Genomic DNA, 72,089 nt, shown 5'->3' on the forward strand with positions numbered 1-72,089 from the left:
GTGTCCGGGGATTGAGCCTGCAACTGAGGTATGTGCCCTTGACCAGGAATCAAACCTGAGACCCTTTGATCTGAGGGCTGATGCTCTAACCACTGAGCTAAGCCAGTCAGGGCACTCTTATCTGCCTTTAAACAAAAATGATTTCCAATGGTATTAAGTGCTTCCTGGGTAGTATTTCTCAGCCACACAGCAACTTGAGGGAAGAATCCCCATTTTCCAGAAGAGGAAGCAGGCTCAGAGGACATAACTGATTGTCCCTGGGGCACCAGCAGAGTTTAGATGTAAACTCAGATCTGACTGCAGGGCCAGTAGGGCTTCTGCTGCTGCGTGGCTTTTCCAATGTTTGATGATGTCTCCTGCAGAATGGGGAAGAGCCCTGGAGAATGTGTTCAAGTAGGCAGAGCAGGGGCCTGTGGGCAACAGCACCGAGGGGCCAGTGGGCTGGGCAGCATAAGAGTGGCTCACGGAGTGGGGAACTTCCTGTCTGGCAGGTTTGAGCAAAAGCCCGGAGATCAGATGTGAGGAGGCTGCAGAGAGGGTTGCCTCTGGTTGGAGGTTGGAGCAGAGGATTTCTAAGTTGCTGCTGACTCCAAGACTGCAGCTGGAATGAGGGCTCTTCAGAGGGCGCAGGGGAGAGCATGCTGCTCGTGAAGAATGTGGGCGGGAGATCAGGCTTAAAACATCAGAAGAAGGTTGCACAACAATGCGAATATACTTAATGCCACTGAACTATACAAATGGTTAAAATGCTAAATTTTACATTGAGTATATTTTTTAAAAAATTTAAGTCAGCAGAAGAAAAAAAGTAACAGATCCATGTCTAGATCAAACAAAATGCTCAAACAGGAGACTTCCAACTTTATTGAGAACATCTGATTTCACCCTTTAGACTTCTGGCAAAAGACGCATCTCTGCTATTAGACAGGACACGTCTTGGAATTTGAATAAAGAAGGATGACATAAAATTAATCAGTATCATTCTGTGCCCAACCATGAAGCCAGCTGTGTGATGTCAAACCACTGAGTCCCACTTCCCTTGTAGGTCAAAGACTGACCCAACAGAGCTGTGGGAAAGACCAAGGCTATAATGATTGAAAACAACAGTTGGTTTTACTGAGCACTTTCTACCTACGGTGCATATGCTTACATTATTATGAGGTGCTCAGGGCAGCATTAGAAAGGAGAGCACTGGGCCCAGGAGGAAGGGATCGTAGGAAAAGCCATGACAGAGAGGACTGGGGAAGCTCAGGCAGATGGTCGGTGAGCAGAGCTCACTGCCTTTCTGGATGTCTCTTGGAGAGCAGTCCACCCAGGGCTCTGTGGGTGGCCAAAGATTAATACCAGAGAAATCCCTTCAGATCGTGTGTTTTTCTGTTGGAAGTCAAGTCATTTTTTTGGCTAGAACTCCTTCAAACAATTCAATGAACTGGGACTTTGCTTTCAGAAACCTAGTATTCTTATCTACCAAAATGTTTGCATTTTTGAAGAGTAACAGTGTCCTAGGAAAGCAAATTGAACAGACTTATAGGAATGAACCGCATTTGCCTTGGCCACGAAAGGGTTTTGGTTTGTGATGTTTTCCCCTTTCATCTCACCCCCACCATAACCCCTGCTCTCCCACCCCGTGGGTGTAGTCAAAGGCTGTTTCCTGGGATCCCTACACCACCTTCCTGAAACCCTGTTCCATCCTTTCATGTCCTTGCCTACGAACTCAGCGAGCATCTTTCTTCCTGAATCTGAGTCCAGGCTGGCACCATCATGTCCTCAGAGCCACTTCACCCGCCTTCTCATTCCTGTCTCCCTGATACCATCCCCATTACCTCCCGCCAAGTCTGTCTCCTTAAGGACTGGCCCCTCTTGCCTCTGTGATTTGTCATGAGTCATCCTCCCCTCATAAACCTTCTCCCTCCTCATCCATTCAGGGCCATTACTGCGGTCTTTAGGCAGCATTCCAAAATGGCCATTTGAGTATTGGTTCATTGTGTCAGTTTAGACAACTTCAGAGGAAAAAGTCTGACTTTCTTCTCAGAATGTGGGCCAGGGAGTCACCTGGCTGTGCAGAGCAGGGGAGGAAGGGAGAGGGGTCCCACTTCTTTTCGAACAGCTTTCAGGGACACTGTCTCTTGGCCCTTCACTTCTGATGGCCCGTGGTGCTGCCATTCCTGAGCCTTTGGGGGTTTTGGGGTATGAATGGAACTGCTTTTCATCTTCCCTCACTCAGGGTTAGTAATGAACTTCCTGGATCTGCTAGACCAGTTATTATTTGTTCATGATCTTTACACTTTCCAAACGATGCTGCACCTGAGCCCTGCCTCACTTTCTATAGCCTTACAGTCTTCTGTTTTTCTTTCAGCCCCACTCTGTGATGTTGAGGGAGTTTCAGGAACATGTATCCACCTGCCTTCTTTAACCAGAAGTCCCATGTGGCCACTTGTCCTTGTTGCGAAGTTCTTTCTGCCCCGAATGCATCTGGCCTCCCAGTGACATTGCAGCCCGCGGCGTCTGTGGCTGCTGCTGGAATGCACTACTCTAGACAGACTCAAAAATGGTTTTAACTGGTGCCCTGAGTAACCTTTGTTGACTTGGGATGTGGATTCGTTCACTGCCCTGTGAATCCCTGAGTCTCCTCTGGCATCTGACTCCAGGGAATCGTGCCGGCCACAGCCCCATGGAGGCACAGTGCACCTCACCTTCAGCCAATTGGCAAGTTGTGGAGTTGGTCAGGTTGCATTTTCTGTTACGTCATGGTCTTCCCATTGGGTCTGAAGGCCCCATTGGAAGATGAAAACAGTATCTAAGGCAAATGCAGCCCTCACCTGCATGCCCTCATTTCTCCAGGGGAAAAGAGAAGAATCCTTGGGCTGTAGCAAACACACTGTAACAAGTTCATGCTCCTGGGCCTACTCTGACTGATAACACCCTGGTCCAGGAGCTATTTCTGATCAGAGGGCCTGCCAAGCTCCTCTTCTTTACATGCTCCAACCATCTTACACGCTCACACCCCACGCAATGTAATGGCCAGGCACCCAGGAGAGATAAGGAAGAGCCGACCCAGGCTGATGGGCTACCCTACCCTCCTGGCTGTATTGTTGGAGTCATTTATACTGGTGGAGAGTTTGGGCCTCAATTCAAATAACCAGAACCTCAGAGCGCAACCTTAATGAGGTCCATCAGAGGGAGGACAGCATCTCAGAAGTCAGACTTGTTAAAGCAGAACAAGGTGACTGGTCTCACACAGGAATTCATGACCTGCTCACAAAGTGATAAACGTGGACTAGCCCCTCTCTGTGGGAGCCCTGCGTTAGTCTGGGGTCCCAGGCCAGCAGGAGCCTAGGACCTGTGGGAGATGCAACCAGGCAGGCAGGTGCCCTCCACATGGGGAGTGTGTCAGGGGTGGTAGAGTAGTGTGTGACCTCAAACCAGGAGTCAAAGGTGACTCCCAGAGGCGGCCTTGGATGGGAATGAGGAGTGGGATTTAGGAAGCAGAGAAGCAGGAAGAGGCTCATGTGAGTGCAAGAGTCTGTGTGGCCCTGGAGGGTGTGGGGGAGCCGTGGGAGGTGAGAAGGGCCTGAGGCTGTACATGCTTGCAGGTAACATATGGAGTTTGGATTTAGCCCAAAGAACAACGGAGTGCCAATGGACAACTCCAAGTGGGGCAGTGACTCACATTTTGGAAAATGTCTGATTGCTGACTGCAAAACAAATTGCAGTTGGGAGTGTCTGCATGTGGCAGGAAGCCCAGACCCAGTGGTGGTCCAGGAGATGCTGGCGGCTTCCACAGGGTCGTGCAGAGGAGGTAGAATCTCTGGAATTTGGACTCATTTAGGGGGTGAGGTTCAGGGAAGAGTCTGGGTGGGGTCATGTCTCTGGCTTGGGCATCTGTATGGTGACATTTACTAAGACAGGGAACCCTGGAGACAGTTCAGCAGGATTTGCTATATCTTTCTTACTTAAAAAAAAAAAAAAAGGCAACAATAAGGACTGAAGATGTCCCTTCTCACAAACTCCACAAATGCTACAAATGAGAGGAAGGGGCCAGGTACATCCCGAGCTCATCAGCCCTTTCTCAGCACCTCCTACTGCCAGTTCACTGCAGAGCTTCACATCTTAACCCTGTCATTGGACTTCACATGTAACTACTAGTAAGAGCCAAAAAAAGCCACCCATTTCCTTGGGCTGACTTCCGTAGCATCCTCAGGCTAACCCAGCTGCACTTGGTGACCTCATCTGCCACATGGTGACCCCTCCCCCACCACCCCGCACTTACACACTGTGTGTCCCAGGCACCCTAGCAGCCTGCACACCCACCTTGCCCCCTTCGCTTCTGATGCATAAGTGCCTGCTGTCTCCTCTCCCTGGAGCTCAGCCTCCAGCCCACCCTTTCCTGAACCCTGGGACTCATTCACAGCCCTCTGATCCCAGGCCTTCTCAGAGCCCTTTCTAGCTGGAGGCAGAGCAGATGACTGTTCTGTTCCTCTGTCTCATTACACACACACACACACAAAAAAAAAAAAAAAAAAAAAAAAATTCAGAGAAGCAAAAAAACCATCACCCATCCTCCCATTGATCACAGATGACCACCTGGCTATCTTGGCCCTTATGGCCCAGATTTGCTCACCAGTGGGAGTGTCTCCTTTAAAGTGCTGAGCTGAATTTAGCACTGAGGAAAAGGGCTGAGTCAGACAAAGAGGAAATGGGCACTCATTGAACCCACCACAGTCTGAAGTTGGCTGTGATCAGTGCTGCCATGGGCTAAGCTGTGTCTCCCAAAATCCATGTGTTGAAGCCCCAACCCCAGCACTTCAGAATATGATTGTGTTTGGAGACAAGGTCTTTAAGGAGGTGATTAAGTTAAAGTGAGGTCATTGTTATGGGCTCTAATCCCATCTGACTGGTGTCCCTATAAAAAGCGGAGATTAGGACACATACATGCAGAGGGAAAGCCACATGATGACAGAAGTCAGCCATCTACAAGCCAAGGAGAGAGGCCTCATGAGAGACCAACCCTGCTGACACTGTGGCCTTGGGCTTTCAGCCTCCAGAATTGTGAGACAATACGTTTCTGTTTTTAAGACACCCTCACCCCCACCCCCAGTCTGTGGCACTCTTATGGCAACTGAGCATGCTCACACAAGTGCCATGATAGAGACAAGAAATTGCACTACAGGGATGCAGGGGAAAAGTGATCGATCCTGAGAGGAAGGAGGCAGCCTCAGGTTACTGGTGTGGGTTCCAAAGTGGACTGGCTGGGCTCAAACACCATGATCTGCCATCTCCCGGGTGACACTCCTGCCAGGCATGGATGAAGGAGGATGAAATAAGGAAAAGCAAGCACAGCACGGGTCACAGACAAACCCACAGTCAGGTAGCTTGTGCCACATCAGCTATTATGGAGGGAGAAGCATCCTATAAACTGATGTTGATGCACAAAGTAGTGTAAACATAACTAGAGGACAGGGGACTGGGGACAGGGGAGAGTGTGTATGTGTGTGGGGGGGTGGAGGGCAGCCTGGGCCGGGGATGGGCAAGAGGAAGGGGAACACTGGAATACCAGACTACACTTTGTCCCAAGAAAGAGAGAAGCATTTAAGGCTTGTAAGGCAAGGAAGTGACAAGCCAGAAAGGAAGTGCGGGCCAGCTGATGGAAGGACTCGCACAAAGGAAGGGGACACAGAGAGGCCCGTTGCAGGCTTCTGTGAAGCGAAAGAACGGCAGTGAGTAATTTCGGCTCTTGTCTTTGCTGGTCTTAAATATTTATTTCAATGTTTGCATGCATAAACAATGCAGGAGCCCAGAGGCAGTCCCCCCTCCAGCTCTTAAAAGATTTCTGTAAAGTATTCCTGGAAGAGACCATTAATGCCTCTGCTCCCTTGCCCTGAAATGGATTTCTGAGAAGGTCCTGCATTTGCACGCTGGCTGCAAGGAGCGCTTCTCAGGCTCAGAGTGCCTCCTGGGCAGGGCTGTGCTGTGCCTCAGGAGCTCAGGTTTCCAAAGAGAGAAGAGTCCTTAGGGGATTCAACTGGGAGATGGCTAATGAATAAATAAACTCTGCCCACAAGGCCCTGTCCATTTACCAATACTCTGCTGTTTAACTTTTCATCAGAGTGGTGTGGCTGTGATCCCCGTCTTTCTGGTTGTGCCAAACCGTCATGTCTTTCTCATTTATCCACAGTATTTGGACAGCAGAGAAGTTGTAAGTTGTAGGGGAACTCTCCTGTTCCCCAGATGAGGAAACTGGGAGCCAAAAAAAAAAAGATGTGCTCAAAGTGTTCTGGCTCATCGGTATGGTATACAGCACTGGACTGGGAGGCCACGATGCCCAGGGTCCCAAGATCCAGCCCACCAGAGAGGAAGTGCTGCTCAAAAGAAATACCATGCAAACTACAGATGCAACTTTCAGGTAGCCACTTAAAAACGTAAAATGAAACAGGTGAAATTAACCTTGCTAGTATATTTCATCCACTGTGTGAAATATACAGACTCCCTCTGGACACACATTTTATTCCAGGAGCTACACATGCTATGTGAGATCTTGGGCTTGGAAGGGAAGAGGACAAGGAGTGGGGGTCAGACTCTGAATAGCACCCTTTCCAAGAAAAGCAATCAGTGTGCAAGTCCAGTAAACCACACATTTTGCAGAAAATCTGCACTTCTCTCAGGAGCATAGAGAAAACTCTCCATAACGAAAGAGTAGGCCGTGATAGGCATTGTCCCAGCCCACAGCACACAGAGGACTTTGTACCCAGCCACCCATCTCCATGGTGCTTTCAGCTGACAAAGGACGGCCCTGTAGGTGCTGGTATTCCAGCTATCTCCTGAGGTGGCTGGAAGTGGGTGGCAGTGGGGACTCCTGGGAAAAATGCAGGATAGAAGTGCCTCAGAGACAGAGGGACTGCCTGATGCTGGAGCCCACGTGAAGTGGCCCGATGACTAACGCGGAATTCCCAAGCCCCTTGGGCCGAGGGCTCTCCACCAACTTCAGAGTTCATTCTGGACGGAACCGAGTCCCAGAGTTCCTCTCCTTTCCAACAGCCTGGAATTCCGCTGCAAGTCCTTAAAAGCTACTGCCAACCAGCCTTGCCTCCACCTTGTCCCAAGGTGGCAACGTGCATGTCAGTGCCAAGTCCTTCTTTATTGGTCCTCTAGGTAAGTTCTGATGTTGGGGCCACTAAACAGGTGGACCAACTAAGGCTGCCAATAAGTGACAGGTTCCCAACGTAACAAAATCCTAAGAGTATGTTCCCTGCTATCAGCTGGCCCGAGGCGTGGCTCACTGAATGCTGATCAAGGTGGATGCTCAGATAACAAGTAGTCACAGAGCTTGATTGCACTGAGTTTGTTTCTGAATGTACACTATATCCAACACAGCTAGCCACTGAGCCCCAGAAATGTGGCTAGTCCAAATTGAGATGCGCCACAGGTGCAAAATACGCACAAGATATCAAAGACTTGGTATGAGAAAAATAATGTAAAATACCTCATTGAAAATGTTTGCATTGATTTTATGTTAAAATGATAGTATTTTGCATATGTGGGGTTAAATGCAATGTATTATTACAATTCATTTCAAGCATTTCTTTTTGCTTTCAGTGTACCACTTTAAAGTTTAAAATTACACATGCGGCCCCCATAGTATCCCTGTTGGTCAGCACTGTTCCGGGAAGCTCTTAGTTCGAGAGGCCTTTCTCTGTGATTTGGTTCCAAGACTGTTGGCCAGGGTCTGACTGGCAGGGTGGTGACTGATGGTGGATGCATGGTGGTTGCTGACAGGACAGGGATGGGAAGTGAGAGCACTGGCGCCGAGCTGTTGGGCCCCAGGGGCCTCTCGTGGTTCCCTCATTCCCACCCTAGAGGCCATGGCCTCCAGGTGCTCCACTTACAGTGTCAGCAGGAAACCCAGAGCAACTGCAGATGAGGGAGGAGCTATGTGACTGCCTACTGCCCCTCAGAAATAGAGCATGAAATCCCACGCTGACTATGGGCCTGTCAGCACAGTGGCCCTCAGGATGATGGAACTCACCTGTAGCTTGACTTAGGCGGCAGAACGATGACCCTACACAAGCGATAAAATTAGATAGAACTAAATACATACAGATACATGCATCTAGATAGTTTCTTACAACTGCATGGGAATCTACAATTTTCCAAAGTAAAAATGTTTAATTAAAAAAATTAGAGCCATATTTGTACACTCCTGTTCATAGCAGCATTACTAGTACTTGCAATAGTCAAAAGATGGAAGAATCATGTGACCATGGACAGATGAATGCATAAACAAAATATGGGAAATACATAAGTGGAATAATTCAGACACAGAAAGGAATTAAATTCTTTTTTTTTTTTAATATATTTTATTGATTTTTTTTTTTTTTTACAGAGAGGAAGGGAGAGTGATAGAGAGTTAGAAACATCGATGAGAGAGAAACATCGATCAGCTGCCTCCTGCACACCTCCCACTAGGGATGTGCCCGCAACCAAGGTACATGCCCTTGACCGGAATCGAACCCGGGACCTTTCAGTCCGCAGGCCGACGCTCTATCCACTGAGCCAAACCGGTTTCGGCAGGAATTAAATTCTGACACACGCTACAACATAGATGAACCTAGAAGACATTATGCCAAGTGAAATAAACCAGCCATAAAAGGACAAATGTTGTATGATTTCACTTACATGAGGTACCTAGAGTCATCAAATTCATAGAAAGAAGGTGAAATGGCGGTTGCCAGGGGTGGAGCATGGGGAGGAGGGCGAGGTGTTTAATGGGTACATATTTGCAGTTATGCAAGATGAAGAGAGATCTGGAGAGGGGTGGTGGCAATGGTTGCAAAACAATGTGATTGTGTTTAATGCCACTGAACTGTACACTTTAAAATGGCTAAGATGATAATTTTTATATTGTGTGTTTCATCACAATTTTAGAAAATTTAAAAATCCAGGACTTTTGACCTAAAGATCAATGACTCTTACACAATTCACTCTGTTCAAGGAGGTAGAACCAGCAGGCTACTGAGTGTGTTAGTAGGAACCAGACTGCCAGCTTCTGGGTGATAAACCTGCAGGAGGAGAAGGTGAGCAAGTCCTTGGCAAACATGTTGGGTGTTGGCAAAGGTGTGGGCCAGGGGAGCCACACCAGGGGAGCCCACATCTCTTTTCAAGCACATTGCACACCCAGACAAATCTCTCATACCATCCAAAGGTGGACCTAAACCTACTAGTAAAGAGCTAGCCTCAATCAAAAATATTAATAACTGTGGAGGTTAGGGAGGTGAAAATCTAGCGGGAAATGCTGATGCCTAGATCTCAAAGGGCTTGGAAAGGCAAAGACTGATCCCAGTATCAGCAAATGAAATCTAGTCTGATGTGAGCTGTGGAACTGGCATCTGAGGATGTACTCCTCCATACCATCTCACTAAACTTATGATGTTTTTCCCGTACAAACTAAGAGGGGTTACTTTATGGGCCACCCCACTTGTACAGTTGAAGCAGCCCTGAGTTTCCTAATTGACAGGAAAAGTGTAAAAGAACCCACTGAGTGGGGTATGGCAGGGGGCCTCTCTGCACCCCAAGAAATCAGTCACCCAAGGGAGAGGACTTCAGTGTACCTCCACTGAGTCACTCAGAAATGTGGGTGGGTGGGGAGGAGTAGCTGTCAGAGTGGGAGTCATCAGAGAGCACAGATAACCAGGGTCCAATTTTGGTTACGGGGCACTCCAGAAGGTAATTATGTCTTTCCCCTAAAATTCACACCTGCTGCTCAGAAGCCCCTCAACTGCCCAGCCTGTTTAAGAATGCAGATATCTCCGCAACAGTGCTCAGGCTCAGGGGCATTCATTATGACGTGCAGTGCCTGCCACCCCTCATCACCTCACAGGCCATCACTCAGACCTGTACCAGACAGCAGCTTCAGGGGGGTGGGGTCTGCCTCTGCCCTTGACAGACGTGTGGACATCTGTACGATTCCGCTCTGTTTATAAGGTTTCCTCAGCCACTGTTCCCTAAGCCAGGAGATCTGACTGTGTGTAAAAAACAGTATTTTTTTCCCTCTTGGGCATCTAAGTCAAGGGAAATTTTTGTGTGATGATGCATAAATCCCAGAAATTTGGGTTGAAAAGGTCCCTAAAGTGTGGGTGTGTCCATAAAGCAAGCCTGGAGATTTCACTGGAACAGCTCCCAGGAAGCCCTAAGGACTGTCCAATGCCCTCATTAGCAAGTCCTAGCAGCTGACTGTTGGATGTAGAACTTTTAAACTCAAAATGACAGTCAGTCCACCAGCCGGAAGTATCAGAGTTGCTGGGAAATGGTGTGTTTCAACTCACTCAAGGACAACCCTCTCGTGAGCCCAAACCTCGCTGATAAAGCCATTGTAATGTGTCACAAATAAGTTAGCTGTTCTCTTTGAGAAGTTTTTCTTAGATGTTTTACTCAGTCCATCAAAAATTATTCATGAGCACCTGTGGCTCTGATTCCTCCTCATGAAGAAAATTAACTTGCCTATGACCCTCCCACAATAATCAGAGTAGTGACCACTGAAAGTGATGCTACAACTAGCACATTGTCTGGAAAGGTGGAAGGGCTCACAAAATAGTATGCACTTAATACCATTTTGTAAAATCAAATAATACATGTTAATTCCACTTTTATAAATGTGTATTTATAAATAGATAAACATATAGATAGATAGATTTCAATAACAACAAATCTGAAAGGATATATACAAAAATGTTCATAGTAATCTCTAAGTAATAGGATTCATTTTTTTTTCTTTTACCTTCTCTAACTTTTCGGGTAAATGTACTATATGTGAAATCAAAAAACAAAAATATGTCTTAAAAGAAACATTGGCACTAAGAGTAATGGCAGTAGATGTGTGTGTGTGTGTGTATGTGTGTGTTGTTCAGGAAAGTCAGGGTCCTGGCTGAGATTGGGGATCTCTGCACAAACAGTTTAGGCCTACACAAAGAAAAGTGTAAATTTTGTATTTTCCTAAGTGACGGGGATTAAAAGTACATACAGTTGACCCTTCAACAACATGGATCTGAACTGTGTGGCTCCACTTTATACATGGCTGTTTTTCAATAAATACTATAAATGTATTTTCTCTTCCTTATGATTTCTTAATAACATTTTCTTATCTCTAGCTTACTTTATTATAAGACAATATATAATACACTAGAGGCCCAGTGCACGAAATTCATGCATAGGGGGTGAGGGGGGTGTCCCTCAGCCCAGCCTGCACCCTCTCCAATCTGGGACATCCCTCTCACAATCCAGGACTCCTGGCTCCCAACTGCATGCCTGCTTCTGCCTGATTGCCCCTAACTGCTTCTGCCTGCCAGCCTGATCACCCCCTAACCACTCCCCTGCAAGCCTGATGGACACCTAACTGCTTCCCCACCAGCCCGATTGCTCCTAACTGCCTGCCCCTGCTGGCCTGGTCAACAATAACTGTCCTCCCCTGCCAGTCTGGTTGCTGCTAACTGTCCTCCCCTGCAGGCCTGGTCTCCCTCAACTGCCCTCCCCTGCTGGCCTGGTCCCCCCAACTGCCCTCCCCTGTAGGCCTGGGAGCCCCCCAACTGTCCTCCCCTGCAGGCCTGGTCCCCCCTCAACTGCCCACCCCTGCAGGCCTGGTCCCCCCCAACTGCCCTCCCCTGCAGGCCTGGTCTCCCCCAACTGCCCTCCTCTGTTGGCCCGGTCACCCCTAACTGCCCTCCCTGCTGGCCTGATTGCCCACAACTGACCCCCCCCTGCAGACCTGGTCTCCCCCAACTGCCCTCCCCTGCAGGCCTGGTCTCCCCCAACTGCCCTCCTCTGTTGGCCCGGTCACCCCTAACTGCCCTCCCTGCTGGCCTGATTGCCCACAACTGACCCCCCCCTGCAGACCTGGTCTCCCCCAACTGCCCTCCCCTGCTGGCCTGGTCACCCCCAAATGCCCTGCTGGCCTGATTGCCCACAACTGCTCCCTCCCTGCAGGCCTGGTCCCCTCCCCCAACTGCCCTCCCTTGCAGGCCTGGTCCCCCCAACTACTCTCCCCTGCAGGCCTGGTCCCCCCCAATTGCCCTTCTCTGCAGGCCTGGTCACCCCCAACTGACCTCCTCTGCTAGCCTGGTCACCTCTAACTGCCCACAACTGCCCTCCCCTGCAGGCCATCTTGTTGCAGCCATCTTATGTTCACATGGGGGCAGCCATCTTTGACCACATGGGGGCGGCCATCTTGTGTCTTGGAGTGATGGTCAATTTGCATATTACTATTTTATTAGATAGGATGTAACATACAAAATATGTTAATCAACAGTAAGCTATTAGTAGTTAAGTTTTGGAGGAGTGAAAAATTATATGTGGATTTTCAACTGCATGGGGGAGAGGGTCAGTGCCCCTGAACCCAATGTTGTTCCAGGGTCAGCCGTATATCTGTGTGTGTGTGTGTGTGTGTGTGTGTGTACTTATTAGACACTAGAGGCCTGCTGCACGAAGAGATTTGTGCAATAGGCCTTCCTTCCCTTGCCTTCCAGCACCGGTTTTCCTCCGGCACCTGGGACCCAGGCCTTCGCTCTGGCCAGAGTCTGCCACCTTCGTCTTCGCTGAAGACTCCGGCAGGAGTCTGCTGTCTTCACTGCAGCACTCTGCTCCTGTAGATCCCTTCACCCCCCACCCTCCCTCTCATAGCAGGCGTCCTGGCCCGCCTGGCCATTCCACACCTGGAGCAGCTGGGCGGCTGCCATATTTGGCCTTCTAATTTGCATACTCACTCTGATTGGCTGTGGGTGTAGTGGAGGTACGGTCAATTTACATGTTTGTCTATTATTAGGTAAGATGTGATTATTTATCAAGGAGCCTTTATGACCACTAGCATTATCAATGCTTACACTTATTAGTGCACCAATCTTAGCCCTTATGCTGGCCTTACAATAGGAATTCCATTGCCTATATCATATCCACTAATCAACATAAATTTAGATGTATTATTTATACTAGCCACATAAAACCTAGCTGTTTATTCCATTTTCTGATAAGGATGAGCTTCAAATTTAAAATATATCTTAGCCTGGCCTGTGTGGCTCAGTGATTGACTGTCAATCTATGACCAGGAGATCAGAATTTGATTCCTGGTCAGGGCACTCAATCCCCAGTGGGGGCTCTGCAGGAGGCAGCCAATCAATGATTTCTCTCATTATTGATATTTCTATCTCTCTCCCCCTTCTTTCTGAAATCAATAAAAATATATTTTAAAAAATAAAATGTACCTTAATTGGTGCACCCTGAGCAGTAGCACAAGTAATTTCATATGAAGTAGCTTTGGTAAATTCAGTAATTACTCTATTGTCAGCACTATCAATCAGATGTATTAAATGACATCTTTGCAACCTTCTCTTGGAAAGTGAAGATGGAATCTTGTCTGGCCTTTGTTCTGTTTGGGTCACAGACTGGAGAAGAGAATAGGAAAATAGATAAGAGAAGCTATTTTGATCTACATAAGGAAAAGCACGACTTCACCAAAACTGGAAGATGGGGGTGAGAATACACAAAACAGGGAAGGAAGTTGAAAGAGCATGAACAGAGCCCGACCGGTGTGGCTCAGTGGTTCAGCATTGACCTCTAAACCAGGAGGTCATGGTTTGATTCCAGGTCAGGGCACATGCCCAGGTAGTGGGCTCAATACCCAGTAGGGGGTGTGCAGGAGGCAGCTGATCAATTACTTTCTCTCATCATTGATGTTTCTATCTCTCTCTCTCCCCCTCCCTTCCTCTCTGAAATCAATAAAAAAATGTATTTTTTTAAAAAGTGCTTGAACAGAGAAGGGAGGGAGATGCAGGGAAGAACCAGGGAAGCTGGGATTGTTTCGAAGAAAAATGAGAGGAGAGAGAAAGAGGAAGAGTGGAGCAGCTGCTATGTCATGTGGGACTTTGGGAGAGGGAAGTGGAGAGAAGGGCAGGCGACATTAATTACAAGAAACTGAATCTGACACATTTTGCTTCCCCCTAAAGAAACTCTTCAGTAAAGAGTTACATTCCAGGTTTGGGCTCAAGTTTGTGTCTCTGGGATGTATTGGCTGTCAGATAGAAATCCTGTTGATCTGATAAGCTGAGCAAATAAAGGGAGGCCCTGAGAAGCAGGGGCCACAGCCCCTTCCCCCCCCCCCCCCGCCCCTTCCCTGCTGAGCAGCCTGGGCAGCTGCTGTCTGCTGCGACCCATGCCCCATTGTTCCACCGCCCCCACCAAGCCTGGCATCATGGACTGTTGGGACCAAGTGCCACATACTGGGTGGGGCGGGAGGGCTTTAAAAGAGAAATTTACCATCTCTGTTCTGGAGGCTGGAAGTCCAGGATCAAGGCATCAGCAGGGTTGGTCCCTCCTGAGGGCAGTGAGAGCAGCATCTGCTCCGGGGCCTCCCCTCCAGTGAAGACAGGCACTGTCCCCTGTGTGTGGGCGCTGTCCCCTGTGTGTGTGGGTGCTGTCCCCTGTGTGTGTGGGTGCTGTGCCCTGTGTGTGTGAGTGCTGTCCCCTGTGTGTGGGTGCTGTCCCCTGTGTGTGTGGGTGCTGTGCCCTGTGTGTGGGTGCTGTCCCCTGTGTGTGTGGGCGCTGTCCCCTGTGTGTGTGGGTGCTATCCCCTATGTGTGGGTGCTATCCCCTGTGTGTGTGGGTGCTGTGCCCTGTATGTGGGCGCTGTCCCCTGTGTGTGTGGGTGCTGTGCCCTGTGTGTGTGGGTGCTGTCCCCTATGTGTGGGTGCTATCCCCTGTGTGTGTGGGTGCTGTGCCCTGTATGTGGGCGCTGTCCCCTGTGTGTGTGGGTGCTGTGCCCTGTGTGTGTGGGTGCTGTCCCCTGTGGTGTGGGTGCTGTCCCCTGTGTGTGTGGATGCTGTCCCCTGTGTGTGTGGGTGCTCTGCCCTGTGTGTGTGGGTGTTGTGCCCTGTGTGTGTGGGTGCTGTCCCCTGTGTGTGTGGGTGCTGTCTCCTGTGTGTGTGGGTGCTGTCCCCTGTGTGTATGGGTGCTATCTCCTGTGTGTGTGGGTGCTGTGCCCTGTGTGTGGGTGCTGTGCCCTATGTGTGGGTGCTGTCCCCTGTGTGTGTGGGTGCTGTGCCCTGTGTGTGGGTGCTGTCCCCTGTGTGTGTGGGTGCTGTCCCCTGTGTGTGTGGGTGCTGTCCCCTGTGTGTGGGTGCTGTCCCCTCTGTGTGTCACTGTGCCCTGTGTGTGAGTGCTGTCCCCTGTGTGTGGGTGCTGTCCCCTCTGTGTGTGTCACTGTGCCCTGTGGTGTGGGTGCTGTCCCCTGTGTGTGGGTGCTGTCCCCTCTGTGTGTGTCACTGTGCCCTGTGGTGTGGGTGCTGTCCCCTGTGTGTGGGTGCTGTCCCCTCTGTGTGTGTCACTGTGCCCTGTGTGTGAGTGCTGTCCCCTGTGTGTGTCACTGTGCCCTGTGTGTGAGTGCTGTCCCCTGTGTGTGTCACTGTGCCCAAATCTTCCCTTTTCATAAGGGGTCAGTCATGTTTAATTAAGGCCCACCCTAACAACATTATTTTGAGTTGGTCACCTCTATAAAGATTCTATATACAAATAAGTTTTCGTTCTGAGGTACCAGGGTTTAGGGCTTCAATGTTGAAGTCTGTGACACAGTGTTGAAGTGGGGACACAATTCTACCTCTAATGCCTGCTGACACCCATGGCCCACGCAGTCCCCAACCTTGGAGGCCACTCTGGGGGAACCCTCTCTTTTTCTGCACACCTGATCACTCCCCTCTGCCCATGCCTTCTGACCTCCTGTTGTCGCAGAAAGTCCTCACACTGTGGTGCCACCTCGCCCCGCTGCCCCAGCCAGGTGCGGAGGGTTTTCCAGACACTGTCTCTCTGGGGACTCAGTGGTGACCCTCAGAATCCCACTCAAATCCCCTCACTGAGAAGCTGCTCCCGGGATTTAAGGCCCACATTGAAAGGAAATTAATTAGAAGAAATATTTTAATATCGCTATTCGCCCTTTCTCTATAATAGAAGTGTCAACCAAATTCACAATCAACAATGACAGATGGAAACACATGGGTGCGATTGGCGCCAGTGAGAGCTTTATATGTATCGCACATGCACGAGTCAACTTAGCCTTTTATAGGTATAGAATAAACTTGCTTAATTAGACCTGCTTTCTGATTTAGCTAAACTTTTCCATCCCAGTGAAGAACCCCATCTTCTCTTCCAAGTAATTGTCAGCAACACAGCAGTAAATATCAACACAAAGCAGATTATTATTGTAGACCACGCAGGGAGAGCAAAGGGTAAAATATTTAACTGCAGCAGTGTTTGACTATATTCTGCGCAGTGAGAAAACCTGAAGTCATTTTCAAGGTCCACCATTTCTTCTTTTCAGTCAGGTCAAGTTTCTAAGCTTTCTAAGTCTCCATTTTCTGGCTAATGAAAAGAAAATAGGATTCCCCTGGGTCTCCTATCTACCTACTCCAGGACTTCTGTGAGGATCAAATGAGATGAAGCACAGGAAAACACTTCACAGACATTTGGTGTGGGTGCTGTGCCCTGTGTGTGGGCGCTGTGTGAAATGTTTGCACCTGGATATAAAGCAAGTCCTGGGCTAAAGAAACTGCAAGGAGGCTAGTTGTTGCTAGGGAGAGGAAGCCGGGAGTTGCTACCTGACATCATTACCCGGCACCCACAGCAACCATTTCAAGGCTGGGCTGGGCTGGGCTGTGGGCCGCATTTTGCACCATGGGGTCTCAGCAGCGTTGCATGTTTCTTTCTTTCTTTTTTTTTTTTTTTTTTTTTTTGGTGAGAATCAAAGTATTTTTTTATTGTTTAAAGTATTACATATAGTAGTATATATATCTCCTTTTTTTCCCCCATTGACCTTCCCCCAGCCTCCCCTACCCCCTGTCGCATGCCTTCATCCCACCCCCACCCCCAGTGTCTTGTGTCCATTGGTTGTGCTTATATGCATGCATACAAGTCCTTTGGTTGATCTCTTTCCCCCCCTCCCCAACACTCCCCAGCCTTCCCGCTGTAATTTGACAGCTGGTCCGGAGGTAGTGAGTTATCACAATTGATTGTACACAGCATTGCATGTTTCTGTTTCAAAGGAAGCAGGTCACAGGGCCACTGTCCTGACATTCCTGTCTTGGGGACTAACAATTCTAACATTTGGACACAGGGTGCAGTAAGCAAGGTGACTGGGAGGAGAGATATCAAGTGACTTGCCCGCTCCAGGCCCAACTTTAATTCTGTTCCCCAATATCACTGGGGCTCCTTCTGTATGGGAAGCACTGTGCTGAGTGCTGGAGGTTCAAATAGGAGAAAGAAGGGTCCTTGCCTTCAAGGGGCTTCCAGTGCCGTTGGGGAAAGAGATCTTTTGCACAGATGATCGCATGTCCGTAGAAAGTGCCATCTGAAAGGAACACTGTTCTAGTCCCATGGGTTCCCAGGTGAGGGAGGGTCCAGGTTGGAAGGGGAGGCCTTCTGGAGCACCTGGCAAAGCCACCTGCACTCCATGGCAGGGCTCTCTGTATGGACTCCTGGTCTGCGAATTCCTTCTGCCATTACAGATGCACTTCGCAGGAGCTTAGAAACAACCTGCACATCCATTAACCCGAGCACTGGTCTGAGGCTGGAGCTCTGGACGACACACCATGGGATGGCATGCTGGATTCCCTCAGTACAGGGGACTCACTGCACCTGGCGGGGGGAGGGTTGGGACTACCTGAGCACCCCCTGAGAGGGCCAGGATTTAGAGCCTGCTCCCAGCATTAGGGAGCGTGAAGGCTGGGGAACAGGAATGATATTCCCCGTGTGCCTGTCTGCTCAGCATGCCCAGGGCCCCACGCACAGGGATTTGGGCGGCCTCAGGTGCAACTCAAGTGGTGTAACCTGAACCAAACCGGTGCTGCTCCTCCAGCAGGGTGTGTACCCCTCAAGGCTGCCAGCCCGCCCCAGAGGGTTGGGGGGAAGTGCATGGTGCCCTCCACAGTCTGGTCCAGGCTCAGCCATGGCCTGGGGTGACTGAGCTCTGACAGGGCTCTGGCCGCAGCACAGCTCAGCAGGTGCACTGTGCTTTGGTTAGCCGTGCTGCTCGCCTTGTTTTGGAGAGTTCTAATCTCATCACGTATTTTTATGTGAGGGTCTTCCGGCTCACATTTCCAACAGCATTGAAAGTTCTTGTGAGCATAGGAGCATGTCTCCATTGAGCTTCTCCAGGTAAAGTCCCATTATCAGCACACTGTCACCTGCAGTTCAAGTCACTCAGAGTGCTTTTCAGCACCCGGCCCCCTACTGGCCCCACCTTTACTCAGCCGCAATGGCATGTTCAGCCTGCACCTCACCAGGGAGCACCCTCCACTGCATCCTGCCTCCTGCGAGTTCCCACACTTGCCTCCCAGGAAGCGCCCATCTGAAGAATTGTGTCTCATCTGCCTCTGATCTTCTATGAAGCACATAGAAGTCAGTGAAGAAATGAATACAATTTGAGCCCTGCCTTAAAAAAAATCTCATAATTTATGGGGGGAAAGGAAATGATTAGAAATCATCGCCAACAAGCAGGCGTGTATGCAAGAGACAGAGGCGGCCCAGAGTCCATGTCCCGGTGCTCAGCAAGCATGCAATCGCTTGATAAACAAGATATGCACACAGCCGGCTTCTGGCTTCTTCTTTCCCTGAGTGTTAGCCATTACATCTAAATACCAAGCCAGATCTCTTTCCTTCAACACTACATTTGGTTTTACACTAATGTAAGGAGAAATGTTATCATGAAATCATTATTGCATTGGTGTGATGATTTGCATCCTGTGAACAAACCATCTGCATATGCCAGTGATGGGCTGGGTGGCTGCTGCAGCTCCTTCTAGATTTAATCCCATATTTTACAGAAATGCAAGTGGCATTCCTGAGTTCCCACAGGGAGGTGTGCATAGACCTGGAACTGCACATGACCCATGCCAAATCCACTGCCCATGGCATCTCCTTCCCTCACCTCTCCTGGAGTGACCTCTTTACAGCCCCTTCAAATGATCTATTGGGCAGCATCTTTGCTTTCAGAAAAATGCTGTGGTGGAGCACATTGAGACCCAACTTGCCCAGTGCTGACAAATTACTCATCACCAAGCCCTATGACCGCTAACACTCTTTCCAGCCTGCACCTGAGGTTCTCCAAACCATTTGCGTTGATCACAAGCCCTTGTGAGTTTTCTCCTGTTCCCACAGTGAAGCCCACAGGAGGTAAACTCTTCCCTAATTAGATTTTATTATCATTCTGGTAAAGATATTTTCTCCATTTAAGAAATCTGGGAAGGCCCATTTTTGGGGGTGTTTTGATTTTTGTAGGAGCCAATTCTAAGATTATTTCTATGTCAATAGGAGTATAACATTAGTATTCATGCTGGTGAAATGGGCTCTTCAGAAAAAACACAACAAAACAAAACCCTGATCTCTAGTGTTTGCTGATTCCTGTGGTGTAAATACTCCCACCATGGTCAGTTTCAAGCTGCCAACATAATGCCATGGAACTGGCCAGTGGCCAGTTGCACGTGGTGTTGGAAAGAGGTATGCACACTTGTCTCCTAACAAGCTAGTACAAGTGGTGGCTACAGCTACCACATTTACTGAACATTTTTGATGAGGTAGGCACCTTCTTAGGCTCACTAAATCCTAGCACTTCTCTGTGGTTATCTCAAAAAATAAAAATAATGGAAATACTTACTTCACAGGTTTTGTGAGGTTTGAATGAATACATGTAAAATGACTTTGAGTAAGCAGTGCCTGGCACATAGTAAACACTCAATAAACACACAGAATCATAATTGTCATTATCCCTATGTACCTCATCGCATTTAATATTTCCAATAGCCAAATGGGGCAGCTGTCCATTGGACTGATGATGGGAGCCCCTACTTGGTGAGTACGTGTGCGGTTAGAGCTAAGAACATCATGTACAACCTACTGCTCTCCTGGGAAGGCAATGTAGCACATTCTTCTTTTGACTCCAATTCCCAATTTACCAGACCTCCTGAGGATGACTGTGATGGCCAATTTTGTGTGTCAACTTGACTGGGCAAGGGGATGCCAGATAGTTGGTGAGACATTTTTCTGGGTATGTCTGGGAGGGTGTTTCTGGATGAGATTAGCATTTGAATCCATAGACTGAGTAGAGAAAATAGCCCTCACTCGTGTGGGAGGGCCTCCTTTAACACACTGAGGCCCTGAACAGAACAAAAGGGCAAGGCAGGGCTAATTTCTCTCCCTGCCTGAACTGCGATATGTACCTTGCCCTGCCCTCAGACATTAGTGCTCCTGGTTCTCGGGTTTGGGATTTGTACCCTCCCCGATGCTCATCGGAATTGCACCTCCAGCTTTCCTGATTCCTCAGCTGGCAGAGGGCAGATTGCGGGTCCTCTTGGTCTCTATAACCACATGAGCCAGTTCCCATAATAAATAGCCACTGGTTATGTTTCTCTGGAAACCCTAATACAACAACAAAGTGAAGAACTCTGGGAAGAGAGAAGAGGCACATATGGGGAACTTTTGCAACAGAGAAGAGAATTTTAACTGAAAAGAACAGCACAAACTGAGAGAGAGAATAGGAAGACGTCTCCTCAGATGGCTAGCTAGAGCCAGCCAGGGTGGCATTAGCACCAGCAACCATTCTGATCACCTAAGAGACAAGGGTGCAAGTTTACTACCTAAAAGTCACTTTCATTCTTGCCAAAAGGTTCCACAAGTCAAGCCACTTACAAGTGCGTTAGCCCATCTTACCCCACCACTGAGCCAGGTCCTGCAAAACACCTATCAGGTGAACTGGACACTGAACTGCCTGGGAGGCCTCTGAGGTTGTGCTGAAAGCAGGTGGCTTCCTTCTCACCTGGCGTGTACTCATAGCTTATTCATTCCAATCAAAACATCCCTTTCTCTTCCCCTCCCCTTGGCCATTCAGACACACATCATCATGGTCTTCAAGAAAGGGCTGAGAGGGTGCCCCAGTCGAAATTGTGTTCCTTGGCATATGTGTAAAGATGAGCGGGGCACATCTTGGCTCATAAGTGCCAAGTTCTGGGCACCTTCCTTCCCTGTTCATGAGGTTTGAGTGATTCTGCAGCAATAAGCGTTTGAGGGAAGGAGGGGATCTGAAGGAATCCAGCTGAGTACTCCCCATTGCTTCCCCCTCCCCTGAGGTCAGGGTGAGGCTGGGCAGGGGTGAGCCTGGGGCTGTCTTCTAGCTGCTTCTCTGAGGGACTGAGCTCTGCAACCTGGGGTCCCCACGCACTCAAAGATGGATGAGGCTGCAGACAGCACCCTTCCCAAGCTGCCCAGGGCAGGGCTGCACAATGGGGGCCTTTTCCTGTGGAAGCCAGGAATAGTCTATGCGAGAGAAACGAGAAGAAAAAATGTCTAAATATCTGCTTTTGCTTCCTACGCTTCACCCACTCAAAACATTAACTTCATACCAAGCTCCCACTAAGGAAGTGTCCAGGGACTTGAGGCACCCTGGGGGTGGAGGGGCAGGCTGGGGTGGAGGGAGGTTCCACACTAGCTCTGGCTGCATGGCTTACCCCAGGCTTCAGGCTTTTGGTTTTTCTTAAACATTTGATAGAATCATTTGCAGTCATTTTCAGGGTTCCAAGGATGGAAATACGTTTCTGACTTGTATTTCCTTTCCATTGTGGTATTTTTGTTTAAGTAGAAAGAGTACATCTTCAGACTGCTACATTAATTGGTAAATTCAAGTGTCTACCCTTCCTATCACACCTGCTAGAGGTAACCAGGTCACAGCACAATTTCAACAGTTGGGCTTGCAGGCAGGTTTATAACTTTGGGGAAGTGAAGGAATATGACCAGTTTGTATCTGACTCCCTTTATTATAATGTTTGGCCTTTCAGCAGGCAATAAGGCTTGTTCCTTAAAAGGATCAAGGATCCTCCATTCCACTAACCTTTCTGATCACCTAAGAGAAAAGGGTGCAGTTTTACTACCTAAAAGTCAATTTCATTCTTACCAAAAGGTTCAAAGACAATCAGGAAAAGTTTCCGAAAGGCACTCTGGGCTCATGCTTATCAGATAGCAAAAGAGATTTCAAAGCTGCACTAATGAAAACAATTTGATTCTGGCACATAAATAGACAGATCAAAGAGCCAAAATAAAGAGTCCTGAAAGAGACTGGAAAACAGAATAATTTAATGTATAAGAAAGGGAAATTTCCAGTCACCGAGGGAAAGGTGGATAAATATTATTAGAAAGGCTGGCTCACCATGGGGAGAAAAGTTAAACAGAGTCCTCCTTCATGTTCATATAAGTTAATTACAAGTAAAAATATATGTTAAAAAAGAAAAAAGCACCCAGCCGGCATGGCTCAGTGGTTGAGCATCAACCTATGAACCAGGAGGTCATGGTTCAATTCCTGATCAGGGCACATGCCTAGGTTTCAGGCTCGATCCCTAGTAGGGGGCATGTAGGAGGCAGCTGATCGCTGATTCTCTCTCACCATTGATGTTTCCATCTCTCTCTCTCCCTTCCTCTCTGAAATAAGTAAAAATCCTATATAATAAAAGCCTAATATGCAAATCAACCAAACTGTGGAACTACAGGTAGAACAACTGGTCACTATGATGTGTACTGACCACCAGGGGGCAGATGCTCAATGCAGGAGCTGCCCCCAGCCCACAGACCCCAGGCCAGTCAAGGCAGGTGCCAGCGGGGGGCTACCCTGATTGCCCCATGTCACCCTGCAGAGGGAGGGGACCAGTGGCAGCAGCGGGACAATTGGGGGGGTGGGGCCGGCGAGTAGGCAGTGCCACGCTGGCCAAGGCAGGTGCCAGTGGGGCCCCCGCTCCCAATCACCCTGTCAGTTGCCCCACTGATTGGCCCTGATCTCTGGCCAGGTCTAGGGACCCTACCCATGCACAGATTTCCTGCAACAGGCCTCTAGTATATTTATAAAAAAGAAAGAAACTCAAATATGGTTCCCACCTGGTACATCACAGCCAGGACACCTCGATGTCCTCAGAACAGGCCTCAGAGAGTGGCTGACACTGAAGGAAGTGGGTGTGAGACATGAAGGGAGGGGGCCCTCAGGAGTGACACAGGGTCTGCTGCAGCAAGAGCTGTAATAAGGAAAACCTGGTCCAACCTGAACATCCCCCAGGGGAGGAGCGTACCACACAGTAATCCAAAAGGAAGGAGACAATTTATACACATCCACAGGGAGGGATGTTAAGTGACCAGAGTGAGTAGCAGAATATGTATCCCATTAAAAATAGCTCTGTATATTCTGATATGTATGTAGGGTGTGTGTACGTCCATTAAATACATCCACATTTGCACTGAAAAAAGCAGGCCTGGAGGATATATGACAAACTGTAAGAAACTGTTACATCTTGGGGTGGACGTCCAGGGAGAGCAACTTCCATGGTTTGCTTAGCTGCTCAGTAGAAGCAAGATGTAAAAGGTGTTGAAGTCATGACAACTGACCTTAGGCCCAGTTCTCACCATTTTCAAATTAAAGTGCACAGGACGAAAAAAGGAAACCAATTATTTTAAAACTAAGTAATCAAAGTATTTTTACAAGGGAAGTTGGCTAATTGTGCTGTGGATTTCTTAAATGCATTAAATAACAAGATGTAGCAGTCGTCTCTGGATGACACTTTCCTTTTCTCCCGATAGGGAGCACTCTGGAGAGTTTATCGGTGCAGAGATATAGGGTTTCTTAGCGTGTCCAGATTGTGAAATAACCCAAATGCAGATGCCTCTGATGGAGATGTTACATGATCTGTTAGCTGATGTAAAATATAAAATAGGTCTTATATTTCCAGCTTTATTGAGACATGGCTGACATATAACATTGAGTAAGTTTGTATACATTTATGAATTGCAAATGGATTGCCACTCTACCATTAGTGGTCATCTCCATGTCACATAATTACCATTTCTTGTTTGTGGTCAGAATATTTAAGATCTGTTCTCTTAACAACTTTCAAGTAAGTGATAAAGTATTATTAACTATAATCACCATGCTGTGCATTAGATTTCCAAACTTGTTAATCATAGCAGGATGTTTGAAGCTTAGATCAACAGCTCCCATTTCCCTATTCCCCTGGCAACCTCCACTCTAGTGTCTGTTTCTCTGAGTGTCTTTTTTAGATTCCACATATCATATAAGTGAGATCATACAATTATTTGTCTTTCTCTGACTTATAACATTGGTCTTTTATTGAGACTGTGTTTTTGATGGTTTAGAGAGTAATTTTTCAATGAAGACTGGACTTTCATAAATTTATTCAGTGGTGATGTAGTAGTGTTGGTGGTAATGATGGAGTTGCAGATGGAGGAGATGAAGGCATTGGTGTGATCATGGTAATGTAGTAGTGTTGGTGGTAATGATGGAGATGCAAATGGAGGAGGTGAAGGAGTTGGTGTGGTCATGGTGATGTAGTAGTGTTGGTGGTAATGATGGAGTTGCAGATGGAGGAGGTGAAGGAGGTGGTTTGGTCATAGAGATGGTGTTGGTGGTAATGGAGTTGCAAATGGAGATGGTGATGGTGCTGCTGCTGCTGTGTGTGTTCCATTCAAGAGTTGGCCACTTTTGGACATCAGAAGGCATTACTTCCCCCACATACTGGCAATGGGACCCTAAAGAGGATGAGACAAAAGCTCTTGTTCTGCTGAACTTTCCTGAAGCCCCAAGTACATGATGTTGAGTACTGTGACTATCTTTTCCAGGCCAGGAGAACTAAACCACATTATATGGGTGAGGGAATGGCAATTTTGGCTGTGACCAAGAAAAGAGGGAGGCTATTTACAGGTAGAGTAGGGCAGAGGTGTGGCTCCAATATCTCCAGGATTAAGGGGGAATTGGACCTGGATTCTGAGTTCATGGAGATGCACTGAGACTCATGTTGGAGGCAGGACTGACCATCACCAGGGAACAGAATTCAGATTTAGGCGTGTGGGCCTCCCAAAGAAGACACTTCTGGTAGCAATTGTAGTTTACTCTGTTGTGCTTCTGCTGCCCCCAAGCCTTCGAGGAAGACTTGACTGCCACAACACTGGCAGGGCTATGCTTTGGGAAGCTTCAGGGGAACCCAATGGCTAGGTTGAGAAGTGAGACAACAGTGACCTGAGTCCTTGAAGCAACTGTTTTGGAGTGAGAAGGTGGTGGGATTGCCAGGTGACCATGAGGATGACTTTGTGGAACATGCAAGTATTCCTTAGAGCTTTTCAGAAAGTTCCTGGGAACTTCCATTGTCCTCAGAATAGAGGCTTGGACTCCTGGTATCTGAGCATTAGAGGGATGTGCCTATCTTCCAGTTTGTGTGGTCAGGGTCATTCTAGTCTCTCACATTTTAGGGAGTCTGGGTCTCTTTAAAAAAGCATTTAAGTTTGCGATAACAAAAAATAAATATCAATAAAGATAAAAAGGAAAGGAAGCAGGAAAGAGGGAGGGAAGAGGGATGGAGGAAAGGAGGAGCTATGGATGTAATCAGGTAGAGGAGGGAGATGGAGCAAGGGCAATGCCTAGCCAAGAGATCAGGCAGTGCTTTCTCCCTGTGTTGACGTGCACCCCCACCCCAGTCTACATGGGGGCCTACAAACGCCTGGAGCAGCTGGCAGGAAGCAGGGACTGTCATGGAGAGGAAATGGAAAGCCAGAACTAGTCTTCTGCTCTGGAGACCTGGGCAAGTTAAGGTGAAGCTAAGTGAGACTCAGATTTGCCCAAAGTCTGGTGGGAACAGTTGAGGGCTGGTGTCTCCTCTGAAGCAGCTCAGCCCGCTCCTCCAGAACAGAAAGGTAGGCAGAAAAGGAGTGTCCTGCCTCTGTATTGTTGCCAGGGGTCAAGAGGGGGAGGCCCTTCTCTAAGCACAGCCGAGCTAGGTGACAGCTCCATGGTGCTGCAGAAACAAACATGAAAGTCAGGGCCAAGTATAAACTGAAGGCAGCTTTGCAAAGTTTGACAAATTTAACAGGCCACTAAAATTCAACTTGGCCAGAAAGTCACGGTGACCTCACTCCTTTTTATGAGCAGCTGTCCTGATACTAATCCTGCTTCCTTCATAATCCCTCTTTCATGAGACTGGAGAGAACATGTCATGAGCCCAAAGCAAATGCCCTCTCACAGAACCCTGTGCCTCTTTGTAACTTGCATCACAATTGCAATCGGATAATGTGATTGTCCAACATCTCCAATGCCAGCTCTAAACCTGAGCGTGTCTGCCACATTCGAGGCTGGGCCCCAGGTGCGGTGCCAGGCACCAGCAAGCACCCAGTGTCTGTTTGTTTGTGCCCATCAGCATGGCTATGAACATGGGAATTGAGGGACATGATGAGTCTGTGAAGTTATGTCCCTTCTGATAAAGGCCAGAGGAGAAAAGATAACTGACATTGAATTTCATCAGGTAGGCATGGATTGATGGTTCAAAGGAACAGAAGAACTAGATGTTAAGTTTTAAAACACAAACTCCTCTTCCTTCTCTCCCTCCAGCACCCCCTATGGAAGGGCACATTAGAAGCACCTAATGATCCTTTATTTGAATCGTCCTGTCAGGACTAGAAGGAACTTTATAGCAAAGTTGCCTACTAAGCGCCTCACATTTTCTACAAAACCTGGCCATGAGGTTTTTCCAGCCTCTGGTTATTATGAAAGAAACCACCTCTTCCCAATCCATTTTGGTTTAGAGGTTAAGACTTACTGTTGTAAATAATCTCAATAGTTAAGCACCAACTACGTGCCAGACCATGATGGACAGGGCTCTGGGACCATGACAGTGAACATGACTGATCTCATCGAGGTTTCCTGGCACTTTCTAACTCACCTTCCTTGCTCTGCTGATCCGGCAGCACATGATAAATTGTCTCTGGTTAACTGTGCCTCTCAAAGCCATTTCACAGCCAACGGCACCAAAGCTGAGCCTGTGGGTCAGTGGCCACAGGCTGAACACACCTGGCAGACTAGAGGGCACACGGGCGTGGGGTGCCACTGCTGAATCAGGGAGGTGGCGGAGGGGACCTGGGTGTAGGGGGCAGCTGGCCTTTGAGTGGAGAGCATGGTTCCAGTCCCAAGGGGCTTGCTTGTTTCAGTGTTGGCTGGTCCACCAGGGAAGCCAGGATGTAAGCCTGCGGGACACGGACAAGCTCCGAAGTGCCAAAGGGTGGCAGGCAGCCTGGTGTCCCCAAGTGAGCTTCCTCCCAGCGGCGACTCTGGCACTGACTTTGCTCCCCATAAAAGCACCCCCCTCACTGGCCGACATATGAAAATGGTCCCACAGAGGGGGGTTTCAAATTTGCCTGAAATTTGTGGCATCTCACATCACTTGCCCACCAAAATAATGGAATGTTCTGGAAGCTGAACTGAGGCTGGAGTGCAGGTGACTGGTGCCCTGAGCCTGGCTGGGCTCCAGCGCTGTCGCCTGGGAAGGCCTCAGGTGGGGTGACAGTTTCCACTGCCCTGGGAGAAGAGACGGAGGTCTTTACACCAAGTCCAATGTCCTTTCATGACATGGTTTATCCTGCCCTGTCCCGTATGGAATCCAGATCATGGTCAGGGTCAAGGGGTGGCAGTGGTTGCCGAAACTGGTTTGGCTCAGTGGATAGAGCGTCGGCCTGCGGACTGAAGGGTCCCAGGTTCGATTCCAGTCAAGGCATGTACACTGGTTGCGGGCACATCCCCAGTGGGAGGTGTGCAGGAGGCAGCTGATCAATGTTTCTCTCCCATCGATGTTTCTAACTCTCTATCCCTCTCCCTTCCTCTTTGTAAAATATCAATAAAATATATTTTTTTAAAAAAAGAAAAAAAAAGGGGGGGTGGCAGTGGACCCCACCTACACTTGAGGTATTCCTGCATTCCCTGTGGCCCCTCGTCCCTGGTGCCCTGAGGAAGCCCATGTATGTGCCCAGTGCCATGAGCAGCCGGGCCCAACCATGTACTTGGGATTTCCATGTACCTAAGGATTTGGATGAGGCTTTGGAAGAGTGAGAGTTTTCTGATTACTCAACAAACCCAGATCTAAACTCCAGCCCGGACTCTGAGGATGTCAGATCAATAAGTCTCAGGTCCCTTTAATTCCCTCCCCAGTCTATCTTCAGCCTTATCTGCACAGGAGAAGGTGGGGACTCCTCAGGCTTCTAGGACTGAAAGAGCACGCTGAAGAGCACCACCCTGTGGAGATGCGGCCGTCTGCCTGCACCCATCTCCCAAAGTGCTCCCACGGTCTTTCTACGGCATCCCTGCTCCACGGACACACCTCAGGTCCCTGGTTGGGAGTCCTGTGCAGTAACCGCTGTTCCTTGAGATTTCTGGGCTACCTCCGAGGATTCCCATCAGGCCCCAGGGTCAAAATCCCCCTACATCCAGGCCTCCCTTCCACCTTCCCAGTTCAGGGAGGTACCTGTGTTGTCTGTCCTGAAGGAAGAGACTAAGGGGTCTATAAAGCAGTCTGTTTCTAGACGATGACCTAGGCCAGTGGTCGGCAAACCGCAGCTTGCGAGCTACATGCGGCTTTTTGGCCCCTTGAGGGTGGCTCTTCCACAAAATACCATGTGCGGGCACGCACGTACAGTGTGATTGAAACTTCGTGGCCCATGCGCAGAAGTCGGTTTTCAGCCTGGGCAAGTCTATTTTGAAGAAGTGGCGTTAGAACACTCAAGGGGCCAAAGAGACACATGTGGCTCGTGAGCTGCGGTTTGCCAACCACTGACCTAGGCCAACAGTGGCAAGAACGGGCCGCACCACACAGGCCACCGGTGCTGCTGATTCAGTTCAGTGCTCGCAGGCCAGCTGTTAAGTCCTACCCCAGCTTCCTATTCCTGGTAGGGCTCCCAGGCCACCCCGGCAGCTGGCTGGCAGGAGCCTGTGCCAGCACCTTTGTTTATGTGGTGTGTCTTTGAAGACTCCTGCAGCCCCTTATCTGTCAGGCAGCCTTTTCTTCAAGATGTGCCCCATGCCCTGGCTGGGCTGCCTGTGGAGCTGTCTGATGTCCTGACAGCCCGGCCAGAGCAAAAATGGCCAGCAGGCTGTCACGTCTGAGGATTTCAACACCAGCTGTGGAATTTGCAAATGGATGAGTGCCATACTGTGCACGGGAGCCAGAGAATGTGTTCAAAAACAGCTCCTCGGTATATGTCACATGGGGCCTTAGTGACACAGCTCCTGGGCATGTGTCAGATGGGGCCTTAGTCACAGCCACACAGCAGCCAACAGAGAACCCTGCTGCTGCATGAACTACACCAGCAGGGAGGCTAACTGCAGCAGCTCTCATGCCAAACAGAAAATTCCAGGTGCTAAGGAGATGAGAGGAGGCAGCTGTGGGTTGTGGGACATCCAAGAAAGCTAGTTTCCTCTTAGAGATGGAAGCTCAGTATGTCCAGCATAACCTGAGCTGCCCCGGCCTTGGCTTGGAGGGCAGATGCGGCCACACTAGGAATAGTCCGCATTCCTGCCTGTGCCTGCCTGCAGGAGTCAGCTGGGCTCAGGCCCTGGAAGGGCCCCAGGCCTGCTCTGGGAGCACCCAGGATGCCTGGCAGGTTCTTATGAACAAAGCTGGCGCTGCCAGGTGTCCGCTGGGCTCCACCAGACCTGGCTGCTGCTTGTGCAGGCCCAGGCAGTGGGCCCCATATGCTGGTACTTGTGAAAGCAAGAGGCTCTCTCCCTAACACTCCACTTGTACTGCAGGGCCTTCCAAGATTTTAGTTAAAGAGCCTTTGAAAAGTTGACTCACGGGACCCTCCTCCATGGAGCTCACAGAGATCCGCACCAGGAGACAAACCTCAGCAGCGGCCACCAGTTACTCAGACTGCCCCCTCGCCCTGGCCAAGGCGTGGCTGCTGGCTCAGCTGGCCTCACCCAGCTGCTTCTTCCCTGGAGGAGGATTTCCCAGCAGCCTCCTCAGCCTCATGCACGTGTGGCCAAACCCGTACGCCCAGCGTGGGCTTGAACAGAGTCCACATTTCAAATAGAATCAGACGTTTTCGGTATTAAAATTGCCTCAGGAGATAGTCTGAACTGCCACAGATGCAACCCATTCTCGTCACACATGGAGCTTGCGTTGTTGTGGTTATAATAGACCTAGAATTAAATTCATCTAAACGCTATTTATAGACACATTTAAATTTAGAGAGTATATCTTTTCATAAGAACTATTAAACACCTAGAAATTTAATTTAAAAAAGAACTGTAAGTTCTCTGCTCTCAAAAGGATCGAAAGAAATAATTGCAAATTCCTGCAAACTATAACCATAGCTTTCTAAATATACTCTGGCAATAAACTTCCATGAAAGGACAGATAAAAATTCTTGTTGGAGGAATGTATCCTGATGCCTGTAAGTGCTCAGTGCACACAAAACATAGCCGCTTGGATGAGCTGGGCCCACTTATGTTTTTTCCCGAACTCGCTCTGGCCAGAGCTGAGATGCAGGGTGGGTGGAACCCCTCTGGGCAGCTGCTCCAGCCCAGCTCACAGCAGCCAGAGCTGAGCGCACTCTCCCCAGACTCTGGGGTGGAGAGGACACATTTGTAGGGCAATTTCAACTTTTTCAAATGGCATTTATAGCAACAGGCACATTTCATCCTCTACATCTCTGTGAGGGAAGCATGATGAGTATTAGCTGCTGTAGAAATAGAAAACACAGAAACTCAGGGGAGGTTGAAGGGAAGAAAAGCTCCCAGAGGAGCTGTGCTCAGAGATGAACCCACACCTGAGACCAGCTGGGGCCGCCAGGAGGCCCGGTCCCTCGTGTGTGAAGACAGAGCCTGTTTTCTGGGACGGTGGTTTAGCAACCCATGCTTTGGCCCCACGCAGGAGCCGCTCAGAGCCTGAGTGGCCCCAGTCTAGCTGTGCTTTGACAAACAACAGCCGAGGTCCAGCTATGGGCTTCCCACCAGCTCTGCTCCGCAAGGCAAGCCTTAAAGAGGTACAGGGAGAAAGCCCTCCATTTCCTAGCAGGGGACAACCTAGCCTCCCTGCACTCTGTAAACCCTCCAAGGCAAAACATCTCAATATCAGGTTCAGGTGCCTAGTGGGGCAGCGAGGCGGGACCACAGGAACCCCACCGTGCTGGGTCAAGCTAATTTCCTCATGGTTTCAAGTCCATCCTTTTATACTATTCTTTGAGATGCTGGGCTTGGGATTCTGCAACCCACATTCCTGCTTTCCGGCCTGATAGGCTCTGCCCACAGTGAGTGCTAGAGGGAGCCTAGAGGCTGGAGGCGGAGGAAGTAGCTCATGTTTGGTTTACTTCCTGTTTATCTCTGAGGGCTTCCTGTGCCTGTCTGTTTCCCCTAGCAATGCTTCTTGTTCACTCAGGTAGTGTCAATTCCTTCAGAAGCATTTGAGGACAGCCTTTTGGTTTTCCCAACACTCACAGAATCAACCTCAGCCAAAACAGCCCCCTCCTCACTGCAGGAGCGCCATCCCCACGGGGGCTCTCCTCTGAGCTCAGGCACCAGCACCAGCTAAGGAGCATCCCACTTCCTCACCTCAGGAACCTGGGATTCAGCCCACACCCCCTCCAACTGTCTCACTTTTAGGTAGTCCAATAGCTTCCCTTTGTCCCATTCACCCCCAGTCTTGGAGGTGATACCTGCTTCCTGTGTTTTCAGTTACCTAGTTAATAATTCTTTCTATTCAATTATCTCTAATAATATCACTGGTGTGACTTCTGTCTCCTGTCTGGACACAGCCTAGTTTACCCACAGTTAGGTCCCAAGCATGGATAGTGGGAACTAGAGCTTGGGGCTTCCCAGCCTGAGCAGGGGCAAGTTCAGCCTTGAAGGACATAGTGAAACTTGTGGCAAATGAAGCTTAATTGCTGTACAATCTTGAGGGGTAGTTGCAGGAACTGCTTCCTAAACATTTAAATGTTTTTCCTTGCTGGCCAGAAGGGAGCTGTATGGAAGCATCCTCATCAGAGGTTTTCGAGAGAAGATGATCTTGTTAAAGTTTGCAGTGGGACTTTCTCTGGAATCCATGTGAAAGGGTATGGGCTCTGGGGTGACGGTGGGACCGGTGGCCGATACCGAAAAAGCACTCCACACCGACAACATGGTCTCAGACTTCGTGTCCTTGAACACCATTTTGCCAGAGGTCTTGGATGACTTTTTCCTTTTTAGCTGGACGATGCTGGGCGTCTTGCTCTGCCTGTGAGTCCTTCGGCTTTCTTCCAGAGCCTGCGAGCATTCCAGTTCTCTAGCTTTGCTTTTCTCAATGAGTCTTTGCACCATCGGGGAGGTATATGTGACATAGGCTGGCCAGGGGTCTTGTTTTTCAAGCAGTTCCAGGGGAAGCCCGATGTTTTCTGTGAGTTCTACCAACAAAACAAAACAAAATTAGGCAATTTAGAGGCTCTCACAGACATTAATTCAATTCTTCAAAGAAGGAGAGGGTATAGGAAGTACATTTTGAATTTCCCTCAATCCTATAATAGCTGTCTCACACCTCTGTTAAGGGGAATAAAATGTAATCCAAAATTAGTAAACAGAATGACATTCCATAGAGCATACCAAGTAAAGAACAGCATGGTAGTGGAGAGTAGGGAGCTTGGATCACCCAGTCTGGGTTTCAGATCTTTATATAAGACCAACTTGTTTAGTTCTGAACTTCTATTGTTTGACAATAAAAATGGTTACCATAGGCTACTGTAAGGATTAAATAACGTGATGTATTTAAGGGCTTGGAGCAGTGCAGTTCAGGGTATGAACATATGGGCTTCTCACTTCAACTGCTACTCTGCCACCTTAACAGCTGTGAACCTCCAACAAGTATTTTTATTTTGTCTCTTTTTAAAAATATATTTTTAAATATATTTTAATTTTAAAAATCTTTATTGTTGAGAGTATTAGAGATGCCCCCCCCTTTTTCCCCCATTGCCCCTCTACCCAGTTCCCACCCCACCCCAGGCCTTCACCACCCTATTGTTTGTGTCCATAGGTAGTACATATATGCATATAAGTTCTTTGGTTAATCTCTTCCCACCTCTCCTCCCCTCTTCCCTCTGAGATTTGTCAGTTATTTTCCATGTTTCCATGCCTCTGGTTCTATTTTATTCATCAGTTTATTTTGTTCATTAGATTTCTTGTTCATTTGTTTTTATTTTGATTCAATTGTTGATAGATATGTATTTATTGCCATTTTATTGTTCATATTTTTAATCTTTTTTTTTCTTCTTCCTAATTGCTTTTCTTTTGCTGTTTTTAAGGTTCTCTCTTTATCTTAACCTTTGGCATTTTAATTATGATGTGTCTTGGTGTGGGCCTCTTTGGGTTCCTCTAGTTTGAGATTCTCTGTGCTTCCTGTACTTGTAAGTCCATTTCTTTCACCAGGTAGGGGACATTTTCTGTCATTATTTTTTCAAATAGGTTTTCAATATCTTTCACTCTCTTTTTTCCTTCTGGCATCCCCATAATGCTATTGTTGGTACACTTGAAGTTGTCCCAGAGGCAACTTATACTATCTTCATATTTTTTAATTCTTTTTTGTTTTTGCTCTTATGATTGGGTGTTTTTTGTTTCCTCTATACTAAATTGTTTATTTGATTCTCAGAATTCTCTACTGTTGAATCCTTGTAAAGTATTCTCTATTTCAGCTAGTGTATGCTTAGTTTCTGACTGGTCCTTTTTCATGTATTTAAAATTCTCACTAAGATCCTTGAAAGTCTTACTAAGTCCCTTGAAGCTCTCATTAAGATCCTTGAGCAAACTTATAATAATTGTTTTGAACTTTGTCTAGTAATTTGCTATCTTCCATTTTATTTAGTTTGTGGTTTTTTTCTGGAGATTTCTTCTGTTTTTTCATTTGTGACATTTCTTTGTCTCTGCATTTTGGTTGCTTCCCCGTATCCAGTTGTATGTATTAGGTAGAGCTGCTGTGTCTCCTGGAATTGGTAGAGTGGCCTTGTGTTATAGGTGTCCTGTAGGCCCAGTGGCTCAGCCTCCTCAATCACCTGAGCTGAGCACTCTAGGTGCACCCCTGTGTGGGGTGTGTGGACAGTTTTGCTATAGCTGAGCCTTGATTGCTGTTAGCATCACTGGAAAGAATTGACCTCTAGGCCAAATGGCTGAGAGAACCAACTTCAACTATAGTAGAAGGTCTTCCATGCAGGAGACACCCCTATGGAGTAGGACTTGCTTGAGTGGGGCTTTTATTTCAGAGAGGAAATGGGAGGGAGAAAGAGACAGAAACATTAATGATGAGAGAGAACCACTGATTAGCTGCCTCTCACACACCCTCCTCGGGTGATCCAGCCTGCAACCCCAGGCATGTGCCTTGACCAGGAATTGAACCATGACCTCCTGGTTCATAAGCTGATGCTCAACCACTGAACCACACTGGCTGGGTTCAGACAAGTGTTTTAAACTGTTCTAAACATTAGTTGCGCATGTAAAATGGTGATTCACATAAGATCAACTTAGGGCTTTCTGTGGATTAAAAGAAATAATTTATGTAAGGCTTTAGCACCATACCTGTCCAGAGAACTTCTGGTTTTCTAGAATTCATTAGTTTATATGTTCAGTTTTGCCACCTCTGTGGCCTCTGTGTAGTTAAAAGTACCATGGAGCATTTCTGTTCCCACCTGCCAATGCCCGTTGAACAAGTCTCAGGTGGTTTATAACAAGTTTCCCAGGAGATACTGATGATGTTGGTCAGGAGACCACACTTTGAGAACCATCACTCTAGGAAAATACTCAAACCTTCATGAGCACTAGAATTACCTGGAAAGCTAGTTAAAACACAGAAGGCTGCGTCCCACCCCAGTGGATCTGATTCATTAGGTCTGCTTTGGGGATCTGAGAATTTGCATTTCTGACTAACTCCCAGGCAATTTAGCTGGTCTGAGGACCATAATCTGAGAATCCCTAATTTAGACTGAATAATGATTCTAAACCTTCTTTAGCTGACTTGCTCATGTGTGAAACACTCCCCTGAAATAAGCAATTCCCAGATGTTCCACTCTTTATCTTTCTACTCAAAGGAAGCTTTGTGGAACACAAGTGAGTGTGTTGTACACAGGAGAAGCCTCAAATTTCACTATCTTTATAAAGTAAATTATTTACAAATGTTAGCATGTTATTATAACAAAAGATAGCATCTTAGAGATTTATTCATACTCTTTTTTTTAAGCTAGCTTTTATCAAACCTCTGATCCAGCCTGACAGAGTCCCTTTTATTGTCTTAGTGAAAATCTTTCATGACAATACATTCTTTGGAGAATTCAGTATCATTTTTCTAAGGCTAGGGAAGAAGTAATGCTCAAATAGTCCTCTAACCTTGAGAGTTTCACATAGTAATAAAAAAATTGGAAGTGAAAGCATCTTACTTCTTCTAAGACCTACCATAGGATCTCAGAATTTCAGTGCATCATTCCAAGTTCCTAGTAATATAGAGTATGACCCCAAGGGTCCCCTAGCCCACACCTGTCTACCTACATTGGAAGAGAATACTTGACTTATTTTTCATATTTGTAGAGCTGGTAAGAATGTGTTTTTACTTCACCTCATATGTGCAGTAGGATTACTCAATCATGCCAGATGGTGAAAAAACTGTCTTGAGTTGGTGGTATTTGGGGAATTTTGGATAATTCCTTTTATCCTTCCCTCTAAGTTTCTAGGTAACGAACCCTGAAGCCTCAAAGAAGTCCAGTTATTAGTAAACTGTTTCAACATTAATCTACAATTGTATAAGTCACCATCTTGTTCAAAACCCTTGACCATACATTTCTGAACCCTACAGCAGCCCTCTGGCCAATAGCACAATTCTAGAAAATGGCAAGTTCGTCTCCTACCTGCTGACCCAGGAACTAGGAAACTAGAAAATCAAGGGATCGAATGTTTGAGACAGCCTTAGAATGCATGGGGAGGACTTGTTTGAAAATAAGAGGAGACAAATAGTTGACATTAAGTCTGAAGACAAGCTTTGGGCTTTGACAAAGATTCCTTCTCTCTGTAAATGAAATGCAGACCAGCAGTCTTCAGATAGAAATAGCCCTGATGAAAGGGCAGGAGGCACAACACTGATGTGGTTTTTGTGTTTCTCCCTCAGACACAGGCCCATGATCCATCCACTGGGTTTTCAATCCCAACTCCTTCCCACCCCTATCCCATCCAATCTCTTATCCCACCATTTCCAGCATCCAGTCTGATATGCTGGATGTGACCTAAATAAATTCAAAGGAGTGGTACTTGCATGGATCCTGACATGAATGTGTGACCTTGATCATGATCCTTAACTTCTTGGGACTTCTGTTATCAAACAAGGTGAGGATGAGGATAAATTCCTGTCCTGCTTCTCTCACAGAGGCACTGCTGTTATAATTAAATGTCTGGAAATAAAAGTGTTCTAAACCAGCGATCCCTCAACTTTGCTGCACATTGGAATTACTAGGGAACTTTTAAAAATTCAAATGCCTGATTCCCACCCACAACATTGTGATTGCACTGGAATGGGATGCAACACAGGCATCAGAATTAAATGCTTGATTCTAATGTGCAACAAAACTTGGGAACTGCTGTTTAGAATCTAAACCAAAAAACACTGAAGATTTATAGGATATTTGCTATTTAAGAAATGGGAAGCAGATCCAGATCATTCCAGTCCCCTGGCAGTTCTAAAACACATTTTCATTCAAGAATGCTTTGTTATATATAGTCAGTACTGCATATCAGTAACCTTTAAACATTTAAGGTCCATGGAGCATTCCCACCACCACCTGCCTATTCTGGAATTGACTTAAAGCACTAAGCTAAAAAAACTGTGGCTGTGAATGATATTCTCATGCAAAGCTCATCTCACCCTCTGTCTGTGGCCACAAGCTGCCTCCTTATCTCAGGAACCATCTTACAAAAGGACTTTGTGGCTTCCAAGGAGGACTGATGGACGAATGCACCAGCATAAGTCAACCCCACTCAAGCCGTTAGCCCCAATAATGCTATGAAAGTTGTGCCATTTGCAATCTCATGATTGCAAGACATTATCTTAACCCAGTGTTTCCTAAGCTTGTCCCATAGAATGCAAGAATATCTCAAGATGCTAATAGGTGTTAGATAAAGGAGAAAAACCATCCATGGGGAGAATTACCCTATATGACCACATTCATTGTTTAATCCGGGGCACTATCAACATAGTCTATGGTGTGGTAGTCTATAAGTTTAGCAGACCTGTCCTCAGTCAGGTAAGTTTAAAAACTGACATGCTAAACAAATTCCTTTAGTGCAGGGTTTCTCAGAGCTGGTACTATGTTGACTTGCTCTGTAATCTCCAAAGGTAGGTTGATTTGTAGCAGATGAAAATGTAGCATCCCCAATCTCATTTGACCAGGGGATCCTTCATTCAGTCATGCACTCATTCATGGAACAAGTAACCAGGAAAACGTTTGTGTGGATTCTGAGGTCTTTCTCCAGCCCTCGTTTCCAAACTGTGAGCACCAGAGAATGTTATGATATAGGAGGATGGAAGGATGAACTTGCTCAGGGGGTAGCTGAGTCTTTGATGGATCACTTCCTCTGAAATCCATCTCAGAAGGTTGGTCCCTCAAAAGTGTCCATACCCAGAAGAACAAGCCAGCATGAGGGCTAGTGCTCCATCAGAAACCAGACTTATTTCCCTCTGTTGGCCTCTCTCCTCTCTTCTCTACTACAGTCTGCAGCTGCCTTGTCTTGCTGTGTCTTAGCTCTCACTTTTTCCTCAGCCACATCTAAGAGTCTTGTCTTGCCCCAGAAGGACAACCACATTATCTGAAACAGGAAGCTGACGCAGTTTTGTTTCACTCTGACATGTTATCCTCCTCAACCTCTCATTTCCTCCCCTTCCCTATTTCTTTGTCTGCCCTCTGGCTGCTCCTCATTTATTTTTGGCTGAAGAAGAAGCTGCCACTTAGGCCAGAAGACTTTTCTCTAAGATGCAGAGCAACGTTGCTGGCATGAACCAGCCTGGTGTAGGGTCGGTGTGTTCTTCTTGGGGGTCTTCATCCCCATTGCCCCCCATCTTACAGGCTGCCCATATGCTCTGACCCCTGTATTTTAGACCTAGGAAAGCACAGTGCTCACCACAGACTCCCCATTAGCCCCAATGTATCACAGTTCTCTCCACCTCTTTACCTTGCCCCCAATCCCACAGAAGCTATGGAAACTCTTGCCATGGTCTCACCTCCACCTGAGGGCTCTGAGGGTGCCCACAGACAATGGTTTGGTGTGCCTTTAGCAGCACTTTATGCTGGGAAGCACTGGGAACCTTAGAACTGTTTAGACAGAGGGAAATGGGGATGGAGAGGGGTAAGTTGGTCTTTCAGAAAAGAAGAGTTCTCTGGCCCCTCCTTATGCTGCCCTCTTCTCATCCTCATTGCTGCCCTTTCCCAAACACAGGCACTCTCCAAGGAGAGGAGAAAAAAAAGCCCATTCTTGCACTCTGTTAAAAAGTCAAGTTGCACATGAAGGGCAGCTTTGGTAGTTGTGAGCATGTTCTAATACAGCCATGTCTCTTTCTGGGGGAGCAATTGTCTCTAACCACATCTGGGGCAGGGAGGTGGGAGTCTAGTCAGAAGTGCCATCTTCTCATAGAGATCTGGTATCATCAATTCACCACTTATGGTGGATGGGAGGGGCATACCCTCCTTGTGGAAATGCTTCTGTATGCTATGTATTTTCTTGGAGAATTATGTGTATACCTTGAGAGACACAACAGTGGAGAGAGAGTTCAAGTGTCTATGGCCATGCAGCATCAATTCATTCATCCATTCATGCACACATTCAACAAATCTATATGGGGGGGCCTGCTCCCACACAAAACACATCATGAATTCTCCACACTCACCTCTTGCTTTGATCCCAAGCAAGAGGTGCTTCTCAATGTCAAGATTCCACAAAGCATGTTTGTTTCCCATACCAACCACTCAAACAAGGATAATCCATGTCATCTTTGTCATCAGAAAAAAAAAGGAGATATACCCTTGTACATAGGTCAAAACAAGTCATATTAGTCACTCTGCAGACAGGTACTGGTGTTCCCATGTGCCAGGCAGTGCAGCATGTACTGGGGACATGGAGCAAGAGGAGGCAGAGCCTTGGTTCAAGGAGCTCACAGCCCCATGAAAGGACAAACACAGCCTGCATGGGGAGGATGTCAAGAAACAGGTTCAAGAAGAGAAGGTGGTGCTGATGAATCTTGAAGGACAAGGAGAATGATGGGCAGTGAGTGTTAATGTCAGCCAGCCTCAGTGTTTTCAGATCCTGAGTGAAGTTCTTCTCTGCTCAGTGGCCACATTTTCATGCACATTTCAACCCAGATCACATGGGCTGTTTCCCAACAGTATATTTTCTGCATCTGAACTAAAATGTTGAGTGGGCTGAATAAATGCTTTACAAATTCACCACAGGAAAAAGTACTGAAGCATCATATACCTATCTAGTACAAATATGAATTTAATTTTATTCTGATCCAAGGAATATTAAATCATAAATATTAAAATTCCCATTTTAAGATGTAATATGAAGATCCATTAGGCACAAAGCATATTGCCATATGATCTGTAGATCAAGTTTAAAGTTTAAAATGAACATTTCAGAACAAGACAAACAGGCACAATTGGAGGAGAGCCCCTCAGCCTGTCCTCCTGTGGACAGTTTCGGAGGCAGTTAGCTCTAATGGCCGACAAGTAGGAAAGATATAGAGAAACAGGCATTGAGAAGTGGCCCTGCAGCCCCACATTGAGGAAACTGGACATGACAGATGTTAGGCGACGTATGCTCAGAGGCCCTCCCTCTGCCGACAGCTGGCTCCTGAGCAATGAGCCCATGAAAGTGCATGGCCTCTCGTGTCTAATCCATCAGGAAAAGGAAGTCCTGCTCCCTGGAACAATGGGGGCATTGTGCACCTAGAGAAGCATGGGGAGACTAACAGGCATTTCCCAGGACTTGCCTCAACCAATGAACCAGGCCACCCCTCCTTTAAAATGCTCAAAGCACTAGCAACTCAGGCCAGTGTCTGTTTTGAAGAAGGTGATTTACATTTGAGGTTTTACCTAGAAGCAAAGAACTAAAGTAGCTGCCTTCTACAGGATTCAGTTGTTCCATCAGCCTATTGACACCATGTCCTCAGTGTCATACAGTTACCCAAGTTGATGCCCAACTGTGAGAAAATCCATGCATTGCACATTGCGCCCAACTCTTGGTTAATAGATATCCTTCAAATATCTATAATAATCTATAATAATAAAAGCATAATATTCTAATTAGACTGGACAGCCAAGCATCCTTCTACACAAAGCTGCAGTGGCTGTGAGGGCTGAGGGCAGACAGCCGTGGTGGCCGGCAGTGGCAGCAGTGGCGCGGTGATAGGGGCAGTGCCTTCCCCTAATCTGCCCAGTTGCCTCCCGCAGAGGGAGGCCAGACTGAAGTTTAGGCCTGCTCCCAGTGCCTAAGTCATCAGTAGACCATCCCCTGAGGGGTCCCAGATTGTGAGAGGGGGCAGGCTGGGCTGGGGGACCCCCTCCCCCAGTGCATGAATTTGGGGCCTCTAGTGATTAAAAAAAAAACTCCTAATGGTTAGAGATGAGTGTTCCTGAGATGAACCAAAATCCAAATAAATTGCCTCCTGAAAATCAAGAGTTTGTACTTTGCCTTGAATCTCTTTTAAACAAAAGAAAAACACAACATTTGGGGATGAAGCAAAGCAGGGAAAGCTCTGAAGATGGTACTCAGCCTGTTTAAACGGAAAACAGAGTGAAGGAGGTTATCTCAATGCTGTGCACAGACAACTCTCTCCAATGAGCAGAGTCCCACCCTCTTCCCTGTGTGCCCCTGGCAGACCAGGGGAGGAGCCAGAAGAAACCATCTCCCCTCCTAGAAGAGCAATTCCCGTGAGTGCCATGTCAGCGAGGGCCAGGTGTATTTGCTGTGTTTATTTGTACGTGTTCTCATAACTGAAGTTATATGTCAGTGTGGTAGAAAGTTTGGAAAAGGTTGTTTTTCATCTTGTAACCCCATTAAGTATTGCTCAGTCGGTGCCTGTGTACTCTCCTGGCTCTTACACAGCCATGGTCATCAAATGCACATATCCTTTTGAATCCATCATTTTTGCTCTAGCATTATATTGTATTTTCTCATGTTCCTAAAGATTTTTCATAATTATTCTAGAGGCTACTTAATAATCCATCCAGTGAAGAACGAACATTAATCATGTCTCCATTGGGGAATTTTACAGTGTTTTTAATTTTATCTGCTGTAAGTAATAAGCTGTGTCTTTTAAAATGGCAACTGACCAGCAATCTTCCCCTATTTATAAACCTCTGTATAGCAAGGTGCTTGGAAAATGTTGGCCACTGATGGTTGCTAGTCTCCCCCAAAATTCAGTATTGCCAAAGCCACTGCCCCTTCGTCCTGAGAGGTGGGTAGTGTCCTCCATGTTCCCCTGTCTTCATGAACAAGAAGCAGGGAGGGTATTTGCTGCATTGGTCCCTAGGGGTCCTCCCAGCTCCAAGGCCTACCATTCACTAGAGCACAGCCTATAGTGATGAGGCCAGACACTGAAATGGAATCTGTGAACAAATGCTCTCGGCACCAGTGTGAGGTAGACTTCAGGCAGGAGAGCCAGAGCAATAGCCCCACTGCACCCCAGTCACAGGAGGACCAGGGGAGAAGTGGAAAAGAATCAGCTCCCTGTGGCCAAGACCAGCTACACACAGGGAATTGCCCCCAAAAGTGTCTTACACATTTGGATGCTTTGTTAAAATTGTATGTGCCAGCAATGGGATCTATGAAAAATACTATCTAAACTCCAAGGTTTGGTGCCTGGAACTTACACTATAGGAGCCAAGTGAAGGCCACCCAACAACCCTCTCCAAACAGGAGATGCAAAGTTATCCAGCCAATTGTCAAGACATGGTGTGTGACACTGGAGAGGACCAAAGAACCACGAGGAGCAAACCAATTTCCTACAGAAGCAGAGAGAGCGTGAGCCACCTAGTGAAGGGGCCACTGGTTTCAATTCCCCCTACAGCCCCCAACTCTAATGAAGCCATTCCAATAGTGCTGCCCCCAATAAAAATCATTGGTGTTCTTAATGGAATCCCTGAGCCATCAAGAAATTGTCAAATTGTGCCTCATATTTTCTATCGAGAAAGCAAGAAAGTGTGGAAAAGATCCTTCAAATGTTTGCAAGTTTCCTCCCACGCTGTGCAAGGGACAGAATGCCATGGGCTTGGGAATGTCCATATTTGTTCTCTGAGAACTGAATGAATAAAAGGGGGGGTCATTGCCTACATAACTCAATGAGAGCTGCCCCTTTTGTTCCTGTTCACTCAGCAGTCTTCTGAAAATTGATATATCAAATAGCACTTAGGTATATGTCCCATTATAAATTATTACATTAGCATCCTAAATTATTAATCATTTTCTTTTTAGTTTGGTCAAAATTAATCACTCCCCAAAAGCTTTATCTCTGTGTCTTCAGTACCACTGAGATCTGGATAATTAACCAAAATATATTCCTAGGAACCATCTCTCTCCTAAGAGATTCTTATTTCCAACTGCTTATTAAATAAGTGTTGCATTTTCATCAAATTTAAATCTGTTCAAAATGAAGCTCAGTATTGCCACCCACATTTCTACAAATATCTCTGCCTTCACGCCTGCTTCTGTCAATGGCATCACCATTCTTCCTGACCTCAAAGTAAAAACTTAACTCCTCTTTCCCTCTTATACCCTGAGTTCAGGGTCCATTCCCCAAATGGATCTTCCAACCTCTCTATTCTCTTTCCCCATAGTTAATCCTCCACATGGCTACAGCAAGAATTATCATTTATACATATATTCATCCATTCATTCAACAAATACTTACTGAATGATTATACTGTGCCAAGCACTACACCAGGCATACATTCTAAGGAGAGAAAACCAACTGAGGAAAATCTGATCATGTCACACTTCTGTTCAAAACTTTCTTAATCTCTGTTGCCTGTAAAATAAAATGCACATTCCTTAGCAAGACCCTTCAAAGTGTAGTCCTAGGAAACCTTCCCAATCTTGGCCCCTATCACCACACCTCATACACACACACAGCCAGACATGCACACTCGACAGCCCCGTGACTCTGACACCCCATCACCCCACCCTCGCCAAGCTCTCATGCCTTTACTTCTTGGCATGTCCTGTTGCCTTTGTCCTCAATTCTCTTCCATCTCCCCCCTTCTAAGGAACTGCATGTCCTCCAAAACCCAGACTGCAGCTCAGCTACTCGGAAACCTTTCCTAAATCTCCCCCCAAAAGATGCTGTTCTTCCCTGTGCTCTCAGAGGAAGGCAAAAATAACCCTAGCACAAGTAGTATTCCACATTATGTTAAGAAAATTGTCAGGGAACAAAAAGTGTGGGATTTGCTCGGAGTTTTGAGTAAACTGTTAAACTGCATCCAAAATCTGAAAAGCTAAGGATAAAAAGCTGCTATTTGGAGACACTACTACCTCCATGCATCCCTGAGACTTTCTGCCAAGAATGCTTGGTCAGATCATCACCAAAGAGACTCCCTCCCCCTGGTCCCCACAGGTCTCTCAAGGGAGTGCTATTTGCCCCCTCACAGCCTACAGGTTTCTGGACCCCAGATGGTACTTGTCCCCTGTCTTCCCACTGCCATTCTCAAACCATTTTTTTTTCTTTGAAGCTCATGCCACCCCCTAATCCACCTGGTTGCTGCCAGCTTCTGCCCGCTGGTTCTGACCCTCAGTCACTGACGATTTTACCTCCTGGACATGGGCTTCCTTTGCACTTTTACTCCGACCAGCATCGGTGGTTTCGTCACCATCTCATAAAAGATTCATACAAATCCTTAGCCCAACCTTCCTTGACCTACTCACTTCCATTAAAATGGGGACAATATAGTAACTAATATACGCCTTCCTCTTAGTCTCTGCCACCCATTCCTGTAGCTAGTCCATTTTTCTCATCATTACCACTAACTGCATATATACACAGTCTCAGCTGTGAGCACCCCATTCTGTTACCTCCTCTATCCTTCCAGCTCACTCACTCAAGCAGCTCCCAATCTAGCAATTCCTCTATTTCAACCCACTAATTCTACCTTCCTCTCTCAGTCACTCCTTCATGCCCTCATTTCCTGCTTTATCCTGTTTAAATTCCATGGTCTCTCCTTATAATCTCTTGCAAATGACCTTAACCCCCATATCCCGCCCCTACCATATTTGCATGACCAAGCCCAGAACTAGTAAAACCAGAATGTTGCCCTCTCCTGAGTGTGAGAACTCAGCAGCTGACCATGCTGGGAGAAAAATGCACCCGCACTGTGGTCTCACAGAGAATGATAATAACTACAGTTCCTGTGGCATGTACTATGTACTGGGTACAGTCTAAGCACCTCACCTGTATTAACTAACTTAATCCTCACCAAAACCTTATGTATTAGATGCTATGTTATCGTAATTTTATAAGAAAGGAGACTAAAGTCCATAGGAATGTTCAATAGCACGTTCAACAGCACTCAAGGTTTTCACTCAGGCTGTCTAGCTACAGAATTCTTTTGTTTCATGCTCCTCTATCTCAAAATCAGTCAACACAGCTAGCCCAGCCTACAATCCCTTTTTCCAAGTCTTTACACTTTCCCACTCCCTAAAAAAACACCTCAGCACCTCCTTCTCCCTCTCACTCTCAGCTGATATCCTTGCCTCAACCACCTTGGGGAAAAATTCAAGAATTCATCAGGAACTCCTATATCTCTTCCAACCACCACACTGCCTTCCTTCCCACTATGATGTGCTTATTCTTATCAAAGAATGTTTCTCCATTGCAACTCAGGTCCCTCCAAGAGGCAATGGCCCTGGATATAGTAGACCACTCTCATGTTCTTCAAACATTTTTCTACTTGTTTCCAGACAGCACTTACACCTATGTTCCTCCCACATCACTCACTGCTCTTCTTCTCAGTCTCTATTGATGATTTCTGAGCTCCTTTTTTTTAAATTTCCATCTGCCCCCAGGGTGACATCAGTCAGTTCTGTGGCTTTACATCTCATCTATTTGGCAAATCTTTTTTTAAAATATATATTTTATTGATTTTTTACAGAGAGGAAGGGAGAAGGATTGAGAGTTAGAAACATCGATGAGAGAGAAACATCGATCAGCTGCCTCCTGCACACCTCCTACGGGGGTTGTGCCCGCAACGAAGGTATATACCCTTGGCCAGAATCAAACCTGGAGCCTTTCAGTCCACGGGCCGACTCTCTATCCACTGGGCCAAACCAGTTAGGGCTATTTGGCAAATCTTAATTCTAGCCTGATCCTTTCCCCAAAGTTCAAACTTAATATATCGAACCGCCATCCATACATCTTCATTTGTATAGTATCTAGTAGGATGTCAAACTTCTCATGGTTTAAACAGAACTCTGATCTTACTCCCTAATATCTTCCTTTCCAGTCTTTTCCACTTCAGAGAGAGATGCCATCATTCAGCAAATTGCTTCATTCAAAAATCTAAGTTGTCTTTGAAAAATCTAAGTTCTCTTGCTTCTTCACTAATTATAGTCAATCCATTATTTCCCCCCTACCTCCCTCTACCATTATTTAATTTCTCTATGTCGCCAGTCTTATCCAAGACATCAACATCTGCTCATTGGACTACCAAAGACCTGCTAAGTGGTCTTGCTTCCACTTTTTTCCCTTTCAATGCCTTCTCCACAGAACACCCAGAGTAATAACTTTTAAACATAAATCAAATTAAATCATCCTGCTGCCAACACTCTGCAGGTTTCCCATTCTATTTAAGACACAATGCAAATTCCTTACTTTGGCCTACAGAGCCAGCCAAGGAGTTGAGTGGCTCTTGTCTGTCCTTGCAGCCTCAGTTGGTGCCACTCCCATCACTCACCGCACCAGCCTCCTTGGTCTTTCTTGCCTTCTCACACACCAAGTTTGTTCCCATGTTAGGAACCTTCTCCAGCAGGTCCCTCTGCCTGGATGTGCGTTTCCCTTATCTTCTCATGGATGGTTCCTTCTTATAAATCAGCCTGAATGTGAACTCTTCAGTGAGGCCTTCCATGACTGCCTAAAGCAGCTGCCAGTCGCTACCACATCTTTTAATTCTCTGCATAGCACTATTCCTGATGGCATTCCTTACCATTTTCTCATTTGTTTGTTTCCTCTTAACCAACTAGAAGGTAAGAACAGGGATCTCATTGATCACATTCACTGCTCTATCCTCAGGCACTTGAATCAGAACATTAGATGAACAGGTGTTACTGCAATTGCCAGAGCAACTTCCCCTGGGGTTGTCAAGGGTTGCTGGGAATCCAAACATCAGGCAGCCACACACTTGCACAGGGAACCATAGACTAGCTGGCTGACAGTAGCCACTAGTGATGAAGGTCAACTGGCAGAGGTGGGTGTTATCCTAATAAACATGAAAAATAAATATAACTAATGGGATGGCCTGGATTCAAATCCTAGCACTGTCAGTTACTGCTTTTAAGTGGGCAAATCTCTTTCTCTTCCTCTCTTTCCCTCCCTCCTTCCCTCCCTTCCTCCCTCCCTCCCTCCCTCTAGGATTTAACTTTCCCACCAGGAAAACTGTGAAGACTGAATGACTGAATAAGACCCTGCCTGTGAAGTGCCCAGAAGAGCAACAACAGTATAGGGACTTAGAGCCACAACAATCGAGGATCACAAGTGAAGTGCAGCCCTGTCTGATAAGGAAAGTTCCTGGGGCCTAAATGTACAAAATTCAAACTTCGCTTTTCTTCTGAACCTCTGTGTCCATTCTCACTGGTCCAGTATGTGCTCCATTCCCACAGACATGGCCAGGTCTTACCACCATCAGATGCAGCACCCGGGTTACCTGCCACTTGCTGTTAGTGGGCATGCTTGCCTTTTCACAGACGTGTTTTCTTCCCTCGGAATGACTGTAAATGTAGACTTGTGGCTCCTTTTCTCTAGTCCCTTTCTCTCTCCTTCCAGAACTGCTCCTATGACTATCCTTAGGGGAGGCCGGCCAGCCCTCTAGGTAGGCTTATCCATAGCCCGCCCTGTGCAGCATCTACTTAGGACTGTACGTCCCACTATTGCTTGCTTGGTCTTTCCCTCTCTCTCCCAAACTATTTCTTAAGGATTGAAGTAAGATAATTAAATTCCAGCCACAAGTTGTCTACTTTGAGGACTGATTATGGTCCAAACCAAGGCCAGACAGACTTGCCTGGTTCTGATCTCCTCTAGTGCTCACTTCTGGCTGGGCGCTTTGGTAGGTCCCTGGTGAAGTTCATTTCACTATGTTTCTGAGAAACAGAATGAAGGAGGTACACTGGCAAAATATAAATATAATGTAACTATTATGGATTGTTTTGTGGGAAATTGACAAATATATAGGAAACTATTGCCTATGGTTTCAAGAGAAAATAACAATTACCAATTCCCCCGGAGGTCAAGAAAGAGGTCTTTTGAAATTGAGGAGAGATATTTAGTATATTCTAGGCAGAAATATACTCAACTGGTATACAGTGAAACATAACTGCTAACCATGTAGAAAATATGTGTGGGTAACATACCAGGAGATTTTGAAGTCCTGACAAAAGGAGTTTTTGTTGAGTCAGAAGTCCAATCAAACAACAAGGGCTGTGAAGTGTCTCATTGGCACAGCCATGAGATGCACAGAATCTTTGTAAACCTGGGAACGGCCCTTCACAGAGTGTGTCATATTGCATGGCTGCCCTTGCCCCAGTGAAGGTCTGGCCTTTAGCGTCCACCTCTGTGTGGCATGGCAGAAAACTATCTTGCTGATCTTGCGGTGTTTCTGTAATGTAATTACATATGTAGTTCAATAGCTCAAGAGGGCAACTAGTAAGAGAACTAGCCAAAGTTCCTAATAAGGAAAAGCTGCAAATTAAATAAATGTTTGGACTTTGGTGGAAAGTGTAGCATAAAATTAAGAGCGTGTGTTCAGTACAGGCCAACTGCTTCTTAGCTGTTGTAGTGGATATGTTGAGTGGAGATGAGATGCTTAAACTTTTGAAGTCTTATTGTTCCCATTTGTAAAATAGGGGCTATAACAAGAACTATCCGTGGGTTGCTCTGAGGATTTTTGTCATGAGATAATTCACATAAGGGCACAGGGCCTGGGTGTGTGGTGAGAGCCCATTGGTTGAACTGCTGTCAACATTAGTATGTAGGACTGTGGTATCCTCCACAATGCCAAACAGCCAGTCCAACTTGCAGGCTGGAGCAATTAGTAACAGAATGCATCCCATCAAAAAGAAGTCAATAAGTGAAGATCAGGAAAGAGACTGGAACAACAGGAGATCAGAAGATGGGCTCAGGGGACCCTGCAACACAAATGCTACCACACTGCTGCCCCCACATCTCACTACCCCACTCCATCCACCCCACTTTGCAGATCCAAACAGCCCTCTTTATACCACTTATACCCTCTGCTCACAAAGGAGACCCTCTGCAGAGCATTCTTGACCTTGAGTAGTTCTGAGGCATCTGTGTTCACTTGTAGACATGTGTCCACATGCACATGTACACACAGAGCCCTGTGTGGGACATATGAATGTTCTCTGGGATGACCCACACACTCAGCATGCACAGACATGTGTACACATGCATGTGTACACACACACACACACACACACACACACACACACACACACACACCCTGTGTGACTAACTCGAGTCAGCAGCCATGTCTTCCATGCAGCCTCCAGTGTTGACACCCCCAGTCCTGGCTGAGTTCTATGTCCCTTCTCAGGTCTCTGCAGCCTGCTCTGAAATGACTTAATGAGTGACACTGGGCCAAGAAGTCTCGCCAAATTCCTACTGGGAATAATCTGGAGACTGAGGAATGCAGGCAGTGTTAAAGGAGACATGGGGTGGAAACGGGACTTAGAGTAGGGAGAATTGCTTTTGAAATCCAGCTTCACCTTTTTATGCCTAATCTTAAGCCAGTTCTTAAACTTTCTGAACTTTAGTTTTCTCATATCCAGGATGAGAAACATCCTGCCTCAATAGATGTTATGATGATCCGATTAATTCAGATAAAAGTACTTCATGACTGCCTTGGCTGGGGGGCTCAGCTGGTTGGAGCATCATCCCATGCACTAAAAGGTTGCGGTTTCGATTCCTGGTCAGAGCACATACCTAGGTAGCAGGTTCAATCTCAAGCAATCGATGTTTCTCTGAGAAGTCTTCCAGATTCTAGGACAACAAAGCTCCAAGGAGTGGACACAGAACTCGCTCCCTCTGCCGGTCATGGCCACTGGCTGGTCTGAACTGCTGGGCAGCCAGCCTGCAGGCTGCACAGTCTCCACAGCAGCTGGGCTCACGGTGCCTCAAGGAGGCAGCCTCCAAGATGGCCCTATTGGTCCACCTCCTGTTGCTCGCTCACATGCTGATGAAACGCTTCCCTTGAGCAGCAGCTCACTTCTAACAAATAGAATACGCAAAGTGACAGGATGCTACTTCTGAGATGAGGTTACAGAAATTTGGCTTCCATCTTGAACTCTCTCTCCCCCCATCTCATTCATTCTGTGGGAAACTATACGATGAGCTTCCCTCTGGAGAAGCCGGCATGCCGGGGGACTGAGGGAGGTTTCCAGACAACAACCAGGAACTGACACCCTCAATGGAGCAGGCTGTGAGGACTTGATCTCGCCAATAATTATGTGTGTGTGGAGTGGAGCCTCCTGCAGCTGAGCCTCCAGGTAGGACCACAGCCCCAGCCAGAACCATGCCCGTCCCTCCTGCAGACAGAGGCACAGAGCAAGTCACACCCAGATTCCAGGCACAGAGAAACTAAGACAAACGTTTGCTTCAAGCAACTAGTGTGGGGTAATTCGTTACACAAGACCCTTACCCGACATTCAGAGGAAACTCCTGCCAGGAGGCTGCAGAGTGGAGGGCTTGCACTCTGCCAGCCGTGGGAGCCACTCCACTGGGTAACCACTCCTCTCACCCACCCCCACTCTCCCATCTTCCCACCCATCTCTACAGGACAAAACCATTGCTACTGAGAAGAACACAAGTGAGTTATAAAATAGCAAAAAATGAAGCCATCATCAATTTTGAAGCGGCCATTTTGAGACGGCAGACTTACTCTGCCAGAGGGGTCGGGACTGGATGGAGGGATGGGACAAAGTGTGAAGGGGATGCAGAGCTGTTGCTAGGGCGCCTGCTTTGCACATTACTTGAGGAGTACAGAAAGCTGAAATTTTAATGGTTTGTTTTTAAAACCAAGTAAACATATCCTTGGCATCAAAATGGCTTTGTGAAAGCAGCCAGATTAAAGGACAAGTTCTCTCGGGGAACTGTTTTATCCAACCCCACTATGTAAATACTGTATGGACTCCTCCAGGTCCTGAGGTCAGGGTTGCCACCAACCTTCCCTTCCTGCTGTGCCTGCACAAGTTCACACGTACACACACACACACACACACACACACACACACACACACACACACCATAAAAGGGGCTTTGGGGTCTGAGAGCACAGGGTCTACAATGATATGAGTTTCAAGGCCACCGTCTGCCCCATGCCATACTCCCATTTGGGCTGTTCTGATTGAAGAGGCTGAATGACGCTGGCCAGTGTTGCTCAGTGGGTTGGAGTGCCATGCCATACACTGAAAAGTCATGGGTTTGATCCCAGTCAGGGAACATACCGAGGTTTCAGGTTTAATCCCTGGTTGGGGCATGCATGGAAAGGCAACTGATCGATGTTTCTCTCTCTCCCTTCCTCTCTCTCTCAAATCAATAAAAACATGACTTTGGGTGAGAAAACAAACAAACAAACAAAAAAGAGGCTGAACAGCACCTGCGCAGAGGCCGGAGCTTCACCAAAGCCTCCACAGACGCGGGTCGCCGTGGGTCCCGGAGTGCCCCCGAGTGGTCCTCAGCCCAGAACACTGGATGAAGAAACTGTTTGCTATGCAAAGCGGAAGAAAGGGGCACCATTATCTTTGAAATGATTCTATTTGTTTCCTGAAGTTCTCAGTGTCCTTCCAGCCATTGATTTATCAACACTTACAGGGAAGAATGTCTCTCAAGGGTTGTGTCGTCATTGGTCATCTTGCTCAGCAATAAATCATAGCAATAGGTACAGGAGACCACAGTTTCCAACCGCATGGTTATGAGAGCTTTAACCAGCCATTCTGGGGACAGGTCTTCCCAGCCTGACTTTTATCCCTCGTGTCATTAGTCCTCCCTGGGCCTCGGTTTCCTCTTGGGTAGAAATGGGGATTCGGGATTGCCACCCTCAGCTCCATCCGGCTCTGCCCTCCTGGCACAGCAGGCCCCAGAAACCGAATGCACTCACATTGCCAGGACCCACCAAACAAATCCCTCAGGAGCCCAGCTCCTGGGTTTATACTGCAGAGAAAATGCTGCAAGCCCAACCATCAGAACTGGGCTGGCTTTCGCTCCCCGCCACATTTCAAGAGGAAAGCTGATTTTTGCTCTGAAGGGTGGGAAATGCGAAAGCGCAGTGAGAGTTCTGAGTGGGGCCCAAAGAGCCGGGCTCACAGTCTCTCCATCCACCACATGGAATTCCAGACACTGAAGGCGCCCAGCAGGCCTGCTTCCACTGCCTGCCAGCTGCCATAGACCCAGGTCTGTCCGTGCAGCTGCAGCGTGGAGCCAGAAATCTGGAAGAATTTAACACCCTGCCGGTTCAGACACAAGAAAACATTGTTCCAAGTAAACACTGGAATCCTCCTCATCACCCAGGAATGTGTAGCCAACAGGGTTGAGATCAGCAGCAGCTCTGCCTAGGCTGTGGCCTGGGAAGGCCGGGGACTCCAGAGCTGCTTTCTGGCTGAGCCACGGTCAAGGCTGGGAGGTCAGCACATGGGCTTTTCCCCTTACAGCTACGGAACCCACAGGAGCCCACAGGACCCAACCTGCATGCAGAAGCCGCATGGTCCCTGACTCTGGGAAAACAGTAGGCACATCCCGGTAGAGCTGAGCGGGTCAGGACATCTGGGACTTTGGGCTCCGTGGCCTGCGGCAGGCTGTGAAAGAAGCACTTTTCCTGCAGGAAGAAAGGGGCTCTGTGCACAGGGAGTGCGCAGGGCCTGCACCAGAAGACGTGTGCACGATGGGCTGTGGCCACCAACAGTCATGGAGCCTTGAGGGAAACCTAACTCACTCCACCTCTGAGAAGCCAGGAGCCAGGCCCCAGTGGTTTCCTCTGCCCAGAGAGCAGAGAGCATCATTTGACTCACCAGGGGCCACACGATGGGTCCAGGAAAAATGTTACCCCTCAAATTGCTGTGTCATTGTGTTCCTCTGCCTAACCACCGTCCCTCCCCCCCACCTCGCCCCCCGCACAAAAAGCTGCAGGCATGAGCTGAATTGTTAAAGGACTCCTACAGTCAAAACAAAACCCTGCAGGTTAGAAAGGGCTCCCCAAGAATGCAGAGTCCACAGGTGGCTGCTTGGCCACAGGAGCTCCAAGCAGAGCCCTGCAGGGCTGCCCAGGAGCAAATCCAGGGATAGCCTTTCTCTGACTCAGCACAGCTCTCACCTCAGCATCGGCCCTTAGGGGTCCACAGAGGTGCATTTAATTCACTCATTTTTACGCAGATTTATCAAGTGCCTCCTAAGAACCAGGAAAGCCAGAGGGACATCATCCCTCCTCTCAGGGAGCATGGGATCTGGACAGGGGTCCTCAGGGTGGTCTGGGGACCAGCAGCAGCAGCAGCATGGCAGCGTATTAGAAAAGCATTTTCTCTGGTCCCACCCTGGCCTACATCAGACACTCTGAGGTGGGGCCCAGGTACTGTATTTTAATATGCCCTCTTGGTGATGCTGATGCCTTTGAAAATTTGAGAAGGAAGTTTAAGAATCACCCAATCTAATCTGTGTTCTCCTCATGGGAGAACGGAAAAGCAGAAAGGTTAATGATTTGCTTCAGGCACGTCATTGAAACGGTGCATTAATATGCTCCTAGATTCAGAACAGCTGTGCCAAACTGTGATGTCACTGGAAACATTGATTCCAGTTTCAGAAACACTTCTTCATGTTGTCCACCTTTTGCTGGTGGTTTCTAAGCAATCAAACAAGTGGGAGGTCTTTCAACTTGTACCTCGTGGCTTCATTTGAAGGCTACTTTGAGAAGACTGTTGTCTTTGGGGTGTCCTCTTCACCTAATTCTTGGTGGGCATCAAGGAGGTTATAACACCAGACTTTCTGAGTTGATTTTTAAGTGAAAGTACCAACCAATGAAGTAAAATCTCAGTTGTCCATTCAGCAAATGTCTTCCATGTTGCCAAACCCAGTTACCTACTTTGCATTTACCACCCAGCTTGTCTGGCCTATTGCAGCAATGGAACCTCCAGCCACTCTCCAAACCCCTCTTCCTCCAGCTCCATCCCTCCCCCTCCACCTGGGGTCACCACCTCACTGCTTGCTCTTTCAGGCTCTTTGCCGGTTTCTGCTCCTCTGCTCCACTTCAGCCCTGGGTGCCCATCTCTTCCCCAGGGCACCCCCTCTCAAGGTGACCTCATTACTGTGCCACGCTCCCACACGTGTCTTCAGCCATGGACTCATATCTGAACTCCAGGCTTACATAACAAACCCCTAATGGGATAGCTCTCCTTGGATGCTGACAGTGCCTCATAACTGCTCTATTCCACATACACACTCCACACCTGATCCTTCATTGGTCTCCCAGGTTTTATTAAACAGCACAACCAAAACACCATTTGCCAAAAGAAATAGGAGTCTTTTTCAACTTTCCTTCATCCTCAAAATCCAATTTATCATCAAGCCAGGTCAACTCAGCCTGCAGAAATACAGTATCTTAAATCTATTGTCTTCTCTACATTCTCCTCTGATGACAACTGCTACTACTACTACTAATAGCTCATAGCATGGGTGCCCATGTTTTACATGTACTAACTTGTTGAGCCTTCCCAATACACCCATGAGTTAAGTGCTACTTTGAGCCCCTCTTACAGAGGGTAAAATTGAGGCAAATAGAATCTCAGTGACTTGCTCAAAGCCATACATCTCTTGTGGTGAAGCCAAGGTTAGTTGTGGGCACCTGACACCAGGACCCATGTGACTAGACTCCATGGCCAACACATAGAGTGTACACAGGAGGAGGGAGAGGGTTGTAAGGAGAAGTTAGTTTGTAAACAAAGGTGGAAGTCAAACTATGAAGGTCCCGCCTTGGTGTGCTGTGGTCTCTGTTTCCTCACCTGGAGCATTCATGCTGAAGAGTTACCTTCAGCTTGGGCACTGTGGTGACTGTTGAATCGTTTTAAGCAGGGAGCAGCGTTGTCAGCTTTGGCTTTTAGAAAAATCTCCATGGCAGAGACCTATAGCTATCCACCAAGGACTTGTACATCCTGTCCTTTGTATCAACTTGATGCTGGAAATCAATTGCCCAGCCAATAATTCTATTTCCCCCACTTTGTATCTAGGAAGTCTTGTTTCTGAGTTCTGGCTACCTGCAGACCTTGCTCCAATGTGACCCTTCATTCTTTTTTTTTTTCTCTCTGTTCATAAACTTGAAGTAAAGGAATCCAAGTTCCCAGGAGATAGAACCACACAATGGAAGGAATCTGGATGCCTGAACCACCACATGGCAGTTGACCACAAAACACCCAATTGAATTATACTTCTATTGTGTGAAGTCCCTGATATGTGGACAGTTATTTGTTACAGCATCTGCGGATACCTTAATAACCCCTATGGCCTTGCTATAATAATGGACTGGAGGCCAACAAAGTTGGAGGATAAAAGTCAGTAAATAAGCTCCTTGCCAACTGGGGAAAAATATATGAGAAACTGAACCAAATTAATGGCAGTGAAAATGAACATAGGGAAACAGAATGCAATCACAACTAACTATAGGGATGGAAGAGAGATGGGGTCTAGGATGATACTCAGGTCTCTGAGATGAGTGATGGAGAAGAGCAACAGAGAAGATCCAGTGTGGGAAAAGAGGGCTTAGTTTCACTTGGGGCATTGTAGAAAATCCAGGAAGTGTGCCCAATGAGCAATTGGTCATATGAATTTGGAATCCAAAGAAATGGTCATGGTTATAGGAATAGATTTGGTTAATAGTGAGGACAAAGACCATCATATACCTCATTTGCTTAAAATGAGTTGAGAAAGGGACTGATACTTGAACCATGATTGGGTGGAATCCACCAGAGAGAAGGATGTGGTATAATAAAATTATTTTAAAACATTGTTCTGTCTTTGCTCTCTTCCTGGTGCAGAGCTCCTAAAACCTTTGAGACATATGTCTTTTGTAGGCTAATGATATGGCCATGGAGGACCCCTGGATAGCTTCAAATGAGGCCCGTGGCCAGAAAGACCAGTCGAGTGATTCAAGGGCCTGGACTTTTGGCCCGATCCCAACCACCATGGAGGGGAGGGGATGGAGGCTGAGTCACTCACCAGTGGTCAATGATCTGATCCATTGTGGCTACATAATGAACCTCCATAAAATCCCTGTAAACTGGGGTTCAGGGAGTTCCCTGGTTTGTGGACACATGGCTGGGCTGGGAAGGTGGCATGCCTGAAGGGGCATGGAAGTTCTGTGCCACCCTGTCTCTTCCATGCGGCTGTTCCTGACTTGCAGCATTTATAACAAACTAGAGGCCCGGTGCATGAAAATTCATGCACTGGAGGGGGAGTCCCTCAGCCTGGTGCCCCCTCTCACAGTCCGGGAGCCCTCAGAGGCAGGAGGCAACCCAGCGATCAGGGGAAGGGGATGCCCCCATCACACCTCTGCTGCTGCCACTTCCAGCAGCACAAGCCTAGGCTGGCCCTAGTTACCTGAGCCTCAGGAGGCCCTGGGCAGCTGGGCAGCCTCCATCCAAGGCTTGCCTGTGCCTCAGGCTGGCCCTGGGCAGTTGGGAGGCTAAGGATACTGGAGGACTCCTGAGGCAACCGTACACCTGCCACCCCAGCAAGCCGAAGGGGACTGGGCACCGCCATCTTGTGGCTGTGGGCACCGCCATCTTTGAGGGTGGGGCAGTCAATTAGAATATTCCCTCCTTATTGGCTGTGGGTGCCACCATCTTTGCGATGGCATGAGGGTCAATTGGCATATTCCCTCTTTATTAGATAGGATTGGTGAACCTAAGCAAAGCATTGTCCTGAGTTCTGTGAGTCATTCTACCAAATGATCAAACCAGAGGAAGGGGTCATGGGAACCCCTGAATTTATAGCCAGTTAGAACAACAGGTGGCCTCTGGAACTTTAAATTAGTGTCTGAAGTGAGGGCAGTCTTATGGGACAAAGCCCCTAACCTTTGTGGGGTCTATGCTAACTTTACATTGTTAGTGTCATATTTGAATTGAATCTTAGGACACCATATTGGTGTTTGAGAATCCAAGACTTGGCTGGTGTGTGAAACATCACACATTTGGTGTCAGAAAAAAAGACATCACAAGGATGGACATGTCAATGGCCACAGGAATGTCAAGAGACTCAAGGACTAAATGAGCCCATTGGATGTGACACTAGAAATGCATTTAGGAGGGTAATTCCATTAAATGAGAGGATAAATGCCAGCCTTTGACACACCATGGAGATCATGGGGAGAGAGGAAATGAGGGCTGTGTCTGTAACAACTGATCCTAATGGAGGCCTGGCCAGCCCTGCTCAAGGAACAGATGCTCCATCTCATTCATTCCTTACTGGAACCTATGAGAGTGTCACCATTCTGTAGAGAGAGAAACAGCCTCAAAAATATCAAGCAATATTTTCAAACTCCAACATTTATCAGGTGGTAAGGTTAAAATTCAAAACCAAGTCAGTGTGATTCTAAAACCACTGTCCTTCACTGGTACTATATGATTGTATGTAGAAACCCAAACAAATATATAAGCAAGCCATAAGAAATAGTGAGTTTAGCCAAGTTGCTGACATAATAACAGCATACAAAAATAATTTTTATTTCTAAATATCAGACATAAACATAAATAAAATGTCTAAAATGATACAATTGCTTCAAAAATATCAAAGTTAAGAATGAGTCTAACAAAAGATGTACAAACCCACCCTACAGAGAATTATACATTATTGAAAAAAAATCTTTACAATCTAAATAAATGGAGGAATGTACAATGTTTATTGTAAAAATGTCAATTCTCCTAAAATTGAGCCATAGATTCGATATAATCTTAAGCAGAATTCCAACAGCATTGTTAGTAGAAACTGACAAGCTGATTTTAAGTTTTATATGGACATAACAAGAGGTAAGAATAGAGAAGGCAATCTTGAAGATGAACAAACTTGAAGAACATATTATGTTAGTTTTCAAAATGTATAAACCCCAAATCATTCAAAACAGTGCAGAACTGGTGTAACCACAGATAAACAGACACATAGCATAGACCAGAAAGCTCAGAGAATTTTCTTTATGGCTCAGCAGAGCACTGAGGGAAGGACGGTATTGAAAATACTGGATCACATGAATACCCATATAGAAAAATAATTATATCTAATTCCTATCCTCTCATAAGATCCAAGAAATCAAGTCCAGCTAGGTTGTACTTGTGTTTGCAATGTCAGAACTAAACAGCAAAGCCTCTATGAGATAGCAAAGGGAAATATCTCCCCACCAGCAGGGCAGAAGGAGATTTCTTAAAGTGAAGAATTTCTGTTCACTGAGAGATACCATTAAGAAAATGAAAAGGCAAGCCTCAGTTTGGGAGAAGATTTTTGTACTCTAATAACCAAAAAGGGCTTGTATACAGAATATATTTAAAATTTTTTAAAAACCTACAATCAATTTTTAAAAGGCCAAAAAAATAGAAAAAATGGTTGAGATGTGAATAGGTTCATCACAAAAGATGATATCAAAATGGTAAAATAAACAAATTAAAAGATACTCAACCTCTAGGGAATATGCATTATAACCACAATGAGATAATGCCATTAGAATGGCTAATTTTTTTAAACTAACAATGTCAAGTGGAGATAAGATATACAGCGATGAGAATGCCCATGAGACTGCCAGTGGGAACATAAATTGAAAATTTTGACATCATCTACTAAAGATAAATTTATACCCACTCTATGTATAAGCAGTTCCACACCCAGGTCAGAAATGTGTGACATGAAAATGCAGAGTCAAGAATGTCTATAACCACACTACTTATAATAGCCCCAAATTGGAAATGACCCAAATATCTACATAGAGTTAACTGGACAGTGGGATGGAATAGAATGGACAGTGGCATATTTATTCAATGGAACACATTATAGCAATGAATATAAATAAGTTATACCTATGTGTAATCACAATGAATCTCACAAACAATCTAGAGTGAAAGAAGTCAGGCAAACTATAGTATTTGGGGCTACATTTCCTCAGTGTAAAGCAAGGGTGGGAATACCACAAATTTTGGAGAGTTATTACCTCTGAGGCTTAGAGAAGAGATAAGTAATGGGAGGACGTGGGAGAACTCGGGGGCTAGCAGTGCCCTATTTCCTGACTTGAGGGATTATTACCAAGTGGCTACTTTTGCTAAATCACAAAGATGTAATAAGCTATGTGTCTTTGTGCACTTGATATAATTTCATATTTAAAAATATTTTCTAAGATATAAGGATAGTGTGGCTGGGCAAGGGGGTGGAAAAAGTGGGAAGAATAAAGCAAAAAGTGCTAAAAGGATGGAAATGGAAGATTGTGTAGAATTGTTTGGCTGTTACTGATAAGCCAACCACTGTTACCATGATTTTAGGGTTACCAGTGGTGGGAGGGGGTGGTGAGTGTGATGTGTGTGTGTGTGTGTGTGTGTGTGCATGTGTTGTGTATGTATGAGTGAGGGAATGGGGATATGTATATGAGAGGGTGTGGGTATGCATACAATGCATGCAAGTATGTGGGAATGGATGAGTAGATGTGGGCGTGAATAAGTTTATGTGTGGGTGTGAACGGATATGGGTATGTATGTGTGGGTGTGTGGTGTATGTGTTTGGGTGGGTCTGTGGGTATGTATGGGTGTATTGGGTATGGGTGTGAGTGTGCGGGTGTTGGGTGAGTGTGTGTAGGTGTGTATGAGTGTGTGTATGTGTGTGTTTAGGTGGGTGTGTGGGGATGGGTGTGTGTGTGAGAGAGAGAAAGAGAGATTCTCTTTAGCATCAGTGAGGAGACTTGGATTGGGGTGTGGAAGAAGAGACAAAAGATCAGGGTATGGTGGAAAAACAAGGGGCAATGGGGTGGGGGGGTTTACAGCCTTCCAGTGTGAGTGGAACAATGGGTCGCAGGGCCTGGCTGGAGATGAACACAGTGTCTGAGATGCACTGCAGGCAGCCTGCACCTCTCAGGGGCCTGGCCATCAGCCCATGGCTTTAGGCTGTAAGTAGCAAATTGGCCCTTGTCTCTCTAAGGCCAAAAGCAAGTCTCTAAACCCAGAACAAAATCATTCTTTCCCATATTTCTAAAAATCTTAAGAATTACAAAAGTAAAATGAACATTTATTTTAGAAAGAAACAATGGAAATTGAAAATCAAAGTAGGCCAAGTATTTCCCAGGCAGCCAGCCTGACCTCCTAGCACACATTCTAGTGTCTGGTTTCAACTCACTGTAATCTAACAAACCTTTATTCCTTTCTCATTGATTCTCTAGCACATTCCAAACAGCTGCATCCATGGTGAGCCATGGATTCACTGCCCACCTTCTCCCTTCACAGTAGACTCCCCACCAGGCCACATACTGGATGTGAGGTTGGCCCATTCAACTTAAAATACCTCCTCAACACCTTCTTTTGAGCCTATCTTCCTGCCTGCCTACCTGTAGGTACTGTCATCAGAGATGTGGTGGTCTGAGGGAAACTGGGGCTGGGGAAGTCCCTTGATGTCTGGGGAAGAAGTAGGGCAAAGGTCAAGTGGGGGGCCAGTAGCTGGTGGATAAGTCTGAGCTAAGATGCATAAGCTGACTGACGTTTGAACAGTGAAGGGCCATGTCAGGAGCAGATAAATCAATAGTGAAGGTCAAGCACTCAATAAAGTCAGAACTCAGACAGAACCCGGGACCATCTGAGAACATGTTATGGGAGTTCAAGTGTGGACCTTGGTATCAGATGATGCTAGGTTCAAGTCCTGGTTCTGGCATTAGCCAGCTGTGTAACTCTGGGCTAGTTACTGACCTCTCCTCACCTCATTTTTCTCTGGTAAAGTGGGGATTGGATGGGCAGGGGGATAGGCATGGACATGGGGATTGGCATAGGATAGGGCAGTGGTCGGCAGACTGCGGCTCGCAAGCCACATGCGGCTCTTTGGCCCCTTGAGTGTGGCTCTTCCACAAAATACCACGTGCGGGCGCACACGTACAGTGTGATTGAAACTTCGTGGCCCATGTGCAGAAGTCAGTTTCCAGATCTCAAAAGAAATTTAAATCGTTGTACTATTGATATTTGGCTCTGTTGACTAATGAGTTTGCCGACCGCTGGGATAGGGGATGGACATGGGAATGGGGATGGGAATAGACATGGGGTTGGGCATGAACATAGGGATGGGCATAGGAATGGGGATGGGAAGGGGGATGGGCACAAGGATGCAGATGGAGATGGGGATGAGCTTAGGGAGGGTGAGGAGACGGGTTTGGGAATAGGATTGGGCATGGACATGGGCATGGGCAGGGGTGAAGACTCATGTGCTAGGCAAGCTTTCAAGTGCAATTGATACATCCATATCCCAGTGGATCCTGAGCCTGTAAAAGGCAGAGACTTAGCCCTGGCGGGAGTCCCATGAGGAAGTGAACATACACGGGTGCAAGAACAATATTAAGCTCACCCGGGTGTCTGCCTTTTCTAAGCTTGCTTATTCTGTCTGCTCCTTTGCTGGTGGAGTCCATTCCCGACTGTGACAGCCCCAGGTGCTGGGGTCTCAGCTCTCTCCAAGCCTGGTACTAGTCCTGGGGTGAGAGCAGTTGGGCTGATACCCATTTTCCACTCCTAACCCCACACTCCTCCAGCCTCTCCCATACAGCCTCACTCCCGGCCTCCGCTCCAGCATTGCCAAGTGTCCCTCTCCACTGTCCCCTCCCTTTCTGCTTTCAATTATTCCCAAGTCTCCCGCTCCTCTGAAAAATTCTTTCCTTGACCCCAAGCTTCCTGACTTCTATTTTTCTCCTTTCTACCAAAACTACCAGGGAGTGGCCTGGGTCAGCTGCTGCTCTTTCCACACTCCCCAGGGCCTCACAGCCTCGTGTCCATCCTTGACTCTAACAGTCACTGCAGGAGAAGCAGAAGGCATAGCCAGCAGGGGCCTCTGGAAAGATAGGCACACATACAGAGACACACACAGACACACAAACACAAAGGCACACACACAAATACACATAAACACCTGTGTACACACAGAGACACAGCCACACAGGCACACAGATACATAAACACATGGGTACACACAGAAATACACACAGACACACACACATGCACATAAGACACACAGATACACACAGAAATACACATAGCCACTAACACACATATACATTTAGGCACACATAGAAATACACAAATACACTTGGGGATATACATACAAACATGTACACACAGGCACTCAGACATATACAGAGACACATGTTCACATGTGCACATGAACATACGTGCACAAGTGCACACATGGAAATATGCACAGATATACAATCGCATACACACAGAGACAAACACAGAGAAACAGAAAGACACATGCACCGACATACAAGTACATAAGCTCACACAGACACATCAGAAACACACACTCACCCATCCGATATGGCAGCCAGGAGGCCCTCAGTTCAAGGAGACGAGGAGGAAGCTGCAGGCCACCCCCCCTCAGCCTGAGGACTCCAGACCCCCGATGGTGGCAGCAGGAGGGTGAAGTGAGGGTGCTAGAGCTGCCCCACAGGGCAGATCCGGGTTTCTGGGGACCGAAAGTTCTGCAACTAGAGCACTTGGAAGATGTCAAGAGAGTGAAGTTCTTGTCAAGAGGCTTGGAGGGAGACTATGACCCTGAGACCCAGGTCAACAAAAGACACGCACACACACGCACAGGCATACACACATGCCATGCACAGGCACACACATGCACACACACATGCACACACCCACAGAAACAGGAGCCACCACCCCTGCCAGCATGGAGCAGATCGAATCTGAACCCAGGAACTTTGGTTTCCCATGTGCTTGCCCTTCCTCGTCTTTCTGCTTCTCTCATGCTGACTCAATGGAGTGCAAATAAGTGCCAAACCAGAGCTGCCAGCAGAGTGGCCTCCAGGTCTCTGGACGCAGGAACACCACCCTGGGTGGTACCTGGGGCTGGCAGAGCGGAGAGGAGAACACCTCCTCACCCATAAGTAAGACTCCTGCCCTCTCCTCACTCCGCAGGGCCTGCATTGATCATAAGGTTTATGAACTGTTCTTATTTACTGATACTTTTTAAAAAATATATTTTTATTGATTTCAGAGAGAAAGGGGGAGAGAGAGAGAGAGGAATATCAATGATGAGAAAGAATCATTAATCAGCTGTTCACATGTGCACACGAACATACATGCCCCCTTACTGGGAATTGAGCCCACAACCTGGGCATGTGCCCTTGACCGGAATCGAACCCAGGACCCCCAGTCCTCAGGCTGATGCTCTATCCACTGAACCAAACCAGCTAGGGCTACTGACACTTTTTATTCTCTGTTCTTAGATATTTTTAAATAAGCAACTTGAATATTCATTATTACTTTTTAAACTCTACTGTCCATGTGGCTATTGACCATCCTCTCAACAGCTGCCTAACAGAACAGAGAAGGCACTTACCTGCTCGCTCACTTCTCCTTGGTGCTCAGCTCTGTCTGGACACCAGGCATCACAAGGGGGACTCAACTCGCCCCCTCACCCCCACCATCCAGGAAGCGTGGGTATGTTACGTGTGTGTTTGTTCCTGTTTAAGTAGAGTTGTCACTCTGACTGCACTGTGGGGTCACCTGACTGTTTCTAAAAGCCAAGCCTTCTGGAGACAGCTCATCAGAATCGGGGAGCTGAAGCCAGGCCATGGGATGTTTCAGGGTTCCAGGGGCTGTGCCAGCAGAATCGGGACCACCGACGCTCATGCCGGGCTCCGCAGAAGGCTGTGAAGGGCACGGCCTCCTGGCCCCGGGCTCTGCATTTTTACCTTCGCCCTGTGCTCCCACCCAGCCCACTACCTGACAGGTTCTGAGGTCCCCCATGTGTCCCTTACCTGAGAGGTTTCTGAGGTTCCCCATGCTTCCTTCAGTGTCTTTGTGGTTCCTCCAGGTGCTTATGTTTTGCCTGGAAAGGTTCCAGTGTCCTTGATCCCACGTCCCCCTTGGTCAGTTTCTTTGCTGCTGCCAGCCATGCTCTCTCTGCCACCTCAGGTGGTCCAGGAGCCTGAGTCCCGGTAAATGGGGGCATTGTGACATCAGCAGTTGCCATGCGCCCACCCTTGAATCTTCTGTCCTGTTCTCTTCCTCCCCCAAGCCCAGCCTGCCCCAAGGATGACGTCCTCGCTTTACCTGCCAGGCCTTAGACCAGCTGCATGGGCATGACTCACGTGACATCTCTAGCACCAGTGGGGGAGTGAGATCACTGAGGTCACTTCATTCTAACAAACATTTCCTGTGCATCCGACCTGGCTGGGTACAGAGGTGGAGGAGACCGGTAGTGGACTCAGTGCCAAAACCATCTAGAGCTGATTAAGACCCATTGTGCGGGGCCCCACCCCACAGTTTCTGACTCAGTAGATCAGGGGTACAGCTCAAGAATTCGTCTTTCTAACAAGCTCCTCTCAGCATTCTCCTGATGCAAGGTGCTCAGGATAAACAGCAGAAAATTACTGTCACCAAGAAGCTGTTTGGAATCAGCTCCTCAGCCTCCAGTGGCCTGTCCCTGTTTGCAACAGGGTTTGTGTGCAGCTAACCTCACTGCAGCCCCAACTCTGAAACCTCCTCCAGGATTCAAGGAAGCCTGGCCGGAGCAGTCCAGGAAGTGTGGCCTTATCCCTGCTGCGATGGCCTGGGGACAGCACCGGAGCCAGGCCCGACTTCTCTGGCAGTCCCCGCACCCACTGGGAGCCCCTCTGAAATGTCTCCTGTGCCATCGCCCGGATGCTGCCCCGCCATGCTAGTCCCAGCCACAGCCTGCCAGCCAGGACCCCAATGTCCCCTGGCTCTGCCACCAAAGCCAGCTCTTCATCCGCCCCAGTGTCACCACAACGCCCTGTGGGCTCTTCTTCTGCGGGTCCCCTGGAATCTGGGAAGAGAGGTGCACACTGGGGCAGGCCCAGGACTTCTTCCTCTTTGCTATCACATGATGGTGGGAAAATGCACCCAATGTTCCCCAATGGTTCCTCACTGCCTTCCCTTACTCCCCACGAGCCAGAGCCCCTCAGACCCTCCTCATCGCTGCTCTAGAGCCTTCCTCTGCCCCATCCCCTCTCTTCTCCAGTCAGGTCCCCCCTCCTCACTCTGTAACTGTCCCCCAGTGGAACTGAGCCTCTAGTATCTCCTGGGCATCATGAAAGACACTGCAAGCAGGGACAGAACCCACTCCCAGCTGTTGGAGATGCTGGAGGGCACGCACGGCCAGGGGAGGGGAGGTTTGGGAGGGCTGAGTTCTCTCCAGACCATTGTAGGGGAAACTGGACACCTCTGTGTGCACAGGCCAGGGGCAAGCAGAGGTCTGAGGTATGGGGATGGCCAGTGAGCTGCCCCCTGGTTGCACAACAACCTCCATAGATGCGAGCCTGAAGCCACGTGTGGCTGGGAGGGGCTCCGAGCTACTTATAGACCCAGCACTGCAGGGGACGGGCCAGGGCCCAGGGGGGCATCAGACCCTTGCACCCACTGGTTAAGGAGCCCTAGTGACATGTGGGGACCATCAGCCCTGCCACCTGCCAGCACACAGATGGCAGGCTGTGAGGATGGGCTGCGTGAGGGTGCAAGGCAAGCCAGGTCCTCCCTAGCACTGACCAGCCCCAGGACACCCCCGCCTTCAGGGTCCCTCAGTGCACCCCACAGCCTCGGCACTGGTGCTCCTTGTGACCTCCAAACAGATAGGGATGAGCATGCTCCGTTCTTTCATTCAGGGCAGATGAGTTAGGGCGCCAGGGTTCCAGAGCTGGCTCAAGGTCACCCCTGCACGCACCCAGTGCCAGATCTGTTCTCACTTGTCATGCACTCACTGACCCTGTGTTCAGTCCTAATGCGCAGGTCCTGCTATTTTAGTCCCCATTTTACAAAAGAAGAAACTGAGGCACAGAGAAGTCGAGTGACTTGCCCAAGGACACGCAGTCACAAGTGGAAGAACCAGATGTGCAAACTCCAGAACATGAGCCACTACGAAGCGGAAGCCCAGGCGGTTCTGCATCAATCCGGTGGGAGGTCCCCCTGGAGCAACAAGGTGAGGTTGCCCAAGCCCCCTCCTCCCTCCCTGTGTGAGCCATTCTTTGCCCCTCCCTCCCCAAGCCACGGCTAAATGGACTCAGATATATCTCTTTGGCCTGCACACTCAGATTTTCTATGAAAACAAAAGAAAGTCAGGGTGAAATCAAGGCTTTGGGTCAGAAGTTTATCAGCGCTCCCTCAGGGTCCCCAATTTGCCTTCCAGGTGTTAGACAACATCACCCCATCCTAGCAGGGCCCGCATGGCCCTACACCTTCAGCTGAGCAGGTCAAAGAGGGACCTGTTATCATACTAGGCAGCCTACTGCCTGGTCTCTGACCTGGCAGGGCCGGCAACTAAAGAGGACCAGGACCCAACCAGTTCTCTGGGAACACAGACAGGAGGGAAGGAAAGAACGGGCCAAAGTTGACAGGGCCCTGAGTAGCAGAAAGGCCTGGAGGGGTCATGGCAAATGCAGATGAGGCCCCCACGCTGCACCTGGTGGATGTGCCTCTTAAGGCTCTTTTATCACACAGCTTTCCCTTCCCTCTCATTTTGTTTCCTTATTTGTAAAAGAAACTGAATTTTCCCCAGCCCATATGGTGCTGATTACATCTCCATGGTGTCCTTTAACTATTCCCCTGTTCCCTATAAATCGATCGTAAGATCTAGAGCCTTAACCAGGTCAGTTTTGCTTTTCCAAGATGATGTTGTAGATATCAGTAAGTATGCAATGCCCAGTGGTTTCTCATTTTGTGGTGTTAGCAGCTGTTGATGATTGTTGACTAGAAAAGTTATTTTATTAGAAGCTTCAAATTGGCAATATTCTAACTACATCATTTCTTCTTCATTTTTTTTTCAAATCCAGAATACTTCAAAAGGAGACATTTCTTATCAAGTCTTGGGTTACACTGAGGGGCAGTTTATGAAAAAAAAAAAAAAAAGGCAAATTCTGAATGTTTACCCCTTCTTTATTATTTTCAAAATAATAAATGGTATACTTTGCATGCTCCAAACGTGACTAAAGTTACTGGGTTTTGTAATGGATTTAAGTGATTTGGAAGTGATTCGGTCTGCTGCAGCTTGTATTCTTATGAATGCTCACATTGTTCCTTCTCTAGCTAGGCAGAGCCTTTTCAAGCTGGTTCCTGCGTCTTCGACATGACTCTAGAAGTCTTTGCTAGCGTCCTTGCTGTTCTGTGACAAGCTGTTCTGGGCTCATCCGGAACATGAGCTAAGCACTTTCCTTCCTTTGATGAGGAAAGTTATAGCAGGCCGCACAGCTCTCACTCCACAGCTCTCCAGCCACATCCTCGCCCTCCTCAGGTGTTCTCGCAGGACCTTCTCGCAGAGCCCTCCGGGAGCAGCCTGCACTTCATAACAGTTACTCCAGATAGATTTCTAGAGATCCATTACTGTATTGCAAATCGGTTATTCCACTGAAGCTCTGTGGGCCTGGACATCAGGAAGGGCTCAGCTGAGCAGTTCATCTCTGATCCACATGGAATCAGCCAGGGCAGCTGGACTCAAGGGTCCATTTCCAAAATGACATCCTCATTACATGCCTGGCATCTCTTTTTCTCCCTCCTCCCTTTTTCTTCTCTCTTTCCCATGATATCTCATCCTCAAGGCCTCTCCACGTGGTTTGGACTCTTCTCCAGCAGAGTGGTCTTAGGGTAGTCACACTTCTCACATGGATTCCAGCCTCCGAGAGGTGAGAAGTGGACCATAGGGCCAGCCAAGGGCTACTCCTAGAACTGGCACAGTGTCACTTCTGCCACATTCTATTGGTCAGAGTCACAGCATTTACCCAGAGTCAAAACGGTAGTGAAATAAAGCTCACATTCTGGTGGAGGAATGACAAGGAAAATGTGTAGAAGAGCATGTACAGTAGGAGGTGTGTTGTGGTCCTGACAGTCATCCATTCAGTGATGCAATAAATAATCCTGAGTCAGGCCAGGAACTCTTGCTAAGGACTTTATTCAGAATTTCTGAAAAAAATGAGAAAGGTTTGGAAATGATATCAATTTTTAACTGAGTTTACCTTTAATTCCCAGATTATCTTTTGTAAATCTCATAAAAAGCAAACCTTGCCCATCTTAGGCAAGCGCCAGTGTCACCTCCTCTAGGCAGCCTTTCCTGACTTCTCTTCAGGCACGTTGTTGGCTCCCACAGCACCTTGTTCACACCAGAAGTGCAATTAATACTTCCAAGGTGTAGCTGAATCCACATCCATCTATAATAATAAAAGCGTAATATGCTAATTAGACAGGACGTCCTTCTGGACATCCTTCCGGAACGAAGTCGGGGCTGCAGCCGCAGGATCGAGGCAGATGCTGCGGCTGCGAGGGAGGGATCCAGGCAGCCACAGTCGCGAGGGCCTACTCTTGCACAAATTTCGTGAATCAGGCCTCTAGTCCCAAATAAAGATGGAATTTCCCAACCACCCTCACAACTAGAGGCCATGAGTCTAAGTCCTGGCCCATGAATTGTAAATGGAAGTGGAAAGTGCAATTTTCAGGAACGGTCCCTAAGAAGAGGGAGTGTGCCTTTATCCTTTCCTTTCCCGTCTTGCTGCCTGGAGACAGGCATGGTGGCTGGTGCTGGGTCAGCCATTTTGTACTATATGATGACTGGGAATGGAAGCCAGACAGAGGCAGACAACAAGGAGCTCAGGTCCTTGCCACTTGGAGGGCACGCTCACCTCTGGACCTCCTATATCCAGGGGTTTTCGTGAGAGAGAAATGAACTTCTGCTGGTTTAAGCCACTGTTTGGGATTTCCTGCCCCTCACAGTTCAACCTAATCCTAGCTGATAAAACACATGCGGAGCCCTAGCCGGTTTGACTCAGTGGATAGAGCATCAGCCTTCAGACTCAAGGGTCCCAGGTTCGATTCTGGTCAAGGGCATGTACCTTGGTTGCGGGCACATCCCCAGTGAGGTGTATGCAGGAGGCAGCTGATTGATGTTTCTCTCTCATTGATGTTTCTGACTATCCCTCTCCCTTCCTCTCTGTAAAAAATCAATAAAATATATTTTTAAAAAAAGAAAAAGAAAAATATCCTTAGGTGAGGATTAACAAAAAATATATAAATAAAACACATATGGAGCATTGAGGGGTGGAGGGGGAGAGGTGCAAAATGCAATGCAACATCTTCTCCGCTGAAATAAGTAGAGAACTTGTAGCTATTGGTGGGAGATACTAATTCTGAAATTCATATTCTACTCCCCAGGCAGGAAAATAGGTACCTCAAATCTATAATAATAAAAGCGTAATGTGCTAATTAGACTGGACAGCCGAACGACCTTCCAGACGTCCTTCTGGATGAAGCCGGGTCTGCAAGGGCCAAGCCCCTTGCATGAATTTCGTGCATTGGGCCTCTAGAAGTAACATAATGGCCTTAAATTGAATGCATCTAGTGACATTGATTATAATGCCAAGAGTCATGAAACAAACTAAAATGCTGGTCAAGAGGAGACTAATTAAAATATGGAATATCCACATAATGGGAATTCTTTTAATTTTTCAAAACTATTTTATTTACAGTTGACATTCAATATAATATTTGTTTCTGGTGTACAGCATAGTGGTTAGACATTTATATAACTTACAAAGTGATCCCCATGGTAAATCTAGTATCCACCTGACACCATACATAATGATTACAATATTATTGATTATATGCTGTACTTTATGTCCCCATGACTACTTTGTAATTACCATTTTACACTTCTTAATTCTTCCACCATTTTTACCCAGCCCACCAACCACCCTCCCATTTGGCAAATATCAGTTTGTTCTCTGTATGATGAGCTTGTTCTCTGTATGATGAGTTTGTTCTCTGTATGATGAGTTTGTTTCTGTTTTGTTTGTTCACTTATTTTATTTTTTTAGATTCCACATCTAAGTGCAATCATATGGTACTTGTCTTTCACAGAGATTACTTGCCTTCTTTCTCAGAGATTAATTGATTTATCATAATACCCTAGTTTCATCCAGGTTGTCACAATGGTAAGATTTTATTCTTTTTATGGCTGAGTAATATTCCATTGTAAATATGTACCACTTCTTCTCTATCCAATCATCTATCAATGGACACTTTACGTTGCTTCCATATCTTTGATACTATAAATAATGCTGCAATGAACATAGAGATGCATATATTTTTTTCTTTTTTTTAAATATATTTTTATTTATTTTTTTACAGAGAGGAAAGGAAAGGGATAGAGAGTTAGAAACATCCATGAGAGAGAAACACTGATCAGCTGCCTCCTGAATGCCCTTTACTAGGGATTGAGGCCACATCCAAGGTACATGCCCTTGACCAGAATTGAACATGGGACCTTTCAGTCTGTGGGCTGATGCTCTATCCACTGAGCCAAACCAGCTAGGGCTGCATTTATCTTTTCAAATTAGTGTTTCAGATTTTTAAAAATATGTTTTTATTGATTTTAGATAGAAACATTGATGAGAGAGAAACATCAGTTGCCTGCCTCTTGCATGCCCCCTATAGGGATTGAGCCCGGGCATGTGCCCTGGCCAGAAATGGAACTTCTACCTCCTGGTCATAGGTCAGTGTTCAACCACCTAGCCACACCAGCCAGGCTCTACTTTCAATTTTTTGAGAACTCTCCATATTGTTTTTCATAGTGGCTGCAACAATTTACAATCCCAGCAACAGTGCACAAGGATTTCCTTCTTGATTTATTGATGATACCCAATCTGACAGGTGTGAGGTTATATCTCATTGTGATTTTAATTTACATTGCTCTGATGATTAATGATGGTGATCATCTTTTCTTTTGTCTATTGGCCATCTGTATGTCCTCTTTAGAGAAATGTCTATTCAGATCCTCTACCCATCTTATATAATAAAAGGATAATATGCAAATTGACTGTAACGGCAGAATGACTGGGAATGAACAGTCACTATGACATGCACTGACCACCAGGGGGCAGACACTCAATGCAGGAGCTGCCCCCCTGGTGGTCAGTGTGCTCCCACAGGGGGAGCTCTGCTCAACCACATGCCAGGCTGATGGCTGCGAGTGCAGCGGCGGTGGCGGGAGCCTTTCCCGCATACGCAGCAACGCTAAGGATGTCCAACTGAGGCTTAGGGGGTTCCAGACTGTGAGAGGAAGCAGGCTGGGCTGAGGAACTCCCCTGAGTGCATGAATTTTCATGCACTGGGCCTCTAGTTTTTTAATAAAATTGTTTGGGATTTTTTTTGTTTTTTTGGTGTTAAATTCTATGAGTTTTTAAAATAAAATTTGGATATTAACTCCTTAACATATGTATCATTGGTGAATATCTTCTACCTCTCAGTAAGTTGTCTTTTCATTTTGTTGATGGTTTCCTTTCCTGTGCAAAATCTTTTTAGTTTGATATAGTCCTTTTTATTTTTTCTTGTGTTTCTTTTGCCTGAGGAGACATATCCAAATATATATATATATATATATATATATATATATTACTAAGGACAATGTCCAAGAGTCTGGTGCCTATATTTTCTTCTAAAAGTTTTATAGTTTCAAGTCTTACACTTAAGTCTTTAATTCATTTTTAGTTTATTCTTGTATGTGCTATAAAGAAATTATTTAGTTAATTTTTTACATATATTATTCCAGTTTTTCCAGTATCTATTGAAGATACTGTCTTTACCCCATTATATGTTCTTGTCTCCTCTCTCAGAGATTAATTGACCATATGAGCATGGGTTTATTTCATGGCTTTCTGTTTCATTTATCTATGTCTGTTTTAATGCCAGTACCACACCATTTTGATTACTATAGTCTAGTAGTATAGTTTGATTTCAGGTAGCATAATACCTCCAACTCAGTTCTCCTTTCTCTAGATTGCTTTGGCTATTTGGGGTCTTTTGTGGTGTCATATAAATTTGAGGATTTTTTTTCTAGTTCTGTAAAAAACTTCATTGGTATTATGACAGGCATTGCAGTAAATCTATAGGGTGCTTTGATTAGTAGTACGAAGATTTTATGTATGTTAATTCTTCCAATTCATGAGTATGGTATATTCTTCCATTTATTGGTATTTTCTATAATATCTTTCTTCAATGTCATAATTTTCTAATATAGATATTTGGCCTCCTTGGTTAAATTTATTCCTAGGTATTTTTATGTAATTATAAGTAGGCTTGTTTTCTTAATTTCTCTCTATGACATTTCATTATTGGTGCATAAAAATGCAACCAATTTCTGAATATTAATTTTTGTATTGCTACTTTACTGAAGTCATTTATCAATTCTAATAGTTTTTTGGTAGACTCTTTAGGGTTCTCTATTATGCCCATTGCAATAATGACAGTTTCACTTCTTTTCCAATTTGGATGCCTATTTTTTTCTTTTTCTTCTTTGATTGCTGTGGCTGGAACTTCCAGTAGTACTATCTATAATAATAAAAGCATAATACGCTAATTAGACCGGACAACCTTCCGGACTAAGCCACGACACCGTGGGGGCCGAGGCAGAGGCAGCTGCTGCCACGGTGGGGGGCCAAGCCCCTTGCACGAATTTCATGCATTAGGCCTCTAGTGTTGAATAAGAGTGGTGAAAATGGCATCGCTTTCTTGTTCCTTATCTTAAAGGACACACTTTTAGCCTTTCAACTTTGAGTGTGATGTTAGCTGTGCGTTTGTCATATATGGTCCTTATTATCTTAAGGTGTATTTTCTCTATTTCCATTTTGCTGAGAGTTTTATTATAAGTAGATACTGGATTTTCTCAAATGCTTTTTCTTCATCTATTGATATGAGTATATGATTTTTACTCTTTATATTGTTTATGTGATGTATC

The 72,089-nt window shown here is 46.9% G+C and overlaps 1 protein-coding gene across 1 annotated transcript; it reads right to left on the reverse strand.

Moving 5' to 3' along the window:
• Positions 1 to 31,801: 31,801 nt before the first annotated feature.
• On the reverse strand, positions 31,802 to 51,907 carry CDRT4 (CMT1A duplicated region transcript 4; the record flags this gene model as incomplete). The annotated part of the gene is made up of 2 exons (XM_080678299.1): positions 51,830 to 51,907; positions 31,802 to 32,259 (listed from the first exon to the last, which is right to left on the reverse strand). Exons 1-2 carry the CDS (start codon positions 51,846 to 51,848, stop codon positions 31,802 to 31,804), a joined length of 477 nt encoding a protein of 158 aa, XP_080534425.1. The 5' UTR covers positions 51,849 to 51,907.
• Positions 51,908 to 72,089: the final 20,182 nt, after the last annotated feature.

Source organism: Plecotus auritus (assembly GCF_963455305.1).
Source record: "Plecotus auritus genome assembly, chromosome: 7".
Classification (NCBI taxonomy): Eukaryota; Metazoa; Chordata; class Mammalia; order Chiroptera; family Vespertilionidae; genus Plecotus; species Plecotus auritus.